The sequence below is a fragment of the Gouania willdenowi genome, chromosome 5 (assembly GCF_900634775.1).
Source record: "Gouania willdenowi chromosome 5, fGouWil2.1, whole genome shotgun sequence".
Taxonomy (NCBI): domain Eukaryota; kingdom Metazoa; phylum Chordata; class Actinopteri; order Blenniiformes; family Gobiesocidae; genus Gouania; species Gouania willdenowi.
Window position 1 is genome coordinate 14,333,827 of NC_041048.1, and position 72,089 is coordinate 14,405,915.

The window sequence follows — 72,089 nt, forward strand, 5'->3', positions numbered from 1 at the left end:
CACAGGCGACTCCCTCCTTTATGGAGCTGACAGGTACTTAAGCGGTACATTACTTCGAGGAGCTCAAGCCTCATGGCGCTGGAACCAAACTGTCCATTCATTGCTGGCCTTGTCTCTGTGTTCATTCAATAACAGCCTGGGAGAAATGGACCAATAGCGAGCCGTGTAGCTGGGCGGTAAGGACACTTTGTAGGGAAAAGTGGGCTTGGACTGGCTTTCTTTTAAAGTCAAGTAATGTCACGTTACTGCGTCTCTGTTCCCTCGTGTTGTGTCAGAAATCAAGAGTTTCCCCTGATGTTTCAACCAATCAGCGCACGCCCTTCACAGGTCAGCAACTCCTCCCATTGTAACACATCAAACCTCCATCTTCAGCACCTTCCCATTAGATCCCCAGCCTGGTGCAGCGAAGCGGTCAGAACGATGCTGGCTGGCATGGCCGGGGCCCCCGTGTCACCCCCAGCATCCTCAGTGTTCATTTCCCTTTCATCTTGAGTGTGAAATCGGTGCCGGTGCAGTGCTGACCTCAGCATTAAGAGGTCAACTATTGAAATCTGATGTGTGCCTCTCTGGCTGAGGGACTCCAACAGATGGGGGAGAAAAGAGGCACTTCACTTTAACAAGTTGTATGAGTTTTAGACCTGTGGCACTTAACCTAGAAGTGCTTGAAGAGTTTTTTGTGGGACAATCTTGCACATTTTTATTAAATCTAAACTTTGTTTTTTTTTTTTTAAATGTGTCGATTAACTTTCAAAAAAATCTTACAAAATTCCAAATTGAAGATGTGTTCACTGAGTTTTTTTTTTTTTTTTTATCATCATGGACTCAGCTGTGTTTGGAATTTGCGACTGTTTAAATCACTCAAAACACAGAAAGATGTGAAATGTAGACATTTTAGCCACTTTGGCCTTTTATATTTCTCTGCCCTTCACTGCAGTGTCTCAAATAGAGGTACATGATTTGAACTTAATTTAATTATACTAGTACAGTGCCCATCGGAAGTATGTATTCATAAAGTGGGAGCTTAAGAAAAGTTGTCAATTATGGCCAAATGAGTATGTGTTTGAAGGTTGGATGTACAAAGAGGTGTACATACTACTCTGTAGTGTTATAAAGGGGTACATTTATGGGTGCAAAGTAAAATAGTGTGTGTGACGTCCCTGGTTTCATTATATAGGACATGAGCATGATAAAATGTGTTTGTAGTTTCTTTTACTCATTTTTTTTGTTTGGTGTATTTTTCTGTAATGTATGTTTTTTGGAGTCATTATGTGTATTTTTTGTATCTTTTTTGGTGCAGTTTTGTGCATTTCTTTTGCCATTTTGTGTATTTTTTGTATAAATATTTAGTTTTGTGTATTTTGAGTCATTTTCATATTTTTGTTGTCGTTTGGCGTATTTTTCTGTAATATTTATATTGTGCGTGTGTGTGTGTGTCTCGCTACCTGTCCTCCTGGTTGCTGTGTGGGACTCTCTCCATCTCCTCCGTGGGTTCTCTCTCACACACACTCTTTCAGCCGCGCGCATCAGCCGAACGCGTGCACATACTCCGTCACAGGTCATTGAAATGGGCGTGTCTCACACCCAATACGTGAGACTTGAGAGAAAAAAAAGAAAAACAGACCCGGAAGTACCACAAAAAGTAAACATTTTGCAACACCAAATAATGGATGCACACCATGTGGCCATGTGGTCTTCTTCTACTGATTATTAGAGGTTGTAATTGAACAGATTGGGTGCGCTAGCGCCCCCCTCACACTGAGGTCAAAAGCTGAATAGCTTTCACTTTTGGGTAAACATGAATGTGCCATCCGGGCAAAATGAAATTAAAATAAACGTTTTGCAACACCAAATACACCGCGTTGGGGATAAATTCGCTCCACACACACACACACACACACACACACACACACACACACACACACACACACGTATTTCTGTATATAATATATGATGCGCAGCATACGAAACGTTACGATTAGGAACCACTGATGCCAAGAAAGCCTGTTCTCACCTGTGATTCATGTTGTCCCGATACAACTTTTTGACTTCCGATACGATAACAATATTGTGGCCATGAGTATTGTCCGATACCGATCCAAGATGATATCAGCAAGAATTGTACATACTTGTATTACTTATTTTGTAGTGTGAAAAGTTAGAAAAGGCTTGATTAAGTGATGTTATTTAGAAAACATAGTCAGCAACAGTAAATGTGAGAAAATTTTTATAAATCTACAGAATTTTTAACCTTAAACATAAGAATTTTCTACAATTAAATAAGATAAATGAAAAATGAACAAGAATACCCTTAGAAAAACCTTAATAAATCTAATAAAGCATATATATTACAGTATATCTGTTGGATACAGACAATATAAATCATATACGTGTTTTTTTGATATCTGATATCGATATCAGATCAGGACACCCTTGTAACAGAACCGAGTCACCTGGCTGATGAAGAGTTGAACCCTCATCATGTTCTATTTACAGAGAAGCTTTCTCACAGCGAGGGGCGCTCTGATCTTTGAGAAGAGGAACTCCAAAGTCTCCCAACTTTTCGGCTTTTGGCAGCTTTCTCTAAAGTACACACCAGAAGTCTGTGTGTCTCAAACATAAGGTTCTGCATTTAAAGTCAATTCGACACCTCATCTCAGTATGAATCCAAGCATGTGTGATATGAGGCGTCGGAGAGGTTTGAGGTCTTGTCTCGTATTCCCCATCGGCTACACTTTCATCCCTCTCTGTGCTGCAGTGCAGACCCCTTTTAGCAGCCCTGCCCAAACAAGGTGTTCATGCCTTCAGTGTCTGAAGAATCTGAAGAGTTCAGAAAACTTTTGGATCGCAAACACAAACATTTTCTTATTCAAAGAGTGTCTGTAATCACCAATAAATAGCTTTTCTGGCAAGGAGGCGCGGAGGAACGAGAGGGAGAGGGAGAGGAGCCTATCTCAGGAGCAGATAACCAGTAGATATGATTCCTCAGATAAGGAGCAGTAATTTGGCTTTTAGAGATAGCTGCGGGGGCCGCTGTGCTGAGCGCCGCTGATTTACTGTGTGTACGGGAGGTTGTTTTTTTTTGCTCCCCCCCTTCACATTTTTTTTATCTCTCCTGTTGAAGAGCTTTTCATCTCTGATGATTTTCTCTCTTTTTCATGTATTTCCCCCAGAAGGTGAGATCACAAACTCACAGAAGGCAGAGTGGCATGTTTTAAAGCTATGGACAAAATACAAATATTTGAAAATGTATTTCATGGTAATTATGTCAGGTTTCATGGCCTTGGCACAGCACTGAGGCACAGCCTGGATGCCTTAATTTGTATAGAAATTGTAATCATTTGTTCATTTCAAGGTGAAAATTGCATTTTTTAATTTAAATTGTATCCTGCGTGATAGGCTATTATCTAGAAAAATTGTCTTTGTGTATGGCGGTCTATGCCCTGCCGTCACGCCTGTTTGGAGCTCACTTCTCCTCAGAAAGGGCGTGTATGTGAATCTCCTGACTGAATGCACCCAGCTTGTTCTCCACTTAGAGCAGACACTGCACTCATTTCCATTTTTCGCTATTAATATTAATTAGTTGGAGAACACAGCTAAGATTTCCAATGGAAATAGCCTGGTTTAGCAGAGATTTTATCTCAGGATGATATTCTTAGATTCACAACTTTATTGTGAATATTTATATTTATATTATTATAAGTTTACAGATTAGACTTGTCGCCTTTGCCAGTCGTGACCAATAAAAATAGTTTTTTTGTAGATATTCAATAGAAAAAGTCGAAACAAATGGTGGTTTAAAGCACATAATAAAAGGGCAATGCTATTCTGGTGCACACAGAGTCCCCACTATACAGCTGCAGACACTGACACAACTATAGTCCACGGTGGTGGTAAAAAGCATTTGGACATACTAAGGGTTTGCGATGTATTCCATGAAGAGTTTTTGTTGGATAAATGGAGGAATGAGTTGGTATTCAAGAGCAGCTGATTTGAGGACAGATGCAGGAGCTTGGAGGCACTTAAAGCTGATATCTGGAGTTTCTGAGAAATCTATGTTCATGTATGATTTTTTTGAAATGCTGAACAATACCTAACTAGTAGCTGTGTAACGATACACAAAAATCACGGTTCGATACGTACCTCGGTTTTGAGGTCACGGTTCGGTTCATTTTGGGTACAGTATGGAACAAAATGCAAAACATAAATTTGCTTGTTGTTTATTCGAAACTTTAGTAAACCAACAATGTATTTAACATTATACAGAATATGAAAATAAAGTTAAAAAAAATACAATACTATTGTTAAGCGCTTCCTGGTAATAACATTCTCTAACAAAAAAGACATTAAATATTATAGAAATAAGCTCACAGCTTGTTAACAGCTTTTTTCTGCTGCTATAAAGACTCCGATGGCAGTTGTTACAGCTTTGGTCAGATCGGAATTGCTGGCAGAGGCTGATTGAATGCTGAAGTTAGCTACATTTGCACTAAGGACGTTTTCTTGTCGCGGGTGGTGCCGTTTCAAGTGAGTTAGCATGTTCGTCGTGTTCCCGGAAACATACCCGATCTCTGCTGAACAATGTCGGCACACTGCCCTCATTTTACCCACTGGTCTTTCTCCGTTGCAGTATTTCACCCGGAAGCCGAAGTGTTCCCAAGCAGGAGACTTTAGCGACAGGGGAGGGTCCTCCAGTTCTAGTTTTTTGCTAGCGTTAGCATGACGTACATGGGCTGCAGGCAGAAGTAAACACATGCAACTTCCGTTCCGTTCCGGAAACTCACCCGCGCACAACCCTGTACCCGAACCGAACGTCCTGTACCGAAATGGTTCAATACAAATACATGTATTGTTACACCCTTAGGTTACATACATTTTAACCTTCAAAGCTATATCTATAGTATTCTACAATTGAATAAATATAAAATAATATATATCGGAGATTTCAGATGCAGTCCGATAAAATCCGATATTTGTTTTCTGGCTGATATTGGACCAATATCTGATATCAATATTGGATCGGGACACCCCTAATATATACATCTGAAATTTACAGACTTACACAAACTTACTACTACTTTACTACTATTACTTAATAGGTTGGTTGATTAAGGGATCATGCAGATCAACCCTTCAGATTCTTCTCTTCACTTCCAACTGACCGACACACACAGCATGACCTGCCTGCTGATGTTTGACAAATGATGACATGTGACAATTCCAAAATGCTCTTGTTTTGGTTTTTTTGGATTCCAAAACATTTCTACCTTGTCCTTTTTTGCCTTCAAACTCTCCACGCTGTCCATTGCTCTTCTTCTTTGTTTTTTTTGATGGTGTGTCCATTGTTGCTATATATCATATATGTCTACTTCCGGGCTAGTGTAAATTGAAACTCTAGGTGTCGTAAATCTGTTTGACTGTCTGTACACCGTCCCTTTAAAACCTGAGAGTGGTGAGCGTGAAATTGCAAACACCTAAAATGTTCTGAAAATATGATTTTCCTCCTATGCGAAACACGCGGCTGGGATGGAGATATATGCAGAGGAAGCCGAGCGCCTGTGTCTGTGTCAGTGGGATCCTCGAGGTGACGAGCACAAAGCTGAGGCTCAGGTACACAGCGTATGCTGGCATAATTACAGGATTTGGGGGATTATTATACTGTAAGTGCTTTCATGGCGACAGCTGGGAGCTTTTTTACTCCCTGTGACACATAATCTCAAAGAATAAAACCAGGACCCCCGGAGCATCTCTTAATCATTTCTTAGCATACCTGCACACGGCTCTGAAGTATTTTTGAAGGTAAATTTGTAAAATTAGAATATCATTAGCATATCTGCTATGAATTACTCTATTGTCAATCACATCTTACTCCTAGTTTCTTCACATTTTGATACTTTTGGCCCAATTTTGTTCTTGTTGGCACCCTACTTTCCCCCTCCCCCTCCTCTTGGTGGTGTTTTTTTTTTTTTTGGCTTCCCTTATTTATCACAGACGCTCAGGTTTTGGAGCACGGCCCTAAATGAGATCTGAATCAGAGCTTCTATTCCACGGCTGTTTCTGAAAGTAAGTATGACCAGGACCAAGGGTTGGGACTCCTCTATCACCACCGCCTCCTGAGCGATAGACGCTCCTGGTCTCCACAGTATGGCTCAGGAGTTTCATTTCCATCCCTGTGATCTAAACAAACCCATTACCGTCAGCCATTTATGCACAGGGGCAGTGCGCAAGCCCCAGGCCTGAGGACACAGCCCGCAGCTAAGCCACCATGGCACAGAGCCACCTTCAATGGCCGTATGTCCACACTGAGGCGGGAGAGGAGGAACGAGAGCTGGGCCTCTGTACTTTATCTAAACCGCTGCAGAGAAGCGAGCGGAATCGGCTCTAGTGGGCTCTGTTTATCCTCTGCTCCTGTAGTCAATCAATTAGGGGATCAAAGGCAGGAGATGAGGGAAGTGTCACAAAGCTCTCCCACACATCAGCGCATGAGCTGCCACCTCGTCCAGTCTGGGTGACGGCAGACTGGAGGGAGACAAAAAATGCAGGGCCGGTAACTCAGGAGACAAGCTGGAGCAAAGAGGACAACCATAGCACATGCCAAGGTCTAATCTGGACAACCAGAATGCCAACTTTTAGAGGAATATATGAAGAATGACACACAGCAGGCAAAGAGCCACCTGACAATGAGGAAAAGAATCCTTAGAATGAACTCAGGGAAACTTGTGCAGCGGTCCATTTAACAGTTAGGCTATTTCATTCAAAGGCTCACCTTTTCATACTTTACACACCCATACTTTTCTATTTCAGTATTTTTGGATAAAAATATTTCTTAATGAATACCTAAAGGGATCAAAGTCATTATTTGTATCATTCTGTAAAATAAGAAGGCAATAGGCACTTCCTGACGACACCAGTGAAAAACAAATCACATCATTATACATCATCAAGATACACTTAGGAAGGCACAAGTCATTTTAAAAATGACTTTATTGTGTCATGCATACCAACAGCTTCTTTGGCGTACAAGATCCTCCAAAAATAGGCAAGAAATCAACCTTATAACAAACATTTTTATCTTTGTGATCCAGTTAAATAGCAAAATCATCATTATTTGTAATTTGTATTCACTGAAGCACACAAAAGTTATCCATGAAGATGTTTTTAACCATTGTCACAGCAGCAGAGGAGAATGTAGGTTAAATCCTAACTCTGGGCAGTCATCCTTCCTTTAGATACACAAAATTACCAGAAAGAGGTTATACTACTATAAATTAGGATGCCTATAATTGTGATGACGGATGCCTTTATTTGCTTGCAGATCATCAGTAACGCTCTCTGAGTGTCCCTTTGACCACATTGTGCATGAGTGTTTTATTGCTACTGCAGCTGCAGACATGCCCAACATGTTTGAAATGTGCTTACAATCAGCCAGCACTGAAGGAACATACCAAAGGCGTGTTTGACATGCCCCCAGCAGTGCCCGTGGTTGGAAACCTGAATGAGCATTACTGTCCTGACGTGCAGTGTTAAAGCTGAGCGGACGCTTCCACAGCACACCAGTTAGTTACCCCACGTTCACACCATTCCACAGAGATTTGCAGCCATCACTGAGGCAGTGCTGGTCAACACGGAAAGATGAGAAACTTCCTACAGCTGTTGCCCTGCAGACATGCATGTATGTCTCAGCTCCCATCATTCATAAGCAGTCAACAACTTGCACAGGCGTGTTGTTATACATGCTGTCACTTTTAATGTGTAAATGTGAGTATGTGTGTGTGTGTGTGTGTGTGTGTGTGTGAATGCTCACATTCATTCATTTGATGTTTATCTACCTTATTTTGGACATTTGTACATTTTTACATGATCTTTTCCTTAGTCCAATTGGGAATGTGTTGTGTGACTAACACTGTATGCAATTACTGAGAAATGTCGTGTGAAAAAAATATATAAATCTGAATTTAGAAGTGATATTATCCATCCAAAAAATGTACACAGACTTAGAAAAGAACCCAAAAGTTTGTTGTAACGACTTTAAAAAAAAAAGATTACACATTTTAAAGTGTCACACATCTGTTCGGCTATATACGAGCCAATAGTAGATACTTTAGATACCCAAATAAACTGCTATTGTATAAACTGGGTAAATATAAAAGCAGAAAATTTGATTTTGGTTTTTTTTTGGTGGTTTTTAAATCTGTTTTATGGGCATTCGGAGGTATCACTGTAGGTCTATAAACTTAGAAACACAATGGTCCTGTACTACCAACACAGTCTGCAAACAGGTGTGTTAATTTGACATAATACCTTTTTAAAGAAATATCACTAAAAAGTTAAAAAAAATAAGATAAAACAAAAAATAACGTAATACAAATTAAAAAATCAGGTCATTAGGGTAGCTTTGTCTAACCGTCTCGACATATGAAATCCCAATCTTGATTACCTCAAAAACTTCATTAATTACGTTAAAATAAGAAAAGCAAACAATGGAAAGGTTGGACTTAATATGTGTAACTGCCACTAAAAAGGCCAATGCGTTGCCAACAATTGTAAACATGTGAGTTTGTTGTTGGTTGAGTATATTTGTAATTTTGTAAAATAAATGTTTATTATGTAGAACTATTTTTGGCTGGATATAATTTTGTTAGCTTGGGAAAAAGGTTTGAGTGTGTGTGCACAAAACTGCGTCTGTGAAAGGAATCTACGGCTGGTCTGGGGGCGAACACGGTAAACCTGTGTTAAAGTGTTTATAAAAAACAAAACATGTATGTGTGATTGCAATTGATTCTTAATGATACCGTGTCATTTATTTTTAGTTTTCATGTGACCCAGAGATACGTAGGTAGAAAATAAATGTACATGGACATCAGTATGAAGCGTAGACCTATCTTTTAACCTTAAAATATATTCTATTCTTACAAACAAAAACATTTAAATCATAAAAATCCCTATGTCATTCACCATTATGTGCAGCTTGATCCAACTAAAGATTTCATGAAATTGAATGAAAACTAAGGCAAGAATTCTATGACACTTTTATTATTGGATCTTTTGGGTTAAATGTATATATACAGTACATATATATATTTTAAAATTCCACTAACTGTTCAAAAACCTAAAAGTTTATAAGACAAGTAAGCAAGAAAAAAAATGCTCATTTGGGACTTGAGTAGTTTACAAAGACGTTATTGATTTGTTAAACTTGAATAATTTGTTGTATTATTTCCTTAAACATTACTGGTTCTACTATCACACATGTTTCTACTGTCTTGTTCCTACAGCTCAAAGAAAAAGAAGACGTCAGACTTGATTTTGGATCTTTAATTGATAACAGTTACGGCAGTGTTACAGTAAACACACCAACAGGCTGAAGGTAGTAAATACCAATACAAGATTCCCACTACTCTAGTATTTCATACAGCAGAATAAATTATACCATGATAATATACACACATGCGAAACCGAAAGAGAAAAGCAAAGCACACGTGTAAGAAACTAAACCAGTTAAAGATCAGACAGAAGGGAGTTGTTTGGAAGGGGAGGAAAGGATTCGTATGCCTTAAATATCCAAATGCTTACTGACGTGTTAGAAATGAGGGTGATACACTAAAAGACATTTCTAAAATTTGTCCTTTTTTTTTTTTTTTAAATATACACAGCAGTGAGGCGTCCGAGTAGAGCAGCGGCGACGGCTGCGGATCAGTGCGGAGTCCGCTTCACAGAGACATTTTTCGTCCTCAAGTTCATTTGGTCCACAAATCCAAACAGATTCAGTTTTTTTTTTCTAGAGGAAAGAATCAAATATCTCTGTTATAGTATTTATTCTAAACATTGTTCTGGTGCTGGACCGCCGAGCGAGTCTGGTCTGGTGCATTTAGATCAACGATCCGATTGGTTGTAAGTTCATAACACGCCCTCAGGTTTGTCCACAGTGATGAAAAGTATCGAATACTTTCTCATACACAGTCTTTCTGCAGTCCAGGGAGCGTGTGTCACAGTGCCTTCACTGTTTGATCTTCTTTAATACAATCTATATTGGAACAATTTCAGGGAAAGTTATATTTCACTCTTTTATATAAAGTCACCCTCACATGAGCCCAGATATTAAAAGCAAAAAGCGAGCGTACAAATTAAATACAAACAAAAAACACTAACAGGTAAGTTTGAGAAGACTCAAATAAAAATTCCAAAGATCCCTTGCTCACCCTCCACTCCACGTAAGTCTGTTTTAGTATAAAACATAGTCTTTATAAAGAAACAGTACACCATACGCTCTGGCTACTGTACATTTTTCAGTCTTTAAAGGCGACGCAGGACCACGTCGTCATTGTACCACAGATGAGGAAAGCCACAATTCATCATCTCAAAGGAACTTTTGGTCCTAATCATCAAAAAAGTCACATTAGTGCTACACAAAGGTCTCATATTCACTAATATTTCATTATTTTTTTTAAACTTCTTCTTCTGTACATTTAGGTGAGTACATCAGAACCAGGACTCAGATCCATACAGAAGGAAGCAGCCAATCCCAGTTGTTAGCTGCACCCTTTCACGACTGAGTGGATTACGTGATTTTCCAGAATTTCTGTAAATAGCACAGCTGGTCTAATTTTTAATCACATAACAGAAAACAGAAGAATGTTTGCAGTATATTTGGACATTAAGCCCAAGGAATGTTTGAGAGGGAAATGCTTCTTTAGTCGGAAACCAAAGGAAGAAGAAAATGAACTATAAAAACTGAGATACTAAATAGTGAAGTGGTAATAAGAAGGGTCACTGTGAATTAGCCTTGACATTATGTTAGTGTGAATTAATCTGTCTTACGCTGTTTAAGTCACACAGGACTCTTTAGCAGATGGGGATAGGGAAAAGCAAAATGAAAGAAGGCAAGGTCCGTTAACTTCCACAAGAATGGCTCTACCTCCCCACGGACCTGTGCCTAGAACGGGATTGGTGTTATGGGAGAAAGCTACTTTAGTCCCTGTAGGGTTCAGACTTCCCACTGAGTGGCCACGTTCTTCAGAAAAGTCAAGATGAATAGGAAAGTGGGAATGTCGAATTGCTTGTGAAGTTCGGGAACAGGCATATGAACAGGAACTTGGAAAGTTATCAACGTCTTTATTGTGACTGGAAACACGCACGCACGCGCACGCACACACACCCAACACTCGCTCCCAGGTTATCCCAGCCATCCACTGTGTGTCACACACACCCCAACATCTAACAGAGAAAGAGATACAAATGGAATCAAAGAACAACAGAAATCACATTCACCATAATCATTGAACAGCAACAATCCTAAAAATATCAAAAAGAACAAGAAGAAACGTCGCTCAAATTATATTGGTTTTGTTAACTAGTATTAACAGCAAGGTCAAAGTACATATTGTTGATGGCTAGAAGTGAGCGTTGGACCACAGCCATGACAGAGGCTGATCTGAACCAAGGCAGCTGGTCATCCAGGGTCTCTGTCTGGTCCACTGAGCAAAAAAAAAAAGTTTTGGTGACAGGAAGTTCAAGACGGAGGCAAAGATGCCTGGACTTTCGAGAATCGAGGGTGCAGAGCTGCCTGGTGGTTGATGACGACGTAAAACCTTTAGCTCCATTTCTCTAAACTCGTCACACCTGCAAGCGCCACTTTCCTTGGTAAAAAGGGTTTTACATCTGAGTATGAGTAATGATGTCATGGTGCGTGCAGCGGCGAGGTGAGCTGGAGTCCACGGTTTGATGGAGCATGGAGTGAAGCCGGTAGCGGAAGGTGACAGTGAGGGCACGGCCGGTTAGTAGGCCTGTCCTGTCTCCACCTGCAGCAGCCCCAGCACCGCCGAGTGGTCTCCCAGTTTCATCCTCCTCTGGGTGGACAGGCTCACGTTCTTGGCCAGGTAGTCGACAGCAGCTACGCATGACAGAAATAAAATATTTTAGACAGGTGGTGGATTCCTGAGACATACACTCTATTCACTCGCATCTCATTCCTCTGATTAACGTTGAAATAAGTTGTGGCAGAGCAGAATGAGTCAAAGGAAAAACAATTCATACAGAGAGAGTGAAAGATAAAAACCCCTCCCTGGTCTCTTGTCTGAGGTTGGCAAGCCGCTGGCACCAAGCATGTGCGTCCTGGTACACTCTCTGTGCTGTCACTCACACGGGTCCCCGTGTGTGTTCTGTGTGCCAGTCTTCATTATACTTGGCATCTCTGATTTCATGCCCTCCACACTGCACTCGACCGATCATTTTCATCGTCAGACAGCAGCTCTCTCCTCTCTTCTCCGTTCATTATCCATCTACTGTGCTCAATCACCATCTTAATTAACCTCACATCAGCTCACATCCGCGCTGCCATCAGTTTCTGGCTCCTAACAAAACCCCGGTGTGCACATGCTGAAACATGCCAGGTCCCCCCGTAAATCTAATCAGCTATCCCTTCAAATTCATTTTTTACTATAAAGACCCGTATGGTTGCTGATTGTTCCCAATAAACACATACAAATGTCCATAAGCTGGTGCCGGCTGGCTTGTTGGGGAAGTGTGCTTCATTTTACCTCTTATGAATGGCTGTGACAGCATCAGTCAATTATGCTAATCTAATAAGGCAAACTCTTTCCTGCCTCCAGGGTGTGTATGTATGCATGTGTGTGTGTTTCGTCGTAGAGACGAAGGAGGCAGAGAGAGGTGGGCAAGAGGACACCGTGGCCCCTGAGGGTGTGTCGTTCTTTGAAGTGGACCTCTTCTCTTTCCCATCGGAGTGGAGCCGGGTGTGACTGAGACAACTCTGTACTGGGATGGTGCTGGTGGTGGTGGAAGTGGTTAGGGTGAGGTTAGAAGGGGGGTCTTTATCAAGAGCACGTGTCTGCCTTCACTAACCAGGGTGCAAAGGTCAGAGAGGGTCTCTACTCTGGAGCTGGACATCCCTTCAGAGACTCTTTTGATTTGGGTCTACTTTAAAAGACTTTGGTAATCAATGACACACTCTTGTCACCAAAATACAAAAGCTCACTTCTTTGAGCAGCGATAACACAAACGTTTAGAAGGTAACCTGGACTTTACTCACTCTGGCCATACTGGCTGTACTGGTAGCCGGCAGCGACTGGGTCCACGCTGTAGCTGGTTGCACTGTAAGTGGGAGGACAGTAGGACTGGGAGGAAGCCAGGCTGTCCACACTCTTGATGGTGTCAGAGCGCTGGCTGCAGCTAGCTGAGATGGGGTTGGTGCCCTCCAGGCTGCTGTGCAGGGGGGAAATGGAAAAATCGTGCTGGGGCTGGGAGGGCACTGCGCTGGGGTTACTCAGGATACTCATCACCTGGGGAGGAGGAGGGGAGGAAGAGCAAGTTGTTAGAAACTTGGAACATTGAGGATCAAAGCATGGACAGAGTTGAAGGAAAGTACTTTTTTCTGCAAGTATAGCACCATCCTAGCTCTTCACGGTGAAGATGCCAATAGAAATAGACCATTTCAACTTTGAAATAGGGAAAGGAAGAAACTTCCACATCATTTTTTAAAGAGCAAGGAGGGGGGGTTGCAGAGGGTGATGGGGTTAAAAAAGGAGAAAGGGAACAAGAGACACAGTTTCCATTAGCTGACACTGCCAGTAAGTGTTCAGCTGTGGGACAGAAGGGTCCCAGGGTGATAATAGACCCACCAGCCTTTGCCAGACAGCCCCTGTCGTGGAGCCTGAGACCTGAGCCCAAGCCTAGAGCACAACAAGCACCAAGGGAGTCCCTAATCTCTCGCCCCTAGCCTACCCATCTCATGAATAGTAATGGAGTTGGAACTGGTAAATGATCCCTTCAGATCCCCGCACAAAATAGGCTCCACAAACCCCAGTGAGGGAGCCAATGATACCTCAGGTTGGGGCTTGACTGAATATTACAGTGTGTACATCATTCATCGCGCATAAAAGCTCCCAATTCAATATTCTAGATTAATGTAACTGCTTGTGACATTCGTCAGAAGGTCTGAAAAAATGTTAAAATGGAGGAGATTACTTGGAGTGCCTGTCCAAGCTGAAGCACAAAGGCCAAAAGCACTGTGAAAAATTTCATTTTCTTATGCCGCCAGACACTTGAAGTAAAAAAAGGTGTGTAAATATGTGTGTGTGGGGTGTATGTGTGCAAAAAAGAAGAAGAATTGACCCACACATGCTTCCCTCCTATAGCAGCAAAACCCTTCCTCTGAACATCAGGTTCATGTTGAGTTTCGCTATGCTGCGCTGGCCTTTGGCCCCTTCGGCTGCTAAACCAATTAGCCCATCATGGAGGTGGTTACACAGGGGTGATACACGCTCACACATTTGTTTGCATGGATGCACAAAAAAAAAAAAGAGAGACCAATGTGCATGCACACACACATAAACACACACACACACATACACACACAACATAGAGGCAAAGCATGGGCAAGTGATGCTGTCCACAGACGCAGCCAGGAGTGTCCCACTGGGAGAAATTTAACCATATTCAGCAAATGAATCATATCTTTAGCTTGGGCCTCCCTGGAAATATAAAGCTTGATGCACAGCAGAAACAGAAAGACTGGTTAGTCATTTCCACATGCTAATTCTATCAGTATGGAAACCCCCCACCATCCCCTCCAACATCTGCAGACTAGGCATGTGACAAGTATCCATAGAGGGAGATTCATGGCCATCTTTATACTGGACTCATGTGATGTTGTTCCCCTTATGGAGCCGGACTGCTCATAGTGAGGAGGATATGTACTTACACTGGAGCTGGTAAAGTACCCTGAGAAAGACAGCTGCAGGGCATGAGTCCATTTTAGTCATTGGTTAATGACATTGATTGCATCGCCTCCTTATAAAATGGAATAGCCAACAATTGGCTCCATTATTTTTCATGCTCTTAAAGCTCTTCAAAAGGAAATGACTTCTTATCATTGACAGGATGCAGTTTTGCTATTTTAGTGAATTACGATAATGTAGCCATATTATATGAAAAGGCCAGGCGTGTGCGAGGATGGAGCCATCCTTGAGACATTCTAACCATGACGGTTTAATTGTTCCTGTTGCTGGAAAGAGGAAAGTTCTACAGCTTTCACATTGTTAAGTAAAAACCAATGCACATTCAGCACTGTCCTCTCAGTGTGATGAAGGCACAGGGGTCAATTTATCATCTATGAGAGAAAACCCTTGAGAGTTCTGAGATCACTCACACCTATAGAATCTATTATGATCTGCAGGTGACTTTTAATTGCACTTACTGTAATACTCCCATAAAAAAAACTAATTTCCAGCAGCTTCAAACTCAAGTATCAAATGATACTTTGTCACAAAAACTCATAAAAGCCTCTCACAACTGGATTCCCTCTTATATTTGTTGCTAGTAGTTGCTACGTGTAATTTTCAAAGCAAACTTTACAGATAGCAACTACAATTTAAAAAACGTCTGCATAAACTCGCTATCGAATCGAAATAGATCTTTGGGTGTTATGTTAATTTGTGCAAACGTACAACTTGATAGGGCAAGACGTTTGAGCAGGTGTCCGCTTTGAGTAGATCGTTGGAGTTGTGAGATACTCTTTTAATGTTACAGTTTTTAAAAAAAAAAGAAAAGAAAAGACACATCACTACATTTAGTGTGACGCAGTCTCACGGCGAATAATTTTCTCCCTCCCTCCCTCACTTCCTCTCCCTCCATCTCCCTCTCCTCTCTTGCATACAGCGTCCTCAGCAGCTCGAGTTCGTTTGTTGTTTGACGTTGTGCGAGTGCTGGTTTGCGAGATAATGTGAGCCAGGACCTAGTTTAAAGGACAATGCTCCAGGGCGTTCCCTGCATCTCTCACTACCCCCCCACAATATCACACATGCTCCTTTTCCTGCTCTCCCTGTCTTTCTGGAGATAGATTACTTTATAAATAATAATACAAAAAAAGTAATTAATTCTCTGAACTTCTGAGCCCTCCAGCCTGTGGCAAAGGGAGTGGAGTAGTATAAATTGATACAATGTGCATCCTTTAAGATAAATAAATACCAAACATAAGACAAAAAGGGGCCATTTCATACCTCTCTAATGTCTCCAACAGTTAAATTAGTTTTTTATTTGTCTGCCTGAATGTTTGACGAGTTGGTCATTGTTCGAAAACAAACCACAACAGAGTAAGAAAAAGAAAATCAACAAAAGACGATAATAGACGAGAAATACAGTTCTAGTATTTGAATCAATGGTGGAAACAAAGTAAGCTATCTCAGTCATTCCTGCAGCTTTAAGTCTTCAACACAATATATGTACACACAAATAAAAAAGAGGAATATCGTTGCACTGAAAGTATGATAACCTATAGACGGACTGTGAAGGAGGGGGCAGAGTAGAGTGAGTAAGAGGAAAGTGGAAGCTCTAGGAAGTACAAAGACTCCTGTAGGACTGTGCTGGCCTGAGGGCGAGCCTGCCTGGAGAGCTGATAGGAGCCCTTCTGTTCCTTTCCCAGCGCCAGCGCCAACACACCCCGCTCCACAAATACCCTTAATCTGCGCTATACTGGATTAGTTCCTCTGTCACCGATACCTCCCCGTTCTGCCTAAATCAAAATGCCCCCGAGATGTACCTTTAAGTTAGGCAGAGGTCAGCGGGGCAGACAGGGAAAAATGAGCACTCCAAGTGTCTGTAAGTTATCTGAGTGCTGCAGAATAGCACTGTGCACCTTAACAGATCTGCACAGCTGATACTCGCTGCAGCATGTGATGATTAAAGATCCTTAGTGATGACACTGAATTTCAGATCAATATTTGAAGGCCAGTCCTGCGGGTGTGATTATGGGAAGAGAATAGTGTTTTATTTGTTGACCCTTGAAACCTGCAAATCCAGTGTCTGGAAAGTGTTTGACTTTGAAAACTGCCATAAAGATAGTATGTGAACTATAGCTACATTTGTTATGAGGTGTCCATAAAGGACCAGTATCACTGATATGCAATGCACCTTATCATGGCCCCTCATTGAAACTAAAATGCATTACAATTTACTAATATTTATAAAGAACATTATTTTAACTGGCCAACCGAGATTTCAAGAAAAGATCAAATACTCCCATCATATCCACTCGTACAATACTCGACTTGCTTCAAACTCCAACTTAGTGACCAATCGTCCTAATACCAACTATTTACAAATGTCTGTCTTTTTTTTTTAGAGCTTTTAACTTATGGAACACATTGCCTAGGGACCTAAAAGACATGTCAACTTTACGCATATTTAAAAAAAATCATATTTTCACTAATCTTAATGTATATATTATGTATTTTTAAAATGTATTTGTTGGTTTAATTTTAAATGTGTCTTGATGTACCTTTTTACATAACGTTCATGTATATTTTTAACTGTCATTAATTGTTCTGTTGTTATATGTACTGAACCATCTAATGGGAATCCAATGAACAAATGAACAAAATAAATATATTTGATAGACTGTTATTTTTCTTAAAACCTTTAAAATGCCATATAATTGCATCAACTAAAACAAAACATATTAAAAACCTAGAAAAACATTAAATGAGTAAAGTAAATATCAAATGAAAATATCAGAGACTTTTCCCTAAAAGTCAGATGACTCCTGCTCACATAGAGTCCCTCCCTTCCCCCCATCGCTCACATGAGAGGGCCGGCCCAGCGGGCAGTAAGGCCCCTCATCTGAGCAGACAAAATGACTATTTAAAAATAACAGTGATTGCATAAATTGAATTAAAGCGTTTTGGACACGGTGGAGGTGGCGCGAGGGGTGGCGTGGGGCCACAGCAGACAGCCGGGGATAGTGACAGGCAGCAGATGATGGGCTCTGGCCTGCGTGCCACTGCGTTAATTGGCCGCGGCACATTAATAAAAACTGAAAAGTGTCTTCCAGTAGCACCACGGGATGGAGAGAGAAAGGGGGGCAGAATGAGAGGTAGAATGGGAGGAAAGGCAGTGGTGGGGGGTTGGTGCTGGAGGGAGAGGAATGGGCCTTTGAAGAATGTAATGCATATGGGGGGCTGGGGTGGGGGGCTAATTGTGTTCAATTAAGTGGCTGATTGGCACTGACAGAATCTGGGCATTGACAAGTCAGGCACAGACGAGGACGATTAGCGGGCACTGGAACAAGCTGTCACTTTTCACAACGTGTTAGCAGGTCCTCTGGCTTTCCTCTCTGGGCTGCACGAAGTCGCTGTTGCACGGGGAAAAAAAAAGGTCTTCTCCGTGTCTCTTTAAACAGCTTTTTGCTCACTTTTTTTGGTGATACTTGCCTCGACGAAAGCGCAGCTGCTGAAGCTAAAAGTTGACCGCGCCACCACCCTCCTAAACGCTCCTCTGTGCGAGCTATAAAACTGGCCCCCGCACTAAGTAGAGGTTAATATGCCATCTATTGGACTGCAACTGGAGAACGTGTGGGGAGCAATCCTCTATTCTCTGCTAGTGATATGCTTGAGTAACTATGGGATGGATTCAGCCACTGGGAACAAGAGAGGCCCCCTTTTAAAATCACACACACACACACACACACACACACGCACGCACACACACACACACACACTTTCCGCCCCTTGCACCATCGACTCTTCTAAATTAAACGGCAGATTTTCTGATTCCATGAGTTGTGTCAGTGTGTGTGTGTGTGTGTGTGTGTGTGTGTGCAAGAGAAAGACAGAGAGGGAGAGAGAATCGCTCCAAGAGAAGCAAGGCGGATCGAGGGTATAAGGAAGAAAAAAAAAATGGGGCGAGAAAAAGAAGAGGGAGAAGAGGAGACGCAGGAAGACAGAAAAGGTGGAAGAGGAGGAGGAGGAAGAGAAGGAGGGACGAGGGTTGTTTGCTAAAAACAGCAGGAGCCGTGTCTGCTGAAAAATGTCAGGTCAAATTGTTCTTGACAGTGTTAATATCTGCACCTCATAGCCATAATTACATGTAAATAAATAGTGAAATAGCTCTCAGCTGGATACTGAGAGCCGCCAGCTGAGGGACCAGCAGCTTCCTCATCTTACAGTCAGAATGTGGAGAAAAAAACAAACCTGCAATAAAACTCTTCAGTTCAGGCAAAGGGGCCCATAATTCTACCCTGCGTGGGTTGTGTGAGTTGAGTTTTCTACAAACACTGCAAAGGTTGGGTAAACATGGCCGAGGGGGTCATGAGGACCTGTCCTCTAGGGGGTGAAAGGAAGCGGAGAGGGACATGAAGAGTGAAAGAAACAGGAGGAAAGAGGGACACGGAGAGAGAGTCAGAGAGTATTAATCACGAGCTGTGCACCTGTCAGAGTGGCATCTGGAACTAACGGAAACCACATGCAGCCACACAACATCCTCAACCTCCAGCGAACAGGGGCAGGTTCACAGAAAACCTGCCCTACTCTTCCCTGTGCCGTCCCATAACCCCCTGCTCCCTGACCCCTAACCCTGAAGAGGGGACCCCCCCTCACTGGGAGTCCCAGACACATCACCTGTCTCTCCAGACTGTATTTTTATTATCATTATTATAATTTTTTGATATTATTATAACTATAATGTGTGTGAATAAGGCAGAACACCAGCATAGAGAGCCATGTGATGCAGCGAATTCCCGTGTGTAATAGGTACTTTAGATAGTATCGATATCTGTGCCTATACTTATAATAAAAGCACCAGCACTATCCACCTCATAGGCATTTCCAGCTGCGTGGGACACACAGCATGTGAATCACTCTCAGTCATTTTCCTCCTTAAATCCCCCATCTTCTAGGATTTACTGAAATTCATATTGGCTGCCTCTGCAAGATAAATGTAAATCACATCCCCTTATATTTACTATTTATCAGGATGCAGCAGCTCACTTTCAGCAGGGAAAATATCTCTCACCCGCACACAAACACTCCTGCATTTAAATAGCATTTTTATTGTCCGCCGTAGCCTTTCATCTGGGCGTAGGGAGAGAAGAGCTGCCTCTCCAGGGGAAAAAAGCTGGAGCAAGCAAGGAAGGAAGGAAGGAAGGTGGGGAGAGAGCAAAGCACCGTATTGGCAAGGAATCATTGGATGACAAAAAGCCAAATTGAGGGAAGGAAGGTTGGTAGGTGAAAAATAGATTATGAATACACGGAGTTAGAACCCAAAATATTCTTGGATGGCAATTAAGAATTAAAAAAAAAAAATGACTGCAACAGGGAGCTTTCTGCAACAAATGGCTGAGACTGTAAAAGCTGCAGACAGTATTGTAGCGTTGTAGTAATGATGCACCATTATCACATCTATTTTTTTTTTTTTTAACTTCATAAGCATTAATTTATGGAGAAGATTGATGAAATTGCATATTTTTGCTGTAGAGGCTACAGTTAGTACCATTAAATGTGTCTTTAAGCAGCACACAAACTGACTGAATGGTGGATTTTAGGTTTAACACGGAGGGAATCTTTCCTCAGAGTTCAAGCATTTTCAAAAAAACACCAAGCACTAATAATCTGTGCAGAAACAGTATAGCCACTGGATATGATTTACAGTTTGTGGATTTTTTTGGCAGCCGCAGACTGCTCGTCTCTTTTTTCCAAAAGCCTCTTACATCTTTTTTTATACTTGCCAAATTGAAAGAGTATTTGTTTTAATGGGAGTTCTAATTAACCAGTATGTACTGTATTCCCCTACTTGCTCTGCGAGAGGCTGAGCTTTGAATGCAGGCTATGTGCTCATCCCCTTTGATTTGTTGTCAGTGGAGGCTGCCAGCTGACACAGTGCCCAGTGAGAAGCTTAATGCCCAAGTTTTAATAATGTGGGGGACTACATGAATTTCCCCCTCTCATTGGTATTCAGGTGCATGATGCCTTGTTAGAAGTCAGGGAGGGGGGCAGAATGAAGCCAGAGCTCCAGATTGTACACTTTCCCTTCTCCATTTCTTTTTTTTTTTTTTTTTTTTTGGCAACGGCAGAGCTTGCTTCTTAAAAATAATTCATCCCATTTTTAAAAGAAGCGTCTGCGCTAGCTAATGGAAGAAGCTGCAGCACAGTTTGGAGTCTCCCCTGGCTTATCTCTCTCAGACAGTTGTGGGGAGTCGCTGGTGTGCATGGTGTCAGCGTGCGTGGTGCGGTGCAGTGCAGCGCGGGCAGGCAGGCCTGGGGACACAGATCAAAGGGAGGCAGGGGTGAGAGCCGCTCTGCCTCTCTCTGATCCAGCGTATGTGTGCGGCGTGTGCACATCTGTATATCTGTGTATATGCACACGCATGAGGAGACCCGGCCCACTCACACAGCCCAAAGGCCCTCTTCAGATCCAAACACACAAGAACACACGCTCACACATTCCACAACACACAACACTTCCATAAAACTGAAGAAACTAAAAAAAGTTTCACAAAATGAGTGAACTTCCTTCATTTGTTTATCCAGCTACTGGCTTCCCTACTGCCATCACACCTTATCTAAACTCTAACAGCTTAGCAGCAGAAACAGCTCATCCTACACCATTCTCACCTCTCGTTTTCTTACTTGATGGGGATTCAGCTCAAACGGTCCATGCTTTCAAAAAAGTTAATCAAACATATCTGAACCTTTCCTTAAAATCACCACAGATGTCTTTTTCTTGGATCAAACCACCAGATGTTAACTGTCTTTCAAATCCCAATGAAATTAAAGCTGCTACACCTGATCATTTTCAATCAGATAAATACATAGGCCTTGTTAGAGCCTGATATGTAACAATGACCAAAATGTAACGATACCTGAATTGTTAGATTAAAAAAATTTAATAAAACCTGAAATGTAATAACTGCTCAATAATGTCACTAAAGTGCTGAGCCCAAAATGTAATAAAACTATCTAATAAACGCAAAATGTAGTAAGTGGTCAATAATGTAACAAGATGCTCACATGTTACATTCATTATTTCATTATGGGGCAGGCAAAAATAAATATTATTATTATTTTTTATTACATATCGGGCTCAACACTTTTGTTACAATATTGACCAGTTATTATTTTTCAGGTTTTATTTCTGATTTTATAACAATTTGGGTCATTGTTACACATCGGGCTCAAGCAGGCATTATTGGTCAATAAACTGAAGATTATTTGCTCGAAAAAAAAAAGAAAGAAAGTTTGTTTTTAGCGCCACTGTTTGCCAATGTTTTTAAGCAATGCATTGTGGGATGTTGAGTCACATTGACGCGTGCATAGACACGTCTTTCGTTCATTCTGATATCACCAAGAACAAACTAGAACTAAAATAGTGTTAACTCCTTGTGTGGCAAAAAAAAAACCCCCACAGTAAATCAGGGTAAGAATGAAGTAAAAACACTTCTATGCATCTGTTTACGGGACTCCACGTTCCACAATGCAATGCATGAAAATGTCAACATGTTTGCGGTGAAGATAAAAGAAAACTTAATGATGACACAAGGATTTTATCTCATCAAAAATTATGTGAAGCCTTTTTGACTCAATTTAATATAATGTTTAAAAAACAGTATGGCGAGCTGCAATAATGCAAAAATCTTCAGGTATATTTGAATAAAACTAAAATAAACACCCTCTGCTCTCCATAACCTGCTCTGCTATTAAATGAAACATGACCAATAACAAAATATACTGTTGGTTTCATACCTTTTCGCCCATCCATGCACAGTTTCATTCCTATGACCCCTTAATACACTGCCTCTCTCAGGCGGCATAACCATGTGTCCATGTTTCCTGTGATGACAGCGACCAGTTTGAGTGCGGATGGGCTTTTCCACTGCCTGTAATGGGAAAATGTGTGCTGTCGGGATAGGTTATGGGATTGGAATGGACGCGAGCTCCTGTCGGCACTGCTGAACACTGCAGGATTCCATTACAGACTTGGCACTTGGTCTCCGTAGCCCATTTACTGGGAATCAGAGAATTTTTGTCAATCTTTACAGCAACCGCAAGGCCATCAATGCCCGACACTTGAGGAAATTGCTTGCACATACCAATGCACAAGCATATCTCCAGCAAACACATGCTGTCTGTAACTTACAATATCAAATTCTAATTTCCATCTTGATAGAGTCTCTTTGTGCTGCTTCTTTCCATAAGAGGGACGAGAAAAACTAGAAGTAGAAAACACTGAACAAACCATTACGCCCCACATGCCTACATGTGTCCATAAATTCAAAACCTGATCATTTTTCTTTCTTTCTTTATTTATGGTAGAGATTTGTGTTTCACGACAAGATGAGGGAATGCGTGACTTGGACAAGTTGAAACTGAGTGTGTTATTGTGCACATTTTCCACATTGTGAGTTTTTTGGTGCATGCTTGTGAAGTGGGAGGGAGGGAGGGAGGGATATAGGGTTGGCTCAGCACAGCAGGACTCTGCACCAGAGAGTGAACTCTGGTTCTGCTGTCAGTGGGAACATTCATCTCCACACTGAGAGAACGATAAAAATGCCACACAGCATTCTGCATGCATTCAATACATTTCACTTTAGTGTAGCATCCTGCACCAAACAAGACCCCTGGACAAAAAGTGTAAATAACATCTAAAATGCTGAAAGCAAAGGTGAAAAATAACAACAAAGCCCATTTTTGATTGCTCTTAAACAGGCCTTGGATCATGCACTTGACAGATTAATTTAATAGTGGAAATCCATGAAGCTGTTGTCCAAATTCTCCTGTCCTAATCCTTACTGTGATGGGAAACATCCCAACATATCATTAAATGCCTGTTAAAAAATGGAGAAAAAGCAATGCCCCATGCCAGTATTAGAGAGAGCCATTATTGAAAAAAAAAGAAAAGAAAAAAGAAACGTGACTGCACGATCCTGGTGTTTTTTTCCTCAGGTTTGCATTGAGAGCATTAGCAGTTAAAACCCCTATGCCACGATTAACAATCAAACACGCTGTGAGCCTCCATGTTATCCTCCGTCGCTCCAGCAGGAGAGAAAATCTCTTTTTTGTCACAAAATCCTTAATTCTTTCTTCTCTGAAGAAAGAGAGGTAATAATACTAAGAATGTTTCCAATCTGCTTTGAGAAAATATTTGAAGAATAAAAAAATGAAAAAAAAAAAAGAAAAAAAAACTCCAAATAAAACACGTGTGAACGCCGGGGTAATTGTGGACAAATGCAGCATTGAAATTCATTTTCAACTCGTTACACACCATTTCAATCTTATTTTCTGCCTGTTAACCACATCTTGTTGGTGAGGGTGGGCAAGACTGGCCAGTATTGATGTGTAATTGTGTATAATTCACACCGCACACTCAATTTGCATCAATGCAAATCATTTTTTTGTTCCGTGCAGCTTAAAGCTCAACCCTTACCATGGAGGCACATTTGAAAGCTCATTAATGAGGAGGTTCAAAGAGTTAAACATCTAATATTCAGCAGTTTGTTTTTTTTTGGGAGGACATACAAACCTACATGTAAAGCACTGACAGAAAAATACATTTAAGATGAAGAAAATATAATATATACTTGTTTTAATTCAAACCTTGAACCTCACTGGTTTAAAAATGAACTCTAACAATACTGGCAGAAGTGGAGTGCAGTAAATCTTGGCTCTCTCACAGAGCTACACAGAAATGAACAAAAATCACACATAGCACTGGAGTCTTCCGACTGCAGACAATTACAAGAAGGAGATTATGTGTCTACATTTATAAGCTTTAGCTAATTATTTCATCTGCATGTGTTCTGACTGTGCTGTGCAGGATTTAGATGTCCCAGGAAAGTCAAAAAAGCTGTTTGGAGCAGCTTGAAGACTTGCGGTGCTATCAAGATTAATTTTAATTTGTTGATGTTAATCCAATTGTTTTACAAATGTAGCAATTTAGAATAGCTCAAATAAATCCTAGGCTTTGGATGGTGAACATAAAAGCCTGCAGAGGAATTTTTTTTTTTTTTTTTTTTTTTTTGCTGAACACGCTGTTTCTGAATCTTAATTTCAGTCAAATACAATTACATATTCTTAGCACTCAGAGGAGGAGGAGGAGGAGGACGTGGGAGACTGAGGGACGTGAGTGTTACCTCTACTGAAAGGTCATGTGTGCTGAGGTGACAGAATGAAGCAGAAGTGGCCCCACTGACCTGTGGGGAGAGCCCGTTGCCGACGGGGTTCATGTGGTTACTGGATGCTGAAGGGCTCATGAAAGTATCGGAGTAGCTGGAGAAAGTGTGGCGATTGGAGGACAGGCCGTAGGCAGAGCTGCTGTCGGCACTCAGACCGCCCTGGTGCATGGACGATGGAGGCAGGGGCTGAGGTCTGTGCAACGTGCTGCTTCCCTCTGACACAGGGACGTGAACCATTAGAGCATAAAACAAGCAGTGTTCATTCTAGTGACTAAAAATAGCTTTTCTTCAATATATTTTTCGAAATGACAATAACACGACTGATTACTTAAAAAAATATTCATGCTTAATAAAAATGAAACGATAATGTTCACACTGGAAGAAATCCAATCAAGAATAATTAAAATTTTGATTTAAACCATCCAATATCAGGTTCATAAATGAATAATTAAAAAACATCCATAAACTCTTATTTTTTATATTTTAGTCGACTCCAACTAGAATACATTTAGTATGAACTTAATGAATAAATGACTAAATAATGACTAAAACTAAGTTTCACTTTAGGTAAAACACTATAACTAAAACAGCCAAAATTAGCTGTTAAAATAATACCGGAAACAAGAATACATTAAGAAACCAGAAATACACTGTCAGGTGCAACCTACAGAAATAACTGACTTTTTGTCTTTGCTATCAGAAGTTAGAAAGTGGATAGCATGGTTCGTACTTGCTGCATGTAGTTTATTATTACATATATTATGTACTGTATATGTAAAGTAAAATTTCAAATAGAATGTAAACTCAATGTAAAGCATGAACTAATTGATTTATGGACTTCAGGCCTCAGTCTTACCCTGCGATAGCGTGGTGGTGGGGTAACTGGACTCTGGGAGCTGGTAGGTGGGTAAAGTTGGCATCCCTGTGGGTGGGAAACCTCCAGGAAGCAGGTGGTTAAAAGCTGCAAGCTGATTGGCTCCAGCCTGTTTACGCCATCGGGCTCGTCTGTTGCTGAACCACACCTGTGGAAGAAATTCACTTCTTATTAAACAAACATAATCACCTTTTTTTTTTTTTTAAACAAAGGTCAAGATTTGATTGTTTTTGTCAATTTCTATGTTGATGTTCTGCTATTTTGTGTGGATTGTGTAGTCGTACTGCTGCTGCTTCAGTGATTAAAGTGCTGATTGTTGCCGTGGTTGTAGTTCAGAGTTAAGAGTCCCTGTAGGAGCACAGTGGCATGTCCCTGTTGTTCTTAAGTGGCGGTGGCTGCATGTGTTCTGTGTAAACATGCTACTCAAAGCCTCTTCTAAAGGAAACAAGTCATTCACATATCAAAAGTGGCCCACGAGCCTGCTGAAGTGTCTTTCAGAAATAATATTTTAGCTGGCATTAAAAGTACTTTTGAGATTTAAAAAAAAGAAAGTTTCAAGGTTTGGGTAAAAACACCAAGTCCTGAGGTTACAAATAATGCAGAATGTGCACCAAATGAGCAGCCCCAAAGAGCAGACACACTATGTCAATTCTCTGAATAAAAGAGGGAAGAAAAAAAAAAGGGAGTCTTTTGGACGACAAAGATTTACACATTTTAAAAAGGCTTCTGCTTCAACAAAACATGAATATAATCAGGCCTTTTGAAAGCGCCAGCAACCTGTTCCATTTACCCGAGACAAGGCCTGGGCTTCACTGTGTGCTAAGGGTTGAAGGACATTGATCTATGCCTCGCACAGGCAATTCATCAGAGTTTAATACACTGTCAGCGCAGTTCATCTACTGTTGTGTTTCAAACGGCCAGGGCTATTGTGCGAGCACATGAAAGAGGGCGACAAAAGCCCCTCCATACGCCACAGAGAACAGTGGACACAAAGAGGGGGCGTCCCTTTTAAACAGGTCTTAAAGAGGGACACTTTCAAGGGGACTTACACAGCAACACACTCACTGCTTTTCGGAGGCTGCCTCTTTTTGTACACAGAAGCATACATATAAATTCGTATAGCCCTACAAGGGATTTCACCCAAATGGAAATCTTAATTTGTTCTTTTTTTTTTAAACACATTTGCTCGCTCTGCAAAGACCCCGTGATCTTATTTTCCCCTTTTCTTGCCTTTAGCTTGGTTTGTTCACTAGTGCATGGGTAGAAGAAAATAAGATGCAACAGGCGATGACCGTGTCACCGCTTTAGAAAAAGGGGCAAACCTCGATTAAAAGGCGTAAACCCAACAGCAAACTTTTGTCTCAAGCTCAATTGCTTCTAAACACCCTTGTTTGAATCCCTAAATCAACTATTCCCAAAACAAAATGTGCTGTGTGACTCCAGTGAAATCTCAGCTATTGGGATGAAGTGGAGCGTGGTCCAAGGTCTGGCCTTAAGCTCACACTGGGCCAGACAAACAGCTGCCTGGCTGGAAGGAGGGGTATGGTGGTGATGCTTTTTTGGGGGGAGGGCACACCCCTTCCTTCCACACACTCCTGTTCACCCCACCCCGTGGTGCCACTTCACCTTCGACCTCATCCACTCACCCCACCCCTCTTTTATCTTCACTTTAACTTCCTTCCCTTTTGTCATCCAAGCTTAGGAAGACGGTGCTCCATCATGGCAGAGAAAGAACACTCAACCCTCAGTCACTTGTTTGCTTCTTCAGTTCCCCAGATATGTACCGGTACATTTTCTGTTCAATTTTGTCCATATTGTGACCAAAAAGTACCTTAAACTCAACCGTGTTTGGATGAATGAGATAGAGTCACGCTTTAGGGTTGCTGGTCAGATGCGGACACCAGGTTTATTTGGTCAAAGGGTTTTGGGGAACAGACCGGTCTGGGATTCGGAAGTAAATAGGCTTTCAGTGTGTTTGTGCGCCTCAGTGAATCTGCTGTTGTTCATTGCTCTCAGGGTTATGTATTTTGCTGATAGCGGTGGTCATAACATAGCAGAGCCTCCACAATGCAATGTATGAAAATGTCAGCCATCAGTGTGTTTTTGGTGGAGATCGAGCAGCAATCGAGCCATCTTTTTGCCGAGCGAATGATCTTCGATCTATTGAACAATGATTCTTACACTATGATTTCATCTAATACAAATGATAGAGGGAAACAGCCTTAATCATTAATTAGTTTATATACAACAGTATTTCAACCTCAGTCAGTAAATGCTAAGATAACATTTTTTTATCTCTGATAATTATTCATTTTATATGACGTGTTACACTGGTGCCATATCCAGGATGTACCCCGCCTAATGCCCAATGAGAAATGGAGATATGCACCAGCAGACCCCGCGACCCTGAAAAAAAGAATTAGATGCTTTGTATGCGATAAAGTTTTGATTGCTCTCCTCAAACAGGTAATGGTCAGACTGAGGTTGCAGCTCGGCCCACATACAGTACACTGCACTGCACTCGCTCTGATACATGGGAAAGGAGAGAAGCCTATGTCACAGACTGAGTGGATTTCCCCAACAATTGTCAGGCTCTCAGCAAAGACTGGGATAACAATGCACTCAAGAGTGGCCAAAACGCTATCACGAATGTGCATACATTAGGAGCCTGGTCTTAAGCATGGCCACATCCGCACTCGTGCACTGTCGAGATCACAGCCTGAAGCTGAGGATTTGAGGCTGCGCTCTGGAACCTGATCACAAAGTCACCTTGGACCACAGACTCTCATCTGCTCTCCTCAATCCGGTTTAATTCTCTGCAGTACAGAGAGCTGCAGCGCTCCTCCATGTCCTCCTATCGGACCTACAAGTGGGCTGAACTCCTGAGAGTCTTTTGTAGAGTTTTCATGGACCAAGACATTTCCTTACGCTGCATCCTCTACACTTGGAATTGTCTGTGCTGCGTTTCTAGATCATTCAGAAGTTTAGGGAAGAGTTTTACAAATGAACAACAAGCTCTTTTTTTCTATTCTATATTTTATTAACTGGGGAAGTACTCATTGGAAGAGAATGAATGTAGTGATGAAGTATAACCAGAGGTGGGGCTGAAGAGCTCAAAGCAGAAAGCGTATAAAAATAAAAAAGCTACCCAACATTCTGCATGGTGACTGGATTTTAATCTGTGGTTCATGTTCAGTTGCACGTATTGCTTCATAGCATTTAGTTTCTCATTCAGTCCCATCCGCTAAAATCGATTCATGGCGATCAAATTGCGTTTTGTGTTTTTTTCTCACTCTAAAATTTGCAATAAAACGCAACCGCACTGACGTCGTAAAGGCGTGACACTGCAGTAAGAGTAAGAAAGAAAAAATAGAATCACACATATTTCAGATTGTCTTGTTTACACCATCCTTGGTGAATTATTTTGTCAAAGACAAGTACTGAGTGTGTGACGCCTTTCAGGAGCCAATTTGCAACATTCGGTAGATGAATACTGAGAGCCGAGATAATGACAAAACAAAATGTGCCTGCTGACTTCATATCCACAAAAACAGAGGGGTGATGCAACAGCTTCAACATACAAATCCTATTCTGTCTCACACCACGCAATACCCCCTCCTCCCTGCCTTCTGCACCCCCCCCCCCACTCTCTCTCTCTTCTTCTTCTTCTTCTTTCCCTCTCTCATTTCCTCCCTGCTTGCCTTCCAGACTCGCACTATGCTAATTAAAGTAGCTAGGAGTGTGAATTTGTGAGGAGAGTGGGATTAGTTTGATAAGTATCAGGACTACAGAAGAAGTGTACCAAAGTCATTTAAATTCTAATAATAAAAAAACTGTTAGAACATTCACATTGAGGCATTGCAACAATTTCTCCGCAACAATCTACACAAATCCTATTTATTCTTTTATGAAATGAAATAAACCAACACTGGCAGGGAATACAGTTGCCTGATGGGTTCAGTTGCTGCTTTCTGCCTCGCTGCTAGAACTCCACTGATTGCAAAACAAAAGCACTCAGAGAGTGCAAACATCTGTCAACCACCAAATATCCTCATTGCCAGACATTGGCAGTTATCTGGATCAGTGATCCTGATGATAGTACTGTGATCATTCACACTTTAAAGGCTTGTAAGAAATGTATACACCCATTAATAACAAGATAGTAGATAAAAATTTATGGGCATCCAATTTTTTTTTAGAAAAATCGCGATGAAATGTATAATTAAGGTTCGATCTGGATGAAACTTATTGCGGTAGTTGAGGAACAAACTCGACATAACTGATTCAAATTTCATAAAGATTGGTCAGTTACGAACTGGGATATATATTAAATTCAATTTTTGAAAGTTTTACACAATCAGTATATTAATCCAGACCCACGCCAACATTTAATTGAATCTTCCATTGTGTAAAATCTATCTTCGGTTCAAATTCTGTCAAACTCCTTTAAGTACTTGTGACATAATTCTGCTGACAGACAAACAAACAAACTAAAAAATAAAAGCTGGTGAAAATAATAAAACAAAACTCTGCATTATTGCAGGTGCTCCCAAACTTTTATTGTTGCGCCCTTTTTAAAATAGAATTGTACAAATTGTGACCATTCTTCTTAAAAACTCAAAAAAAAATAACACATACCACATTTTAGAACAGTAATAATAATAAAGTTCTTTGAGTGCAAAGCAAGGCGTCCCCTCTCCGTTCTGGAGCCACTGCATTATTACATTTAAGTGTATTTTAAAGTTTACATTCGCTACCAAGCATAGCCACAGTGGCTAGTCCCAGTCCTTCTCTATCTGCTCACTCATTACATCAACAGGCTAGCATAAGCCGCAGATGAAGAGAGAAACTTTTCACCAAATTGATTTGCACGCTTTGTAAAAAGCCCTGCTTATGTGTTATTAGATTCCACTAACTGTAATAGCTACGTGCAGAATGTTTATTGGTAATGAAAGAGGACCTATGTGACAGATTTGGTAAAACGAGCTGGCAGCGGTGTACTGTGATGATGAGGAATCAAGTCTCTCTGAAAAACTCCTTTGTAAATAAAGTTGAATGCAATTTACATGATCAGATTTGAGGCAGCCTGCACATCTCCTCTGAAAGTGGCTGTGGTGCCTGCTCCTGTTAAGACTGTGGGTTTATCAGATAGATAGTGGCAGAGTACACGCTGCCAGCAGAGGATATATCTGAAGGTAGTCTTGGCAGTATCCCCTCCCACCGAGACAGTCTGGAACTAATTGTGAATAGATATGGATCATATCCCACAATTTGTCAGTAGGAGTGATAAAACTATTGCAGGGTTTCCGTTGGTAAAAGGGAAGCTGCGTTAAAGCCCTGCTGAAAGGGACAGTGGCTGATAAAGATAAATGGTGAAAGGGTCTTCAAACGGTAGGCGAGGGCACACACAGGGGAGTTGGCTCTGTTTATGAGTTTAGGTTAGAGAAGTCAGTGCAAAGCCGCACACTCGTCATGTTCAGAGAATCGACCAGTTTACAACAGAGCTTTGGGTGTTCTCTGCAGACCTTGCCCCACCAACCAAAAAAAATAAAAAACCCACTTTCCACATTATCACCATATTTAATAGGAAATGTGTAACAGTGAAGCATGACAGCTTACACAAATCTGAGTGAAAATGGGGGGTCTGTGAGAAGAGTCCAACACCACCTGCCTGGAGTTTTGTTCTCACCCCAAAAAACACCCTCTGCAGCCTCTGAACAGCATCTGGAAGAAGCGTCACAGCAGCTGTGCTGGAGGAGCTTTGCACTCAGGCCAAAGGGTCTCCTATCTCCAGCCCTGTGACGGGTCATTTGGGCACCTCTGTGCGAGCCCAGCTGGTGGACATAACATGCACATGTGTATGCAGGTCAAATCCATTTTTTTAAACAACACCACATAATACATCACTTGAACTATTTTTAGATTTAGTTTTTGAATGGAACATAATAATTCACTCAAAAACAACTGCTGCGAGTCTTTTGACATTGTTTATTTGATCATCAAAGTCCTTGGCATTGCAACCCGTGCAAGAAATTAGGTTTAAGTTGACCTTTTAAAATATTCAAAGCCTCAAAGAATTAAATTAGGGCTAAAATGGCATTAACAAATTAAAGCCATGACTCCAATTACTCAGATTTTCACGTGACATAATTTAGGTCCATCATCAAATGGCAGAGACAGCAGTCGCTCAACCTCCTTTTTTTCTCTTGGTCTTAAGTAGAGACATTAGAAACATTATTGGCATGCAAAATGTACAGGTGTCAGTGTTTTTATAAGGTGTCATTAACATCAAATTTAACTTCAGTTCTGCAACACATGCATGCCATTTGATTTCTAAAGTGTAGCATGTTGAAGGAATTTACAAGGATTAATATCATCATCATTAATGAACTATGTCATGAAAACTTTTCCAAAAAACCTTGAAAAGTCAAATTTATTGGAGGGTCACCGGTTCGAATCCAACCTGGGCCATCACTGTGGGATGTTGAGCAAGTCCCTTAACCCTAAGTGCACGCGCTGTACGTCTGCTAAATGAAATTCTAATCTTGTAATCTTATCCATTTCCTTTTTATTTAGTTTGAAACCATCCAAACAGTAAATTAATAAAACACAAATTGTGTGTCTCGTAACAGCCATGAGATGAATTTCTCCTCCCTGAGTAATGCATTAAACACTGACATGTAGGACTTCCCTGCATGTTGGGGGTTTCTGAGATGGACACATGTGTGGAATCAGTTAGCCAAGCTGCATGTTTGTGGTGTGATGAACTGTTAGCATGCGGTGAGCAGTTTTGAGGAGACTCAGAGTGAGCGTGAACGACAGCAGTAAGAGGAGAGAATCCCCCCCACCCCCTCCTCCTTTTTACTAGCGGCTGATTGATTAATGTTGTCGGGGCACAGGGTCCCTGGAGAGGATGGAGAACACTGTGTGATATGTGGAGGGTTTTACAAGCGGCGGCGAGCTTGAAAGTGATGGGATGAGATCCTGGCCAAAGGCCGAAATGAGAAATCCATCAGGAATGCATTCCCTTACTCTTCTCTCCTCTTTTTCCCCCCTCTTCCACAGCTGCTGCTATAACTTCACTGTATATATCTTTCTTCTACCTTACATGCAAACTGTGGGGCACCCTGACGCTTTGACAGCTTTCCAACTATGAGGTGTGAAGGAATGGGGTATCTCTGTCAAACGACAGCAACATGAGGGGGTAATGGCAGACGGCAGAGTCCTTTACATCCCGGGTTTAAACAAATAATCATGATTAAAGGAGTACTCCATTGACTCATGTAGATCAAAGATACATTGATGGACAATGTGCCAAGATGACTAAAATATTTGTTATCCTTCTGAAATCTGCACAAAGTATGCTGGAGTTTTTATACCAGAATTGTCTGCAGCAGCTCGTGCAATAATAGCAAGGACCTAACGTATCAAGATATGAAACATAACTTTGCTCTGATACGGCATCGTATACCTTTTGTGATATATTTCCACATTCTTACCAATTTTATTGAAAAATTAAAGCTGTGTTACGATAAGTCATTGTTAAAACAAGTCAAAACAATGGTATCACACAGTATTTGCGTGAAAAACCATGCATTTAACTTAGTCTGCTTTAATACAATGAAACATTAAGTGCTAAAACTGATTATTATTAACTCGGTGTATCATGTTTGTTCTACACTTAGATGAAGAACATTGACCACATTTTCAAAATAAAATGCAGTGTCACACGTGCAGTGCAGGTGAAAACAGAAATAAAGTGGGTCAAGTTTCTGTCCTTGAATTTAATGTCCAAAGAAGTGTCTCCATGAACAGCTTTTCGAACGCTGCACCTAAGAGTTGTGAAAATAAACCACTTGTGCATGTTTGTTCTATAAATATCATGTCTCTGGACACACTAAGGTAAAAAGTCTGAGGAATGTTGGTGGCTTGCTTGTTATGGGGCGTCTTCATCGTCTCCCTCTCTCACGACTACAGGAAAGCCACGTAGTGACATGGTTACACAGTGACACTTTGCTGCGTGGAGGTCGTACTGTATTTACAATCAGTCCCAAACCAGAGATATTCCAGAAAGAAATGGATGCCATGACACTGATAATCAATTTCATATTGGGGGGCAGCGTATTGTGATACATATCAATATTTTTTCCCACCCTTTGCGTTAGCATGGCGCACCAACATCACACTGCTGTAAGCATGAGGAATTTTAATGCATGGTTAGCGTGGCCAAACATCAATTTCACATGTATTCAAATAATTTGTTTAAACAAATTAAATTACAACAGATCCTACATAATTTTGCCATGTTAGTCATGCACATTAGTAATTTAAGTGTATCTACTTATGGGGAAAAAAAAACTACATTTTTCCCCATAAGCAGATATTTTCTAAATAGCTGAAGCCCTTAAAAACAGAAAGATGCTTATGCTTCCTCAAAGACAAAGACTGTCCCAGGAATCAACATGTCAGTTTCGAGTGTTTTTTTTTGGTGCTCTGGGTCTTACTCCTACCTGCACTCTGGCCTCTGTGAGTTTCGTCCTCTGAGCGAGTTCCTCTCTGGTGTAGATGTCAGGGTAATGTGTCCGCTCAAAGGCCTTCTCCAGCTCCTCCAGCTGCTCGGCGGTGAAAGTCGTGCGGCTGCGCCTCTGCTTCCTCTTCAGGGGCAAGTCGGGCTCCGAATCTATATCTGAACCTTCGTCTGTGCGGTTACCTGAGGTCAAAGCAGAGGGATATATAGATCTGTGGGTTCATGTAACAGAAAAAAGGGTTCAGAAATGTTATCTTAAGAAATAAATAAATAAATAAATAAATAAATAAAAAGGATGAGAGGGCTTTTGGAGAAAATAGCTAAATATGCGAGCAGAAGTGGATCATCTGGGTCCAACAGCATTATCTACATTTAAAAAGAGCCTCTTTTATTGCTCAAGAGAGGAGGGTTGGCATCGAAGGGGGTTCAAATGACAGCTACTCTTCTCTCAATATACAACTGGGAGGATGTTATCTTAATCTGTGGATATTTATTTAATATAGAAGAGACCCTGATATACAATCCTGCCTCTGAGAGAGGCCCCAGAGGCAGTTAAGGCAGAGAGCTGAGGGGGAGTGGGGTGCTGGTGGGTAGAGGGGTTAATCTGCACAGGCCACCTTGCTGCTACTCACCCTGCTTTTCTCTGTCATTGGCCCAGGGCACACAGCTCATACACAGCGCCGCCAAAGTGTATAAAATAGAACACAATATCACACCAAAACCATTCAGTCCCAAGTGTTTCCATCTGCTGTCATTAAATGAATTAGAACATATTTTACATTACTTTTTAGGCATTCAACTAAGCTGAATTTTTTTTGCTCGAGGAACATAGATACAGCACAAAGCTCTACAATCCAGGCCGACAGGGAAAAATTTTGACAGCAAATACGCATTACCATTGCACATTACCATTATAACTGAATTTAGAAAATTGCATCATTTTCACCTCCTCTGCATGTCTATTCAAACTGCATGGCCCTTTTCAGTTCATGTCATGAAATTCATATTTTCATAATTTCCTCATTGAGACATTGACAAGGCGGGTTGATGTGCCAGTGTTGCTCCAGGCCTAGTTGGATTGCATCACGCACAGTCCAGAAAGTGTGGGAGAGGGAAAATAAAGAGAGATATAGAAAAAGAGTGTGCGTGAAGAGATTTCTGCTTCTGACAGAAGCCCTTTGCAATTCCGCTCCAATGGAAACTATACAGCTCACCTGAGTGTCTGTTCCATTATTTCTCCAGCTCCCGCTTCTGTTTATAGCTCACTCCACTAAAAATCTTTACACATAAGTAGACAAAATAATTCTCAAACCTAGCCTCTAAATAACAACTATGAGAACAAAAGAGCATCAGAGCTAGCGCAGACTCAAGGCCAGCTCTAGAGTTTAATTAAACAAGGAATTATGGGATTATATGGGGACTATCATTACAGACCACTCTAAGAGTCTTCGATGAACATTTTTTGTCCCCCCTGAGCTCATGCTCAATGATTCTCTGCGGATTACATGTGGCCGTAGGACATGAGGCCGCATTCATTAAATCAATTCTTCAGTCTTATCCTTTTTAATAAAGATTGATTCTTGAAGCACGGGGCTCGCTCGGCTGCAGAACACCCTTGAACATACAAAGTTGAATATGTACATACACCACATATCCCTTTGTTGGTTTTCATGAGGATGCGTAGATCCATTTGCCCAGTAAGTCGCCATGACGACACTTGAGACCAGCCCAGCAGCCTGCAGATCACTTTCCAAAGTCACCTCTGTGTCCTACAGAGAGACATTGGGGCCAGAACTGCACACATACTCGAGGGGCTTGGAATAAGACACCAAATCTTCCCTTTCCTCAGATTATTTTCCTGTCCTCTCCTTTTGTTCGAGCGTCCTTTTTTCCAGTAAACCTCTGTGGCAATCTGTGTCACATTTAACATGCTAGCAGGCTAATGAGTGAAAAACCTTAACACACAATGGCCTGTAGCGCCGCTCATCATTAAGCCATGCAGCAACAACACATCTGCTCTTGTATGAATCACAACCACAAGGTCAACAGCTTTGAAGAAGAGAAAATGAAGCACGACATCTGGGCCCAACTACTCCAGAACTTTGATGAAAGAATAATACTTTTTGTGCTTCTCACTTTATAAGCAATCTATTTCCAAAAAGTCAGAATTTATGTCAATGGACTTTAGACGATGAGAGAGAAAAGATCTTGATTTCATCATCATCTATAATCCACCCTTTCATTGAACAGTCAGACAAAGACTGACTGAATAAAAAATCCCTGAAGGTGTGTTAAAGTCTGCTCCTCTGGGACCCGCTGAACACAAAACGGTACACTCTGATTACACCTTTGCATAATACAGCTGCTTTAATTGCATTCAGAGGTTTAGAGCATATTGATAAAGCACACATGCCTTGTCTGATTACTTATCATCCTATTAGACTCTAATAATGGGCCATCCAGTGGGCACGATTAGTGCTGAGTGCTCCGCTCCGAGGCTTTACCTTCATATTGATTTATAATGGATTGAGAGTAGGAATTATTGGGTTTACATTCCACTTTGTGAAGGCTAAAGATTTATAAAAAAGTGAAGTAGTAAATGATAGCCTCTAGCTAAAACTGCTCATACTTAAAGAACATTAATGTGTAGGAAAAACAGTTTATTAACTCATACAAAATTCACAGAACAAGTTGGATTTTAAGCTATTTTACCAGATGCTACCAAACTTATGCACCAGGCAGTGATGCAACAATTACACATAAGATGTCAATCAAGCTGTTTTTTTTTTTTTTTTGTGTTTTTTTTTTCCACCCACGTACACGTCACAGAAGACAATGTTTCCCTCAAATCACAACAAGTACGTCTTAGTTTCCGGTGAGGCTTTGCAACAACCAATTGCTGTTGTCAAAAATATTCTTTATATAACATAAGAATTTTATCCCTCACAAATCCAAGATTTTAAAAGTTGTGGGACATCAAACGTTGTCCAAGCGTTTTCTTTTGATGATAGCTTCAGATGGTGTTAGTGAACATTGCACAAGTGCTAATGGTAGTCGAGTAAAGGTAAATAAGTAGTAAATGTGCCTCACAGATGTTGAAAACCACGTTTCACCCTTTCTACCCTGCACTCTTGTTAATGATACTTTTCATTTGGTCCGACCTTATGGGTAAAACTCTGCACTGGAGCAGTGTGCTGCTAATAGTCCTGATGATGTCGGTGACTCTCACCCCTGATGCTCCTCTGTTGACCTTCTGACAGAACAGAGGCAGATGGGATCCTCATCACTAGTTTTCCTGTCCTCATGCCGACCTCCTCCCCACCTACTCCTCCAGGATCTTACATCTTCTCTAAGTCATCCACCTTTACCCCTGAGATGCTGAGGTAATGCTGATTAAACAGGTATCCTTCCTTTGGTCAATTAACTGTGTAATATGAAAGGTTACACGTTTATGATACAAATAGGGGTGGACTGGCCATCTGGCATACCGGGCATCGTCCCGGTGGGCCGTCGACCTGAAGTGGGCCGGTCTGGTCAGCTACGTTGTTTTTTTTTTTTGATGGACGAGTGAAGGCAGACATGAAAACAGGAGGGCAAAAACTAAAATGGGCCAAAAGCAGTCAAGAGTGGCCAAAAAAATGGGCAAAAACCAGGTGGTATATAATGGCAAAAGGTAGCTTAAATGCGCAAAATGTGACAAATAATAGAGAAAAAAGCGCAAAAATGTTGGACAAAAAAGGGAAATGAAGGGAAAGTATGAAACAAGGGGTATTTATTGGGAAAAATTTAGCTTATTTGGATGAAAAGTGGCCAAAATCTTTTAAGAAAGGACAAAAATTGGATAAACGTGTCAAAGAGAACTTGCAAAAATTAACAAAAAATAGGAACAAAATTATATTTATTGGCAAAAGGTAACTAATGTCTGAAAAAAGTGTCAGAACTTTTTGAAAAGGGGCAAAAATGGGACAAAAGAAGTTGCAAAATGGAAAAAGGTAATAAGAGGTTAAAAAGCTCCCTGTCTTAAGGTTTTCTGGAAGAAGAAGAATTAAAATTAACATTTGAATTCAAAACCACATGTTGAGCATCACTGACTTAATAATGGCTTCTACATGATATAGTTGGCTGGTCTGGACAGAAAATGGCAGGGCTGAATTTTTGTCCCAGTCCAAAAATGCTGTTATAATGTTAAGTGTTGTTTAGCTCTGGTTCATGATAAATAAATTGTGTATGTAAGAATGAAAACAGCTCCTCTATTTGTACTTAGGACTATAATTTAAGTAAAAATAACTGTAAAAACATCAAGGAACCCTAGTAAATACAAATAAACCACACCCCAAGAGAAGTTGTATGATAAATATGACAGAAAACAAACTTAGATCCTAATTTAAAAAATTCCCTCATTATGAAGTCACCTGTGATCAGTATTAGCCTGAAGCTCACTCTCTCAAATCATAACCCATGGCCTCAAAATCAGCCGTACCTTTGCAAACGATCCTAGACAGAGGGACAAAAACAGACAGGGCTTTGGCAGTGCAGCATTAGCTCATAATGGCTCATTTTGAAAAGCATATTAGTTCCAGCATAATTACAATCAGGCCTCACGCTCTGTGTTTTGCAGGCATTCACAGGACCAGCCTCTGAGCACCGAGTCACACCAGTTGACTGTGACTGACAGCAGATTTACTTAAAACTGCTGTTTTGTCCTCCCTTTTTTTTTCTCCCACAGGACAAAAATAACACCGCTTCCTTTCTCCCTATTTATGTTGACTTGTTTATTTTGTGCCTACCTTTTGTCGTACTTGATAGTGCAATTATTCTTTTTGTCAGTCAGAGGGGGTGAATATCAAAAGACCTAATTATGCAAACAGGCAAGTGATAAGAGGCATCTGCCTGAGATGGGATCTGCTATCTCTGACATGCATCTGTCTCTGCGCTGCCTCTGCTGCTCCAGGCCTGCATATAAACAGCCCTGCCTGTCCTCAGGACTGCATGCAATTCAACCACTAACACTGGGGTGGAGGGATGTTTGGGGGCGGAGGGGAGGGGAGGGGAGAATCCTGCCGCAACATCAAATAACTTACAACTTCTCAATTAGCATTTTTCTGAGAATGGCGCAGCGTCTCTGCTTAATGCCCTGTTCACCCTGAAGGGTTTTGCCAAGTTAAAGGAGGCAAGTGATTCAAGGCTTTTACTAAAGGATGTATCTGAGATAGGAACCATATGTAAATACAAGATAGATGACAGCGATAACCATAATGCTCTAAACACACATTTCTTATGAATATATTTTTCCTGTAGTCATTTCATTGCAAGGGAAAAACAACATGAGAACTCCAAAAATCAGAGGTGTAAAGAGTACTAATGTATCCTACTGAAGTAGAAGTACTGTTACTTGATTGAAATTGTACTGAGGTACAAGTACAAGTACGTCATACATAAAATACTCAAGTACAAGTAAAAAGTGTTTCAATTAAATAGTACTCCAAGTAAAATGTTACTAGCTATTTTCACCCCCCACGTTTATTTTTGGTAATAAATCTTGCCACGGTTCCCTTGCATACAGTAAACATCTCATGTTTAAACTTAAATAGGAAGAGATGAAATCTTGCACAGGCATCTGTACAAAATAAAAGGTTTGTCAAAATGTACATTCCCTTTTAAATGAAATAACACCAACGAATTCAATTCAAAATAAAAAAATTATTCTCTACTCTAAAACTGAGAAAATAACCTCCATTCAAAGCTGTTTTGGCACCATTCATTTTTTGTAGTTTCACAATGTCCGTTGATCATTTTAAAACAAAAAATAATAATAATTTAATCAGCAACAGTTGTGTGTAGAAATGTACCAAATTATGTTACTTCTTTTAAAACGCACTTAAGTACGAATAGAATTACTGATTTAGAAATATACTCAAAAAGCACAAGTACCCATAAAAGTATCTCAAGTACAGTAACATGAGTACTACTTTCATCTCTGCCAAAATTCAGTACACAAGAAATGTATTTCTGAACTTGATGTTATTTTTCTAAATGGAAGGACTGCATGTATGGTTTAGGTGACATACTGTATCTTCATGGATTTCTCGTGGTTGGCAGTGACCTTCTCTAGGTCGACATCCTGACATTTAGCTGAAATTGAATCCAGAGGAGATGTGTAACTTTTTCATGAGGACATTAAAAGTCAGTCTCCCTAAAATAAAATCTTCCCTCCTTACCTTTATGGAGATGTCAGTGGTTTCGTTTTTTGACTCATGCCTATCAAGTCAGTTATTGGTTTGTAGCAGGTGGTGGAAGAACGGGGGCACCTGTGCCAAAATCTATCTCAACGGGTGATTTATTATGGCTTCAGCTGAAAACCTAGGTGATAATACTATAGGGAAAAAAAGACTCAAATAAAGCAGTTTTCCTTATCCAAACATCTCACTGATGACAGATTCTTCCATGGTGACATTCTCCAGGAAAATTGCAATACTTTCCCCTTGTCTCTCTGATAGAATCACACTCTTTGGGGAAAAAAGAAGTAGGGGGTTTGGAAAAGAGGAGAAAAGGCAAGAAAGGAAGAAAGATGGGAGGCTCTATAATCTTTGGCTCTCACAACAAACAATTAGCCCCCTTCTCTCTATTTGAGGTGGAAGGGGGTGGATGTAAAGCTGGGGAGACTGAGAAAGTAGAAGCAGCAAGAGCGATGCTCTTTTATGGCTCTTGTCATATGGTTGAAGGCGCAGCGCGTCCATGAGAGCGCACGCTCACCTTCAACAACAGGGCGTCCACTGGGCCTCCCGGCCTTTTCAGCCCAGAGAGACGAGCTCCTCAGGGGGCCATTAGAGCATGAATAGAGGCCTGACAGGCCTGTGCAGCTCCGCAGGGCATCCATAAACGCTGACATATTGACTCCCCATGCCACTGCAAGACCTAAGTGTAAAAGCGTGAAGTGCTTGAAGAGTGCAATTCTTTTGGATTGAAAATATGCTACTGACTAAAACTGTAGAGCAACCCATTAAATTGTTTCCACGAGAAGTGAAAATCATCTTTCCTTACAATTTGTTTTGCCTTTTTAATGTAACAAATGACATTAATGTGTTTAAAGTATTCATTTTGGTTAAAGGGATCCTTCACTGTTTTTACAAATCTGGCCTAAAACCTGTGAAATGTTCTTATTAGAAGATCTGTGCCAAACAAAACGCATAATTTTGCACCATATTTGTTTTATTAACTTTTAAAACTGGGACTACTTTACCCTGTGCGCTGCCATGTTGAAATGACGTCATTGATGACGTGAATCGCCCCTTTCAGCCCATTGAGTTCTATATGAGGTGAAGCATTCAGGATCATTTAGCAGCTTTTTCAGTTCAGTAAAAAAGTTGATGTAAACCTCTTTTGTTTACCAAAATTTGATAAACATTTGTGACCGCAGGGGGCGACAGTTCCAACTCTGCTGTTTCGTAGGCATAAAGAAGAGAAGAAGAGCCCCAGGTGTTTGTAAAAACAGGCAACCAGGATCGGACTGCTGCTCTATTTTATAAGGAAAAATTTGAATTTTGAGTCGATTTTCGATTTTTTTTTCTTTTTCAATGCACTTAAAAATGACTGCAGACATCAGATATATTGTCAAAAGTACAACTTTATTGCTGTGATTGTTCTCAAGAGTTAAAATGCATAGAACAATCCCAAAATAAACAGTAAATGAGGCTCTGTCATTCAATAATTTCAAGCTTTAACCCAGGTTTAAGCAAAAGTGCAACAGCAACTTCACAGTAGCTTCAATTTTCTGATTTAAAAAATCAGATAACTACATATTTTATAACATATAACATTACAATTAAAAAAATTATAAACTCATTCCTTAGCATCTCAGCATAGTGTGAATAAAAAATTAAAACACGCCTGTGGCACACATATAGCCTACTCAAAGGGTAAACACATGTAAACAAAGAGGCTCACATCGCGCTACGGTAACCCACGAGGACGGAACGCAAAAAACTCCAAAAAAAATGTGGTGGAATAAAATTTTAAAAAATAATATAAATTTTCTTTTTTGCAAATTCGAGTTATTTTGCAAATTCGAGTTGCAAAAAATTAATACATTTTCTATTTTTTAAACTTGAATTTGCAAAATAAAAATCATTTTTATCTAAATATTTGATATATTGATTAAATCTATTTTTTGCCCAGCCCTAGCTCACGGGGGAAGTGTTTTTTTCTTTTTTGTAGAGTTCCCCCTGCTGACTGGCTGCAGTATAGGTCATAAACCCCGCCTCCTCAATGTTAATTGATGGGGTGTTGGTCAAACTGTAGTTGAGGTTGAAATATTTTTTTTCCAAACTTAAACTCTGCTGTGATCATGAGTTAATATCACTATACAATGTGCTCAGATGCTCATTTTCTGTGAAGTTTGTTTTTAAATAAGTTATTTTTGAGGTTGCAAAACGGGATTTGACGTCATATATGACAATGATTGACAGCCTCGGATCTTGCGTAGCTCTCTTTGTGAATAGCATAAGCAGTTGTGAAGGAAAGCCGAGAAGCCATTAAACTTTTCCGTACAGTATTTTTTTTGTCTTTTTTGAGCTACGAGTACTAGTGCTAACCTCTATGATCTGATCATCTGAACAAGACGTTGGTTCCAGCAGGAAAGATACTTAAGTTTGTGGCATAGTTGAGTTGCCTAACTCATCAGGGCAATATGCTAAATGGGTGGGGCATGCTACCAGGGCTCCTCCCACCAGACCCTACTGTGCAGACTCTGGCTCCAAATGACGTCAAATTTGCAAGATGGAAGTGCCCCTAAGCGCCGTATTTTGGCTTCAAGGAACAGCGACAGGGCACGCCCACTGGTATTTACATGCACCTGGAGCTCTTCTTCATGCTGTCTATGAAACAGCAGAGTTGGAACTGTCTCCCCCTGTGGTCACAGATTTTTTTCGGCTCACGGATTTTGTTTATTAAATTTTGGTAAACAAAAGAGGTTTACGTCAACTTTTTTTTTTTTTTTTTTTTACTTTTACTGATTTTTAGAGCAACCCAAAGCAGCGTAAGTTCTCATTTTGACTGAAAAAGCTGCTAAATGATCCTGAATGTTTCACCTCCTATAGAACTTAATGGACTTTAGAGGCGATTCGCGTCATCAATGACATCATTTCAACATGGCGGCGCACAGACTTGAAAACAGTACAGTAGTTAATGTTAATAAAATGAATATGGTGCAAACTGATGCGTTTTTTTTTTGGGGCATAGATCTTCTAATAAGGACATTTCATAGGTTTTAGACCACATTTGTAAGAATAGTGGAGGATCCTTTTAAGTATTTTCAGGTTTTCTGCTGTGAAAATTTGTTTTTTAAATAAACAGTCCAGGATAATGCAGGATTTAACGTAAACGCAGACATCCTGAAAAACAGAGCAAACACAATGTAGCCACCTCTCACTTCCACCACTGAGACTGCAGCAGGTCTTCTCTTCTGTTCAACAGCATGTCACTGTCTGAGCTCTAGTTTTCTGCTAATTGAGGTCACAGTAAAAGTAATGAAATTAACAGAGCACTAGAAAGTAAAAAGGAACCCGTGGGGGTCTTTGCAAAAAAGGCATAGAGCCAGAGCCCTGTTCCCCCAGCAAAAAAAAAAAAAGAAAAAATCTCTAAAAACCGACGCAGGAAATCAAACAGTTGCGTCTCAGGGCAAGGAGCTGAGCTCTCCTGGAGGAACAAATCATCTGCTCAACAAAGCCAAAGAGAGCTTACTGCGCACAGTATAGGAATGCACAGCGGACATTTTTCTGTGCCTTAGGGGAGTCTTCTACATTTCTGGACAATGATGGGCAGCAAATATTGTGCAGAAAGTTTGTAGACACAAGAAGAGGCCGAAAAGTTGACAATGAAAAGGAAAAGGAAGACTTGTTGTACAAAGTTTAGAACACAGCAAAATGTCTTTGCAATAATTTTGGATTCTTTATTTTCTAATCAGAGACACTGTATATAGTTAATCATCTTTAGACAAATAGTTGAGTTGAACAACTAATCTTTTAGCAATGTGTAAAATCATAAAATACATTTTTTTTAACATTATCATAGAGTCAGGATTCTAGGTAAACAAAACTGCCAATGAAGAATTAATTTATGTAAAACAATTCAAAGAAAATGTTCTTATAATGGGCTATTTGTATCAGGCATTACATATTCCAAAGGAGAATGACAGACACGGCAAAAATAAGCTCATTAGTTTAGAATATTTTGAAGTTGTTTTTGTAGGCTAAAGGACAGGAGCTCCTCCTTAGTCTGTTTGAACAACTGTTTCTTTCTTTCTTCTTCTTTAACGTGGTAAGACAAAAACACGATTTCCAATTTGCAACACTCAGGGAACATTTTTATTGTCGTTGTGGACGTGGGTTTAGAAAAACATGCTCGATGAAAACAAATGAATATTTCAGTGGTGAAGCCGAACAAGAGCATAAAATGAGAAATGTTCTGGCCCTAAGTAGCATGGACTAATGGTGATTTTTAAACTAGCAGACCATGGTCAATGTTTCCCATTCATCACTGAGGGAAAGCATGGGCACGCTGTGCTAAACATAATTACTGTTGCACATTATGTGGGCTATTCCTGTATTGTAATAGAATTAGCCATAAATGCTCTTTGTCTTTTCCAATGCGGCTTCATGGTAACCAGCCGATGGTAATAATGCAACACAGTGTGTCGATCTGTGCCAGCTGTCAGAGTTGACAACCTTAGCTGGCACGGCGAATTGAAGGAAACAACATTTCTTTCAACAAATGATTTGCCTTTGACCTGCTCATCCACTGTGTGATTTAGCATGGACCTAATAAAGCCTGAGATGTCCTGCGTGACATACTGTACCCTCGTTCTTTTGTAGCGCTTCATTGTTTTGCACAGTAACAACGGCCTAATCTTCAAACAATAATCTAATTCTGCCAAAGGTCCTGAATTTAATACTAGGCTCAAAGCTCATTTTATTTTTTTTCTTGCATCAGACAAGCAGAACGTTCAATCGTTGCATTTATTTATTTTTTAACTAACGTAAATTCTGCATCTGTACATTTCAAGTTATTTGAAACTTCCAGGTAAAAGTACTGATTCAAGGGTTTACAACAACTACAAACTGTGTTTAGCTTTAATATAAAACCATGATTATTAATGAACTTTAAATGCAATAAAATATGCAATGATATGTAATTATACGACTCGTCTGTAAGAGAGGGATAATATTTATTTGGTCTGGTGAAAACCTGTTGGGCTAAAGTTTATAAATTGAAACAGTGAACTAAATCCTCCTTTGAACTTAAAATATTAAAAACACATCACTGACTAATCACCTGCTTACAGGGAAAAACTAAAAGATTCAATGATTATTAAATTGTTATTAGTTTATATTGTGAAAGTCCTTTTAGTTCAGGGGCCACATGAAGCCAAGTTCACTCTCAAGTGGGCCAAACCAGAAAAATACTGTACTATTGTTTCAGTGTTAACACTTCCATGTGGAAATGTAAACTTTTAATGCAAAATAATAATCATTTGAAAAAAAAAATGACTGGAAAAATAAGAGATGGGAAGTAAAAGCCAGTATGGTATAGATGTTTGTGCATCACTGTTTTACTTTTAAGCAGATTCCTTTTGATGTGTAAGTAGTAATTTACATTTAATAATGTCAACGTAGGCACAATTGTGGTAATATTCTTGTTACAGCCTTTAGAAAAAAAAGGCTTGGAAAAATCTGGATTGTTCCGTTAGATATCAAACTGAATGTTGTCCTTGGGGTTAATTGAGTTTGACACTTCAAAATAAGGTTTTTTTCTGTAAGCTAAATATTCCTACAGGCCTAAACTGGACAGTCATGGTTGGCTGAATTTAGCCAGCGGGCCTTGAGTTTGACACCCGTGTCTTACACCAGCAATTCTCAACTGGTGGGTCGGGACCCAAAAGTGGGTCGCGGACCTGTACTGGGTGGGTCGCGGACAGCTGGTCAAAAATAAGTACCTCTTAAATTAGACTTGTCTTTTATTTTGAAAGAAACTTTTCTTTTGACAGACTTGCTGTGAAATGCATGTTACACAGGAAATAATATAGATTTATGTTTTAAAAAGATTATATGCGTGTGTTTTGGTTGGTTGAATTAAAAAAAAAAAAAAAAAAAGTGGGTCGGGCCGCGATTTCAAGACCGTGGCAAAATGTGGGTCCCAGGGTGAGACCAGTTGAGAACCCCTGTCTTACACCATGAACTGAGCGCTCACAATAACTTTTAGTGAATATTTACATTTTTACTTTCTTTCTATGACAATAAATTGATGATAACTACTGATTAAGGTTAGTTTTAAACAATGTTTTAGTATATAGAAAACATCTCTGAGAAATTACATGACATTTCTGTCCAGTAGGTTATTACAATCAACACCTTTCAGACTAATCTCCCCTGCTGAGAGCACTTGTCTCTCCTCCTGACATGGCAAAGAATCAGCGGTGAGAGATAAATAAATAGCCTTTAAAAAAAACTTAAAGCCTCGTGTCAGGACAAACTCGACAGAAGCGACAGTTCACATTAACCCTTTCCATTTCCACAGTGAGCTATTGGCTATGAGACACTCTGGTCTAATGAAGTAGAGGTGCTGAAGTCCCACAAGGGCCCTGAGTGCCGTTTCCCTCCAGACAGCCCAGTCATTGTCCACTTTCCAAGCTAATACTCAACAATCAGGTTTCATTACAACACCAAATCTGTGAATGAAATGTCCACTGCAAGACGCGCACACACACAAAACTGTGGGGCCATAGAGATACTCCATGGGACCCCCTCAAACCTAATTGGATTGCCAATACGACTCACAGACATTAAGAAGTTGTGGAAAAACAATGGAGCAGAAAATAAATACTCCAAAGCCGCTCTGATGGCACGACTTGGTAAAACGAACACAATATTGATCTTCTTGTGTCTCTTTTCTGTTTGTTTAGAAAAGCCTCATCCCTGCTAATAGCTGTCTGAGAATGTAATCTCTCCCGTGTCCTCCCCCTCCTCTCCTCCCATCCACATTGGCCATTATGTGGCTCTTTTCAGCGAGACTCAAATAGTTTAGGTTCAGTGTCTCACTGGGGTATGGGGGGCATGGGACTGGGGACCAATTGTTTGCTAATGTTGACACCTGCCAGCGCAGGCTTGGTCTATTTGGGGGCCCACCAAGCTGTAAACTGGATGCTCCCCCTCTTTAGCGAGATTAAGTGTGGGTTTCTGGGGTCACAAATCACTGGACTCCCTCTGATGTTGTGAGGCACAGAGCCAGAGAGTGAGAGAGGGAGGGACAGAGGCGGAGGGAAGAAGAATAAAGAGTGACAGTTCATTGTTTACTGAATAGGAGGATAGTTCTGATTATGTGTAGCTGAAATATATATATTTATATAGTTATAGTTGCAAACTAAACCAAAATGCAAAACTAAACATTTGGCCTTGATCGGGAAAGTGCTTCTACTTCTCCTCCCTTTCCCTTTGCAGATGTACATTGATGCAACAACAACACACAAAAAAAAAAAGAAAAGAAAAAGTAAAAGCCAGCAGAAGCACCCGGTCTCTCTCTTTAACCACTGCTGTCCAGCCTGATCGTGTCACTTTGAAGGCCCCTATTCAAAAGTATTCATGCATCTGCCTTTGAGGCACAATAGCAGCTAGTTTATAAACTGTCTGCCCAGGCACCCAAAGGCTTTAGTTCTTATTGTTTTCATTCCCTTAATAAACTTTTTGGAGGAGTTCATCAACTTGCCTGAATAGCCTATGCAGCAAGTCTCAAGACAGATAATAACAGAAGGGCCTTCCCCCACCCCCCCTCCCCACCCCCACCCCGCTCCCTCTTCCCTTTCTAGCGCCTGTTCTTCCAACAATGGCCAGAGTAGGCTGTCAGACATCACAGGGCTTTTTTTGTATCAACACAAGAAAAAGTATTTGGAAAAAAGACAGAAAACAGAAAAGAAACGGCATGAAACAGACAATTGCATTTTCACACATGCATAGAGGCAAAATGGTAAGAAAACGTTTTTGGAAATTAGTTTAGAAGGTTGTAGAAGCCATATTTGCACTATTTAAACTTGTGTATTGTTTGTATTTGCATAGTTTTGTATGTGAACATGAAGTATTATAGTTTCTTCATTCACCGACACCTGCTAAATCATGTAGAAACGAAGGAATGCATTATAATGCAATACTGGGTGTAAGCCATTCATTCACTAATAAATATTTAAACACTTTTAGTGAACTATTTTGATTTGAAAATCTTTAACGGATGTCTCTTCTAATTAATTTCATACCTAATTAAAACAAGGCTAGAGTCCATGCTTTCATGGCCTGTGTAGCCCCATAATTCAAGTAGGTCCTAACAGCGGAAAAACGCTGCATAGAAATAAAAGCCCGCAGCGCTTCTAATTCAACATCACCACCATTCCAACCCCCCAACTCTTTCTCCTCCACCATCTGACCCAAAAAAAGGCCTTATTGGCTGCCACGGTCCAACCACCTACTGTTTCCCACCAATGCTGTCGCTTCTTTTTAACACCCTAATTAGATGTGACAAGTCCAACGAGCTGGTTTCAGAGGAGGAAAAGCTGGTCAGGTTATGATTTCCGAGTCAGACTCACAGGGGGAATCTGTGGACAGCTGATTCCTGTCAGCCTCATTCATCTTCTTCCAGCCAATTAAACATTAATGCCTACAAAACGCTGGCAATTTAGGGGATGGATTAAGTGCCGGAAGGGAAAATGTAAATATTTAGGCGATGTCAGTATAGGTATAATAATAATTATTATTTGTAAATAGCTGTGTGTGTGTGTGCGAGAATGTTTTATGATCTTTGTATTGTGTATTGACTGTATTTCACTGTAGTGTAGAAAGGGTCCAACCAGGGACAGGAGTTGTAAACATAGCACTAGCTAATATACTCTATGTCATACGTGTCAAACTCGTGGCTCGGGGGCCAAATCGGGCCCTTTGGTGCATCCAAAGTAAAACTGACAGAGAAAACATGAATCATTGCGTAAATGAAACTCAACAATATTTGCAGGGGCTGATGTTTTCCCATTCTCATTTTTAATGTTATACAGTTGAAAAAAAAAAAAAAAAAACCTCAAAATTCTTTCAAAATTATATTTCCCTTAATTGCGATAAACACAAATTGGTCACAAAACAACATCTAGGAAATTTAAAGTGAAGATGCTGTTGGGATTTATATCTATCAGTTATTGCTTGTGTGGATACTGTCAAATTTTTTTTTTACATATTTTGTATCTTATGTACACGTAGAAGGGAAAACTGGGGCACAAAAATGTTGAAATTACTTGTTTTCACCCCATAAAATCTGTTGCCCACTTGAGATCAAACTGCTTCGTATTTGGCCCCTGATCTAAAATGAGTTTGACACCCCTGCTCTATGTGCATCACATCAGCTGCAAACTTGTTTTGTATCTAAATTGCATTGCTCCTGTTGAATAAATAAATAAATAACAACTATGATAATAATAATAATAATAATAATAATAATAATAATAATAATAATAATAACACACTTTTTTAATGAATTGTCTTATTAAAATACAATTCAGAACATTTAAGTTCATACACTTTTTTGAACGAATGTAGGGATTTAAAAATAAACGTAACTATATAAACAGATAGATAAACAAAATGATGTGTGTATACATATATTAAAAACACGTTTGAATTTCCCACACCTGTTGGCGTGAATGAGTTGTGCACTTGTGTGGACGTGTTTAATAAAAGGGGAAAAACAGACATTCACAGGCTTCAGTTTGGAGAGAAAAGGAAAAGTGCGCGTTTTTTTTTTTTTTTTTTTTTTTATAATTTGTTTTGGGCCTGAGCCCTGCAGGCAGAGCCCCGTAGTGAAAATTGGCGGAATAAAACACAGACAGAAATGAGAGACGGGTTGAAGCACCCTACTGTTGTGACAGGATACCTGGAGGGCAACGTTTCCTCTTTAATTTGACTCGTATGGTTTGGGACCCCCAACTAGACATTCAATCCTTAGAGTATGCGTAAGCCAACTGAATTTAATTCTCGATGGTGAAATTATATGCCATGATTAAATATCACATCATTAAAAAATTAAATAAAACAACTTCAGTGCATTGGCAAAGACTCATCTTTACGCGCCGGTTTTTCTTCTGCATCGGTGTCGTCATCACTTTAATAGTAGCATTTTTTTTTTATTTTTTTTTTTTTAAATGAGCCTGTCGGTATTTGTGCCGTAAATCGAGAGCCAAACAAAGGGGCACCTATGGGCTTCAAGCTTATGTTCTGATATTTTAGAGCAGGAAATGTTAACCTTGAAATGCTGCTATCTGTGTCAAACAATGTGTGATCATAACTCCATAAATGAGGGAAGAAATTGAATCCTTTTAAGTTATTAAGCAGGAAAGGATTATAAACTTTTTTTTTTTTTTTTTTTTTTTTTTTTTAATAAATGAGCTCCCCATGTCTTCGTCTGTACACTTTGAAATGTTCCCACAAGAAGCTGGAGAGGAAAGATTGGCCCTTTTTAAGAGCCCCACAAGAGATGGAAAAGCCATTTCTGTGCCCATAGGAAGTCGTCCCACATGGTAAGCGCCACTTTAATTAATAGACAGCCTTGAGAGGTATCACTGTCAGCCTGGATAATGGCCACAGAGTCACTGTTTGTGCTTCCATGAATATTTCTCATGTGATCAAAGTCAAATGCCAGCACAGAAGGGATTTAAGCCTACACCAGTTTTGCCCATAATGCTGTTGACACTTAAAGCTGATGACACTGAAACGTTGGTAGGCCTACGAGCTTACACTGACTGCATTAACGTAAACACTGATACAACTCTCATTACTCACAGGGGTTTTGTGTTAGGAAATTGCACGGTTTACTCACCGATACGCAGCGGGAACCAATAGGCGGCGACAATTTGTTCCACTTCTTTGTGGACTTCGTCTTTTAAGTCTCGCGATAGGTCAGTTAATGAAAATTGAATACATAATTTAAAAAAAGCATCGCCTACAAAATAAAACAACTGACTTTTGTATATGTAGCTTACTCTCTCGATGTTTTAAAATATCGACACCTAATAATGCGGCTGTGAAAATTGTTTTTTTTTGTTTTTTTTTAAACGAGTTTGATTGTTTTTTTCTTTTTTTTTTTTTTATTGTCGTTTACTTTGTTATTTTAGCTTTGCTGTGTTGCTAATCTTATTTTATATCATTTTAATCTTTATTTTATTTGGAGTTCTTGAAATCATGAAAAATAGCTTAAGATAATGTATGTCCAACAATTAGACTCGGCAATAAATAAATAAATAAATATTTAATAAATAATACAATTATTACAACTTTGCTAAATATCATATAGGCTGTTTCTGATTGGTCAATGTTATGTATTTATTAGCCTTCATTTAGTCATTGAGATTAATAATCTCTGTCACAAGTGTGTTTATACAAGTGTTTACAATACATTTGCACTTTGACGGAAGTATAAATATTTTTTTATCATTTGGAAAATATTAGCCTATCGATAGACCACACAAAAAATTGCCACAAAAATAGGATATAAATAAAATGCTCAAATAATAATAATAATAATAATAATAATAATAATAATAATAATAATAATAATAATAATAATAATAATAATACAGTTTTATTTGCCTTTATACAAAATGTGGGCCTACATTGTAAATTCCAGTGAAATGTGCCTTGAGTGGCTGTGGAGACAGGGGAGGTTAATCCGAGTTTAATGCAGTGAAGCACAGCGCAGGGTCTGGGCTATGATGGGTATGTTATCTCTGCCCAACATTTGGGTCTCCCTCAATTTCCACCCAGCCAAATAGCTGCAAGAAAGTGCAGATGGAGTCACTCTCAATGCCTTAGGAAAAAAAAAACCCGTTATTAATAGCTAAATAACTTCCCCATACTTTCACTGAATCTCTGTTCCAGATGGATTTGTTTGAAGTGGTCTCACACTTCATTCCCCTTTCCTTCTCATTCGGCTTTACACTCAAAATATAGCTACAATATATTACCATATATTTAGAAACTGGGTGTGTATAAGGCCTATGTGAGGTGTTGTTTTTTTTTTTTTTTTTTTGTGTCATGGAAGGAGCTCGAATGGAGCAGCTTTTTATATCAAATCTACATCTAGTTTTCTTGGATATATTAATGTGGAAACAAACGTAAGATATATGTCACTACTTAAGCAGACAAATTGCGCACTAGTCACACGCAAAGCCTCCCCTGACCTGCATTATAGGCTGTCTGACTCCCTCTGGCTCCCTGATCACCTCTCTGCTCTGTCCGTCTCCCATTCTCGGTTCTTTGAAATAATCCCACCTGGCACCTGTTTAATTACACCGAGGACTTGAAGTAATCCTGCGATTTGCTGAAGTGACCATCGCCTGTCGCCACCTCACCTGACGGTCAGCATGGATACATGAGTGTGGCGGACATGATGAAGGACATTTCCTCTCCCTCTGAAAAACACAACGATGCGCATCTGCAGCATGTAATGCTCACGTTGGGTGGGGAAGTTTTTTTTTTTTCTTTTATAGAAGTTTTCGGGCAGCATTTTAGGGACAAACTTCGATCTAGAAACGTAAATCTGCTGCATTGACAGTTCGCTGATATTAAACATGTGATGCGCGGGCTAAATCCGGTCCATTCTAATGTCCAGATTGGTCCATGTGGTGATTTTGGCCTAAAATTGCAAAATTTATTGGGAAGAAAAATACTTCACACACATTCAATTATCAAATAATCCACAAATAATAAGACTATTGCTTACTGTTTTTGTTGTGACTAATAGTTAATTATGATTATAGAATCTGTAAAAATTCCAACACATTCTCCCATAACAGGAAACAATTTACAAAAGCTATACTTTCTCCCATTTTTTGTTTCATTTATCACTTTCAGACTTTTAGTTCGTTCATTTATATATTATTTCTTTAAATTGTGTTTCATTCAAAAATTTTACAGTGTTTTTTTTTTTCCTCTTTTTTTCGAATTCCATAATGTGGAAATGTTGTTTATTAACTTAAATGTGTAGTATTAATTCCCACCCACAACAAATGTATTGATAACCTGGATCATATGTGCACCACCAGTGTCAGAATATAAAAAGCAAATGATGCAGCTTCAGGTTGAAAGAAAACACGCTGAGTTGACTAGAGTCTGGATAAATCATATGTAACCTATGAGAAAATCAAATACAGAGACCTAATAAACAAATAGATATAGATAAATAAAGACTTCAAATCTGGATAAGTAAACGAAATAAAATCTCATGAATTTTTGCGCCGAGGGCGAGCCACACTGAGCTCCTCTCTGAGATGAAAGTGAAAAGAAATAAAAGGCTCTGTTTAATCTGCTTTAAAGCCCCTCTCCGCATAAGGGCTGTGCTTCAAACTCACAGAGTGAGGGGATGATTGGGGATAAATACATTTCTTACCATGCCTGCGAGCTTTTACACCCGGCACGAACACAGACACCTATTCAGCATCCGTCGTCTCCAGCGCTTACTCTAATAATATTAACGTTATTAAACGCCATCCGGATGCTGATATAAAAACTCCATCACACTCTGGGTGCGTCTTATTATTTACAGGAAAAAAAAATAATAATAATAATAAAAAAAAAAAATAGAACTTTTAGGATCGTATTTGGTGCCAAACGCTAAAAAAAAAAAAATTAATAAAAAATTAATATATATTTTCTATAATATGATAATGCAAAAGTATAATTTAGGACATGCGTGCCTGCCACCGTGCGTAAAAGCGCAGACGGCACTGAAAACGTTCCTGGTTGTAAAGACTGAGTTTATATGGCTATTGAAGACATTTTTTACAATAAAAACGGTGCCGTTTTTTCTCGTAACATTAATACGTGGTGTGACAGAGAAAAGACCGTTTTCACGCTATCCACTGATTCTTCTCCAACGGGCCATTATATAAAATTACAAAACTATCAAGCAGCGGGGCGTACTGAATAATTCATCTCCTTTTATGTCTCTTCTTGGCCTTTGTTCAAACTTTTCTCCCTCCTTTTTGGCTCAGTTTTTTGAATGAGAATGGACGGGGGACTTTATACTATCCCCTGCTTTCCAAGGCTCATGCTTTTGTATAGCCACAGACTCTTTTCCTTTAGAAAAACGTCCATGGATGGCAGGTTGCTCTGCTCGTCAAGTTCATCTTCAAGTTTGGAACAAAAAAAAAAAAAAAAAAAAAAAAAGACGCTTCGAGCATTTATTTAAAAGAGGGTGAATACTTAGTGATATAAAATGCGGAATATAGACCGTTTTAAAACGTAATCCAGATTGTTTAAACCATCATTTTTTTAATGCCCAAAATTCAACTCAAAACCACAAATATTTTAATCACAGCAAAAATGGGAATAATAAAAACGAATTCTTCTGTTTAAAAAATGCAATTGTGAGCAAAATTATACTTCAAGCACCACTGTTAATAAACCCAATAACAAATGCACATTGATTTCCACTTTAAACGACACGTGGGGAAATGTCAGTGAACTAACATTGACTGTGGAGACGGGTCAACTGTCAGCTGTCGTTTAGAGCTGGTTAAATGTTTGAGTGAATGCGAAGGAACTCGCCACACAAATTAATTTTCTGCAGCTAAATACCTTCTGCCAATTGGCTCATAAATAATTTAACGAATGAACAACTGCTGGCTCGGACTTAAAGACATGCAGGGAAAGATTATCAATTGCGTTTATAGCTGCAGCTCGGGTGTAATAGGACAATTTCCCATGAGGACGTGTAACAAGCTTCCTGCTTACAAAGCTGCAATTTACGTGTAATAATAATAATAATAATAATAATAATAATAATAATAATAATAATAATAATAATAATAATAATACGTTCTGCAGTTAACTTACATTTATCACCGAGGATGCCATCGATGCTATGCTTTGTTTTCTTTTCTCCATCTTCATCCTTCTTATCACAGTCATCCTCGTCATCTTTTTTGCCAAATCGGGCCCTCAAAACGCGGCTGATGGAGCTCACTAATGGCAACAAAGAGGTAAATGGATGATTAGCCCTTAAAACCCATCACAATAGTAATATTAATAATAATTAAAAAAAAATAACCATATAGTAAATCCCATCACACATTTAGGAGATACAACAGAAAAGGAAAAAAAAAACACAGCAAAAATAAAATGAACATGAAGATGTTCTTAAAGTATTTGACATTCTATACACAGTAAATATAATGACATGAATTCACTTGTGGTGCCACATTTCAACAGGCTGCTGTGAGATGTGTGGAAAAAGAGGGGCTTAAACTCATTCATTCATTCATTCATTCATTGAGAAGTGAGCTGCAGTGTTCGCTGGATGTAAGAGGAAATAAAAAGTGCAGCTTACCAGATGGGGCCTCACCTGAAGGAACAGTGCTTCTATCGCACACCCCGTCCTTCAGCAGCTTATCCCGGATCTCCCAGCTGAACATACCGGGGTTTTCTCGCTTGTATTCCTCGATCCGTTTCTCAACGTCAGGAGTTGCCACCTGCTTTAGGTTTGGAATGGTTTAAGGGGGGAAAAGTTGGGGGGAAAGAGAAAATGGAAGCAATGTCAGTTTCGTCTAGTGTGTGTGGTTTTTTTTTTTTTTTTTACAGGTGTGACACACACACACACACACACACACACACACACACGCACACACACACACACACACACACACACACACACACACACACACACACACACACACACACACACACACACACACACACAAAATAAAGGTTTATGAGTTTGTGGCCTTTTTTTTTAAATCAGAAGGTCGTTTCGTAAAAACACAAAACCTTTTTTATTTCATTAATTTATCAAGCTCTAATTCTTTAATTAAAAAAAAACAAAACAAAAACAAATATGTGGTTTTTGTATATAATTTGTATATATGTGACAGTTTTTTTGTGGTGTAATGTTTGCTTATAAATTAGGGAGAGAAAAAAAGTTAAAATGTCATAATGGGAATGATCAAATAACTTTAACTACATTTCAGAATCAGATATACTTTATTTATCCCAGGGGGAAATTGCTTACCATTTATCATTTTTACTATTTCTCTAAAAACTTTTTTTTAATGATAAAAAAAGTAGGCTATATAATAAATAAATTTATTTATCTATAATTTAATAATCTTATATATCTATTCACACGTATATCATTTAAAAATAGCTTACAAATTTTAAAAACTGCTGAAAATATTATTATTATTTCAAACACTGACTTTACAGGTGTAATAATAATAATAATAATAATAATAATAATAATAATAATAATAATAATAATGTGCAGGGAGGGGGTGTACTATGGTTGGACCCCCATGCACTCACTCTGGGTTTGCTGCCTCCTATGGCCCCTGGGCGGATGGAACCGGTCTCCTGGTACCGGCACAGGATCTTGGACACGCAGCCGTGTGACACCCGCAGCTGTCGCGAGATAACGCAGGGTCGGATGCCGTGGTGGGCCATCTCCACGATCTTGTGTCGGATGTGATTTGGCAGCGGCCTCCCGTTGATGAACACCCCGCCGAGCTGGTTCACTCTGCCTTGGCCCAGAGGAGTGGACACTGCACCGCAATAAACAACAAGTCTCTCAAAAAACAACAAACTAAAACACATTATTATTTGTCTAATTCAATCTATAATGGAGTATGAATTGTCCTGCCTTGTAATGGGAGGTAGTTATCACATTATCATATTATACATTTTCAAGAGAGCGTTGTGCGTAATTCATCCTGCCTCGGTGTGGTGCGCAGGAGGCATTCGGGACCACTTCAGGATCCAATTTCCCATTCAAGAGACACTAAAGAGGCTGACACTTCTCACCTTGATTATTCCTAGTCATGCTGTACAAATATTGATGTGATCCTTTGAGCCATCTCTTTGCCGTGTGTGTTATTGCCATTTCCAGCATCAGGACACTTGAACAAATCCAGGAGCTTGAGTAACTTGGAGGCTACGTGGTTTTTGGCTGTTTGGATCTAGGCCACTTGAGCACGAACTGGGTGTAATGGGAAAATCTTCTCATAAACGCATGCAAATATAAAATAATCTTCTTTTTTTCCGGCCCATATGTCCAAACGAGACGTGTGCATAAAAGAAAAGATATCAGCTACAGAAAGAAAAAAAAATAAAAAAATAAAAAATAAAAATAATATATATATATATATATATATATATATATATATATATATATATATATATATATATATATATATATATATATATATATATATATATATTGTTTTTTTTTTTCAAAATTACCAGGAAAAAAAAAGGGTTATCAATCATGTTTGAGTTTACTTTGAATAAACTCATCATAATCTATATATATTGTCAAATGGTTAGTTTTATTTTTCTGTTAAAAATACATTGGAAATTGCAAATACAGAAACAAATTATAATTGAAATACAGTAAGATTTTTAGTAAAATGTGGTGGGATAAAAGTCTATAATCAAAAAAATCTTTACATTAAAAATCAATTTGTTTACAGTAGGTTTCAATGCCACTTTTGAAGAAAAAAATAATTATACACAACACAATGAACTCATGGCACTTTTAATAATAAATTGAACTTGACTTATATTAAATTGACTTATATCTAAAAGTTATATGACAAGATAAAACTGCACTTGTACAGCTTTTTTATTACCTAAGTTATACTTAATAATTATTATTAATTAGCCATACTTTTAACCGCACATTAGTGAAACAATGATGTTAATGAAATCTAAAATTCTGCAGAGACAAAGCATTTTTGTTTGGCTGATGTTTAATAATCCATATAGCCTCTGTTCTCTGTGGGGGTCCTTACCTTCCAGGGGGAACCCGGTTCGGGGATAGTTCTGACCCGGCGCGGGGCGCATCATTCGAGGCACCGTCCCAGGTAAAGTAGCCATCCTGCAGCTACTTAGAAAAAACGCGGAAACTGATTCTTCAATGATTGACAAAGTCCAAACCAAATGGAAAAGAAATCGGTGTGTGATCAGAGATGCTCAGAAAGACGCGCTGCTCGCTGTCAAATCCCAGTCCCGTGCAACAGGACCAGTTCTTCTTCCACTGGGGAGAATAAAGTGATGCTCTCCTGCGCCCAAACAAAGAAATGGAGCAGCTGCATATGAAATAAAGAGCTTTTAAATGACAGCTAAGTCTGCACCTAATGTATATTGGCTTGGGGGAAATGTGGTGTAGTTTGGTGTTCAGTATAATGTCTGCTGGCTGGCTGGAAGTAGTTTAAGTGGCCAACTTTGGTGCTTGTCGTAGGAGGAGGCAGCCGAGCGCTCCCATAGGCTCCCTGGCCTTTTCATTTAAGGATGAAAAAGAGTGGGTTTAGCCAGAGGCAGGCCGACCAATCACAGCCACACAACACACTTTTTCAACTGCTGCCTCCATCAACAAACCACATGCATGGGAAAAATTCAAACAAAAACAAAAAACATAAAATACAACCTTTCCTGAAAAATATGGTGCCATGATTTTCAGCTAAAACAGTTATTTTTCTTTCTTTCTTTCTTTCTTTCTTTCTTTCTTTTGCTTAAAACTAAGTAAAATGCAAAATAACAACAACCAAAAAATTTTTAGTATAAAAACAAACAAAACATTACAAAACACAACCTTTTCTGAAAAATCTTTCTTTCTTTTTTTCTTTCATGTCTATTGTGCTTGAAATAAGTACAACACAAAAAACAACACTGTTTGTTAAACAAACAAACAAACAAACAAACAAACAAACGAAACATTGCAAAACACAACCTTTCCTAAAAAATATGATGCCACGATTTTCAGCCCAAAACAGTTCTTTCTTTCTTTCTTTCTTTCTTTCTTTCTTTCTTTCTTGTGCTTAAATGGTATGCTTGAAACAAAGTAAAATGCAAAAAAAAAAAAAAAAACCCTTCAAAAAAAAAAAAGAAAAAAAAAGCAAGACTAGGATTTTACCTAAGAACCAATCTCCCCCCCCCCAAAAAAAATTAAAATAGCCTATAATTTTATACAATAGACAAAATATACAAAACTCATATAGTTTTTACATACAGTAATACATAGATAAACCATTAAAAATTTAAATAAACTAAAAAAATAAATAAAAATGAACCCTTTAGTACTTTTTTTCTTCCTATTTTTCATTTATTTATTTTGTATGTATGATGCCTAATGAATGTGTTTCTTTGCTGGTGCGTCCCTCTATTGATGACAACAGGTTGACCACAGTAATTGCCCAAAGACAATTGTTAAAGTATAATAGGCGGCTATTAATGTCCAATGGAAGCGCTCAGGAAAGCAGAGCATGCATGTGTCAACTCTGTGGGCCCACCGTGCATGTAAAATCGTGTGACAATTGCCGTGGAAAACACTCCTGGTGGAAGGCAATTTCACAAATAATTTTAGCAACAATTAGGGAGTGTGGAGGGGTGAAATGGCGATTTCACATGCAGATGCGCCGGTGGGAAGGATGTGGTACCCTGCCGAATGGCTCTGACCTCCGTCTCCCGCTTTGGTTTGCTTCACATGGGACATAGAGGCACAAAGAGAGAGCCTCACCCTCCTGGGAAGGCGCAAAGAGCACTGGATTAAGTCAAGCATCAATCATGTGAAATCCAAACAACAGCACATTTTCTCTCATGGAAAAACATGCTCCGTCACAAATACTTCACCTCCGCGTTTCTCTGTGAAGCCACAGTCGCGTTAGACACGCCAATGAAGCTAATAAGACTGCGTTAATACACAAAAAAATCACTGCGCTCTGCTCTGCTCTGCACCACCCTGTCTCTGTCAGCCTGAACATTACCAGCCCGAGGTTTGTGCACATTTCTTTTTTTTTTTTTTTTTTTTTTTTTTTTTTTTTTTACAGACAAAACAAACGTTGGAAGAATGCTGATAAATTAAAATTCTAAATTTAAGTAGCCTATATGCTGCTTAATATAATTTTAGCACAACTTTGTTGCCCTTTAACAATGTTCATAAAAATATTACAACAAAACCAAAGTATAGAGTATCTATTTTTTCCTCTTTAAGTGTTAAAAAAATAAATCTAGACATGATTAGAAAAATGATGTCAGGCATAATTCAGCTAGCTGTATAAGTAAAGCAGATATGAATGCATACTATAGGATCGGAAAAAAAACAAAAAAAAAACTATGAATTAATTATTATGGTTTCCAAACAGCAGCAGCCTCTTTGTCTTTGTTGTCACTGAGTGTCTCAGAAAGGAATCAAACCCAAGACCTTTGAAATAAGAGGCAACATTAAATTTAGCCTTTAGAACAGTAAATATACAATAATATCTTAGATACGTTTTTGCACATAATCAATGCTCAAGAGAAAGGGTTCAAAACTCACATTGATCTACAAAAAAAAAAAAAAAACAACAAAAAAATCGGAAAAGTCAAAAGTCCAAAAATGTATAGGTCGACATTTTCATTCATACATTTGTATTGTAACTTCTGAACCACAATACATAAAGTAAACTAACAGGAGAAGTCATCGGGCTTTGAATTAATAAAGTACACCACACTTAAGAAATGAAATTGTGCTTTGAGAATTACTCTTGAAAAAATGCAACTTTTAGTAATTATTTAAGGTTTACGTAAACTGGATAACAAATGTAACCCCATTTTACTATACTTTTGGATGTTGTCTCGATTAATGTTTTACTTTGCTGGTTCAATAAAACACAACTCAGTTTTGATGAAATAATTGTTAAAGGTTTACATAAGCTAGAAAAAATGAATTGAATTTGATTTGTTCTGCATAAATTGCAGAATATTACTCTTGATATTGATGGCCTTTCACCCTGAAATTGTCACCTACAAAACCACCATACCAATAAGGTGGAGCTACCTCATCCATTTAAGGTTGATTATCCCATGACAGTTGGTGTTTACTCTAAAAAGCATTTGAAATGTAACTTTACTGTGACTTTTTAAGTCCTGATGAATGCCTCCATCACAGACGCTTGGCGCCTGACTCAAGCTTGTCCTCGTCACACCCTAAACTCTTTTTAGCCCAGTTGTTTCTGCAGGGTTCATCCCAGCGTCTGGCTCATATAGCCCGAGTAACTCTGTCACTTAAGTTTCCTTTCAGCTGCTGGAGACAGAAAAACACTTCCTCTCTCTGTGTCGATACAGTCTCCAATCTTATCTTGATCAGGGCAGCGCTTCAAACACTTTTCTACATAGCCTCTCTTTATTTGTATTATGGTAATTACCAAAGTTTCTTCTTTGCTTGTAGGTGAACACATTCCTCCCCCAGCCTCCTCTTGTCTTTATGTATTTTCTCTGTACACAGTGTTTAGCTGTTCCCATTAAGTAGCACAAAAGATTAAAAAAAAAACACACACACATTTGATGAGAGGCATTGCTATTGAGGCTTTTTTTTTCTTAAACTTACAAATATTAGCTGTAGATCACCAGCATTTGATTAGAGCTGATCATCTGTTATGTACAATGAGTGTATATGAGTATTTAAAGATACATTTATAGCTAACTGAATACATGACGATTGGGTTTTTCCAAGACCCAAGAGTTTTATAGGCTTTAAAACACATGTATACAGCCACTGTTAAAATTTGATGAGAGACGGACAATAATTTCCATTTCTGCAAAAAATGCACAAACTGTCCATCTTCTGATCTCTGTTGGCCTCCAGAAGACCAACGGACCAACACAATGTGTTTATTTCCTGAGTACCTTTTCCATTGCATCAGTACTTTAATGCTAAGGTGATTTTTGTTCTTGTCCTGACAATCACAGATGTTTCTAAAAATAAATCTTACATCTGCACAAGCACTCGGTCCACCATAGTCGTAATCTTTTGCTCCTGTGAAAACTAGTCACACATGTGTTGAACCAAATCCCCCTGAATATAAAACATTTGTCATTGTGATGAACTGCAAGTTCCTCAGAGTACGGAGCTGCAAAAAAAAAAAAAAAGTTAACCTCTCATCCTGTGCCCATTCATGGGTGTACTACTGCTGCTGCCGGGCTCAGGATGTTTCGTGATGCTGTTTGAATAGGGACATGGTCTGCATTTCCACCAATGCCATGTTAGCTTGTTGACATCTGCTTGGAATTATCCAAATGTGTTATCGCTTCCTTATGGGAATTATTTTATCTCGATAGGAATGGAGCGTATAAAATGTGCACTGAGTAGCAGACATGGTAAAAAGCTTACTATAGTGTTGTAGCATTAATTAAAGAAAGCTGATTTCAGATACTCATCTCATTATGTGTGGCACTGGGAGGAGCTCCAAACATACACGCAGAGGTCTGACAAGGTGGTGTTTGGTTAATAAAGAGAGCAAGGAGCCAGGAATTTCTTGGACTCATTTGGAACAACTTAGCCCACATCTGAACCTTGTCAGAAATCTCACCGTTCATGCCAGAGTGCAACAGGATAAGAGACACAGAGGGAAATATAATAAAGGCTGGCAGAATAGGGCCCTTCATAGATTGTCTAAAGAAACATGTTCAACACGAATGCCTTTTTTGTTTTTAAATGCTTATAATGAGCTCCACTAAGAAGCGCCTTCATTTAAATGCACAGCTTTATTAAGTGATTTAGATTTCAACTAAATAATAAACAGAGAAATAGAAGAAAAACCCCTTTGAACAAACTTGGTGCAATGCAATTTTTACCGTACCTTATATTGTTTTTATGATGATTGTGTCTGTGTGGCTTGAATCGTTGAAGTGCACTTAAATGTTGTTGGGAGGGGCATGTGCAATATCATTGTACTTTGTGCAATGACAATAAAATTATTCTATTGATCTATTCTATTCTATTGATTTTGAGGCAATTCAAGAAAATTATGATTCTGATAACCTTCCTCTGAGACAATCATTGCCTGTCCCTTTGTCTTCCCGAGCAGTCCTCACACTTTGTGTGGTATATAGTGGAAAAACAACATATGTTATGTTGACATCTCAGTCTGGTTCCTGAGTTATGAGTCAAAGAGAAATCTATAACTCAACCTGTGATCAAACAGAGCCAAAGGCCATTAGAAAGGGCAGCTCTCTCTGGACTGTGTGGAGAACCTGAAGAATGTACAAGGACACGTGGAAAACAAAGGTGGTAAAAACCCAGAGTGGAGTCAGATGGTGCAGTTTAAAAAAACGAGTGTTGCCTTCTTGTTACAGCACCATCATTCAGGCCGTCAGTGTTGGCATCATTCAACAAACCGGCAATTTCAGCTGAATGGGTGCAGGTGTGTGCAATAGTTGATCTGTTGCACTGTAGGTGACATCTTGTCACCTTCATTTGGCACAAGCATCAACTGGACTCTCATTGGATGAGGATTTGATGAAGAAGTACAGCTAGACCTCTGGGAATGGGTGGAGAAATAAAAATGACAGAGAACCCACAGTTTGAAACCAGGACGTAACTTGGATCTAATAGGCAGAAAATACAAGGCACATGATAAGACGCCGATGATGAGTGTTGTCTCCACCGTGTCTAGAGGGGAGCACACAGAGCTCCTTTTATCATCCTCCAACAATGTCAGAAAACCTGTTGTGTCAATAACCTTCTGTATTAGCCCATACAGTCCAGTGTCAAACTCATGGCCCGGGGGCTAAATCTGGCCCTTAGGAGCATTCAATTCGACCCACAGGAGAAAGTAAAAATAGAAGAGAAAACATGGATCTCTGCGTAAATGAGACTCAACAATATTTACAGGTGCTTACAGTTTTCCCGGTGCTTACATTGCATTATTGTAGTCATTGTTAATCTTAAATAACTCAAAATTCTTACAATATCCTTAAATTTATCTCAAATTATGACAAAATATTTCCTTTAATTGCATAGAAGTTGGTCACAAAACCTAAGAAAATTAAAGTGAAGACACTGTTGGGACTGATATCTATTTCTTATTGCTTTGATTTGGTCAGTTTATTACATATTTTGTCATTTATGCATACATAGAAGTGCAAACTCGGGCACAATAATGTTGAAATTACTCTTTTTCTCACATCAAATGTGTGGCCCACTTGAGATCAAACCTGTGCTCTGTTTAACACACCAGCTTGGCTCTCCTCTCCTTCACATTAAAAACACCACTTTTGTCTCACAATTCTTTACGTAAGAATGTGGGGAGAGTTTAAGGGCGATCTCTGCTAGTCGGAGTTATACATAAACAAGGTATCATGTCAAAGCCAACCTCTCATCTCATGTCTTTGATGATTTGCCTCAGACCGGCACCAATGCATTGAGTTAAAGCTACATTTTAAGTACAACTTGTCATGGCCGCCTACGATGTCCTTAAGATAAAGTTGCTCCTGGTTTCGTGTCAGTATCCTCTGAGAACATTTTTCCAAAGTAAAAAAAAACAAACAAACGTGCATTGCTATTAGGTGACTAAACAGGTTGCACTAGCGCCTTAATTTAAGCAGATTTCCCCGAAGCATCCATCAACACATCTGAGACTAAATCAGGATTTTTGGATGACTTTATTTATTTTAGGTATTGCTTGTTATTTCTTTTCAAAGTTACTCCAAGACTTGAACAGATGATACGGATTTGACTTAAAGAAGATTCAAATTTGATAAGAATTATAATGACTGAATGAAAACAAACCTTTAATCAGAGGTGTAAAGAGTACTGATATATTCTACTCAAGTAGAAGTACTGTTACTTGATTGAAATTGTACTCAAGTACAAGTACAAGCAAGTCATACATAAAATACTCAAGTACAGTACAAGTAAAAAGTAGCTCAATTCAATAATACTCAAAATAAGAGTTACTAGTTACTTTCACCCCCCACGTTTTTTTTGTTTTGTTTTATTTCGTTTTTCTGGGTAATAAATCTTGCCACGGTTCCCTTGCATACAGTAAATATCTCATGTATAAACTTAAAAAGAAAGAGACTAAATCTTGCACAATTGGAACTTAATTATCTTCCACAAAGGCATCTGTATAAAATAATCCATTCTTTTTTAAATAAAATAACACCAATGAATTCAATTCAAAATTTAAAAAAAAATCTCAGGCTCTTAGTATAGCTTCATTTATGAACTCTAAAACCATGCCTAATGTGCCATGACGATAATACCATAGGTAGAAACACCAATCTGAACCCAAGAAAGTGGCTGAGCATTGATCAGAAATGGCACAACTAAGAACATGTGGTTTATGTTCAATGTGAGACCATGAAATGGAAATATAAAATAATAATATAAAATAATCACAAATAATATATGACTCAGTAATGTTTGGGTGTAGAAATGTAACAAATGACTTTACTTCTATTAAAATGTACTTGAGTACAAGTAAAATTACTGATTTAGAAATATAGTCAAAAAAGTACACGCACCCATAAAAGCAACTCAATTACAGTAGTGTGCGTACTTGTAATCTGTTCCTTTCACCTCTGGTTAAATTAGGCTAGATACTTACTTAAAGGCATGGTAGGTAATTTTCAAAAACCTAGCATGATTTTGAAAGTAGCATCCTCAGAGTGCTCCGCTTTTACCCGCCCCCTCCCCTCTAAAGCCACGCCCCTCACTCACATGCACGAGCGCCGGGGCTCTAGAAGTGAACCGACAAACCTTTTCTTGCCCGTGTTTGCAGGGCAAGCCGTCACCAGTAAACATGGAATGGGTCATTTCTTTGCCATTCTATGGACAACTTGCAGTCAACTCTAACTCCGTCTTAACTCTGTCATCTGTGACACGCTTTGAGTATGGGCTAGTGCACGCAAGGGGTAGAGAACGAGCAGGGAGACAGGGAGACATGATAAAGTACCCATAAAAGCTCAATTACAGTAACTTGAGTACTTGTAATCCGTTACTTTCACCTCTGCCTTTAATGTATAAACAAAAGGGATAAAACATGAATTACTGCTGGTAAATTGTTCCCTTTAATGGTGAACAATGGCTCTGCCAACCAGAGGATTTCTTAGAAATGTATAGGAGTAAATCCTAGTGTTGTTAAGCCTTCTTTTTTATGTTGTACCAACAGGACAGTGAAAGGACACACAGACCTTTAGTGGGTTTGGTTGTAAAGGCATACTGTGGGTTGCTGGCATTATTTCATTACAGTGGCCAGTGTTACAATCCATTTTGCACGACCAGAAATGCTTTCTGTGTGTGTACTTGTGTGTGTGTGTGTGTGTGTGTATGTCAGTGTGTGTGGCATGTGATAGCACAAAAATGCATGGGCATCACGCTCTGATGTGCATGTCAAATCTACTTGTCCTCTCACACAAGCCATCAGTGTGGCTTTGCCGTCTCAGCTCTGCCATCCCAGGTCGGCACAGAGCAGCAACACAGGAAGCAGGTCGTGACCTTGCAGACAAGAAATCACAGCGATTGCAAACTGAATCCGACCGGATATTACCTTTAACCGACTGTGGTCGCTCTCTGTGTGTTGCGTCGTTGGTAATTGTTTTGTAAATAACACTGTAGATCACATTGCGTCCTCATAATAAGTTCAATCAAGCAGAAGAATGTAAGAATTAACCTTCTCAAATCCAGAAAAAAGGCAAAAGGCAATTACCCGTGCGGTTTTGTTCTGAGCTGAGCATTTTAAAATGAGAGAATAAACACATTTAAAAGAAATGAGTACTTTCATGGATTTAGGTGAGTAATTTGCTTTGTTGCAAATATCCATTTTAATCATACAGAGAAAAATGGATTTATAAAACCAAGTGAAAACCTTCTTTATCTTTCTTCAAGTTTACACGTGGAGAGAGAAAAAAAAAAAAGCTGTGTACCCCTCGGAGAAAAAGACTCATTTTCTGCTTGAATTGGTTTTTAAACCTAATCTGATCTGCATATAAATTAGAAAGATTGACAAAGATAATGTCTTAAATATTATCGCATAAATAAACTATATTTACATTTAAATACATTGTAGGTACAGACAAATATAATTGTGATAACCAGCCTTCCACAGGGTGACAGCTGAGTGAGATGAATGGATGTGGATAAGAGCAATAAAATGTTTTTACATGTCCTCATGCCTCTCCAACTACCTACTTTTTTTTATTATTAACACTTGTTGTTTTGTTTCTTTTGTTGGGAGAAGCCTGATGATAAACAGTGTTTATAAAGTGGCAAGCGCATCAGTCACAGTCCAAATCTAATTTGGAAAACACTTGTCCAGTTGTAAGTCCTTTCCAAAGATGAGTTTTCAGGTCTGTATAAGAAACTAAAATATAGGACAGATATTTATCCATTGCACATACTGCTGAGGGCCACAGAGGCCACAGATCAAAGATACATAATATGTGTAGATATTATCTATTTTACCCTCTTTGTGTAGCTTTGCAGAAGGAATAGAGATATCTAAAACCTGCTGGGTTGAGGCTTGTGTTTGGGCGTGTGCAATGTGCAGAGTACAGTACCCCCCTGCCTGGTGCCCTATGAGTGCTGGGCACCAGGAGACTTCCGCCACCCTAAACAGGAATATGCAAGTCATGAATGAATGAATGAATTTGCAGATCTTAAAATGACTTTATTGACTAAATTCTTAAAGAAAGTGTCTATTGCCGTACAGACAACCCCCAGTGCTATTGGTATGGTTACTGAAGTACACTGCGATATAGGTTTAAGTTATAACCCCATATCGCAACCATTTTTAGGGTTAGGGTTGGAGTTAGAGTTAGGTTTAGGGTAACGATTAGTTTTAGTCACGTGACCTAAACTGGCCAAATAGGAGCGCTGTGTATGGATAGAATGTCTGTATATTGATACGCCAACCATACGGATAGCCACGGCCATTCTGAAAACAGGCCACCAGCGGGAGTTCAATCCTCCATCTCTGCACTGAGAGGCAGCAAAACGCACCAGTGTGCCACACAGCGACCCTTCTGAGAGCATTGTATGAACTCTAATGAAGACTATGACAGGCTTTAACGTAATCTTTGAACCACAGGAAATTTTAAGAGCTGAAAAAATACCATTGGACAAAAATAATTAGGCTATCCACTGCCCCCTGCTGACATGGTAAATGTCCAAAAATACTCAGGCGAAACATTCGTGGAACGGACTACAAGGAGGTCCACGCAGGTTCAAAGCAGACTTCCAGAAGACCAGTACGTGCAAAGCTTAAATTTTACAACCATGCAGACTTCGCTCCACGTATTGTAAAACAATGCTCGGCATGAATTTTTCACATTGACCCGCGTTAAATGTGACACCAAACTGCATTTTTAATTCTTATTGGCCATACATACATTTGAAAGGTCAGAAGCCAGAGCAGTTCCTCTTCCTCATCGTCAGTGTATACGCCATGACAGAGAAATGTAAAGAACGTCCAAGGATTGTGGGAAATGCAGGATTTCACAGGAAATGTGGTCAACTATGGAAGTTCGGCACACAGTACACCAGAGTGAGTTTGGGCCTTTATACATCACACCTGATGAGTTTTCAGTTGATGAAAATCTATTTAATCCACAGATTATAAAAACTATAGCAATACATCTATTCAGGAGCCACTAAATCAGTGTTTTTCAACCTTGGGGTTGTGACCCCATGTGGGATTGCCTGGACTTTAAATGGAGTCGCCTAAAATCTTTTGAATAATTAAAAGAGATTTTTGAATTTTCTTAATTATTATTTATTTATTTTTATATATATTAAAACAATGCACAATCTTAAACAACTGTATGTGTATACTTTTACTTTGTGAAATATAAATCTAGTTCAATTAAAAGGCAGTAAAAAAAAAAAAAAACAAATTCTGGAAAAAAAATGTATGGGGTCACCAAAAATTCTTGATATTAAAATGGGAACATGATCCAAAACAGGTCAGCAACCACTGCATCAAATAGTGTTTCTTTCCACCTATTTACAAAATGAGATTCTTTAAAATGTGTTATTACTCGTTCATTCCATCATTATGCTCTATAGTTTTCTAAGCAAAATGTTGCAGTCAGACAAAGGGGGTACTTGGATTCACAAATAAGAAAAAAGGGGTATTGAGCCAAAAAAAAGTTTGATAACCACTGTCTTATAGTGTATACTGACCTCTCTCTGTAAACTAAGACAGACATATGAGTCCTGGGCTTACTAATTGTGGGCCTAGGGATTTCCCTTAACAAAAATAATCCTACGACACTTAAAGCCGATAACCGGAGTTTCTGAGAAATCTAAGTTTATATATGATTCTTTTGAAATGCGCAAAAATACCAAACTAGTCTTTTACTATGGTCTACTGCTGGTGGTCATTCATATACATTAATGTATATAAGTCCCTCCTTTGTCCTATAGACCCCTATACAAATGGAAACGATCGCTGACTGCACCCAGCCAATAGGCTTCAACTTCCTGTTTTTGAGACTGTCAATCAAAGTGAATGCAGAACTGTGCACGGAAACAAGGCTGTGCGTCACAACAGCAAACAGGTAAATATGATTTTGGCTCTTACCTGACTCATAGACCTATATTAAGGCCAAGCAATGCGACCTTGTTATGTTCCACGATGCACGTGCAGAGAAGTAGAGGCGTGGCTTCTAGTAGATTGGGAGAGGAAGTGAGGCTATTGAGGGCGGGACATCGAGACGTTTCTCAAATGGCAGCTTTAAGCATCCAAATTATTGTTTTTATTTGGTGCAAATACAGCAGCATCACACCTTGTTGTATTTCAGTAAAACAAAGTTATTAAAGGTGCGAGTCTACGGCTGGTTTGACCAAAGAAGCAAAGACATAACAACAACCTTTCTGATTGATACCAACCACCATATGTTTGAAAAAAACAAAAAATACACACACTCAAAACTCTTTCTGCTAATCTTTGGCTGCAAGAGTCAACACATCTAAGAAAAGACCCACAAAATACATAGTCTCTTTGTTAATAAGATAAAAGTAATGCCTCCATTTTGCATGCTGTCCCAATTAGTCTCACATCTGAAAGATCCCTGCAGATCACTTGACCCTCCATCTGTGGCCAAACCCTGCCTTTGCATGAGGTGCTCACTACAACCATAACGTCTATCTCTAGTCAAGCTGGACACAGACACCTAAAAAAAGAAAAGCAGAGGGCTTCACAAAGAACTGACAGTCTGGGAGTCACACGGAGCCTTTGATTGAAAAGGTCCATTATTCTGAACAACCCTGAGGAAATATGCTACTTCTGTTTAAATGTCTGAAAGTTTGGAGCAGTTTCCAAAAAACAGCAGCAAGGAAGATTTTCCTGATGAATATCTCTCGTTTAGACATTAGTAGTGTTTCAAACCCGTGGAACCCACCAATCTCCACACTGGGGGTTTCACTAATTCTGCAAATATACTAAGTAAACTCGGAGAATTTAACATATTGTGAAAATGCAAGAGCCCAAAGCCACAAAATGTAACGTTTTATTGGTGCCCACTAGTTTGTCTGATATATATCTTGAAGAAACATTTCTCCACCAACATATTCTAACAGTTGTGTAAGTGATCTTTTAAAAACGAGACAACATTTTTATATAACAACACAATAAGTAGCTTAAAATTTATTCGGGGAAATAAAAAGTTTTGAGAGAAAAGAAGATTTCCTGTATTAAACAGTAGTAAGTGAATTATGAACAACTCTGTAATACATTGTATATATATACATATATATATATACATATATATACGTTTCTATAGTATGGAGGTTTAGTGGTTAGCACGATGTCACAGCAACAGCTCTGTATTTGGTTTGGCCTGACAAAATAAATGTAGAAAAAATAATACAGAACATAATAACAACAACAACAAAAATATTATTTAAAAAGTAGTATTAAATGAATGTTATCAATAAAATATCTACAAATAGTGTACCAGATACAAGCGGAAAAGTTGAGCAAAACATTATTTAATCAGGAAAGACTCTTGACATTTCTTGTTTTTCTTGCGACTGGAAAACAAAGAAGAAAAAATTCTTGCAAAAATACAAATAGTAAAAAACTGCAAGACTTTGCATTCATGAATGTCTTTGTTATGTTATTAATATATGACAGCAATGTTGTCGCAGCTACATTAACAATGACTTTTCACATTAAAAAGGAAGGAAAATGCAAACCCTGTAGAAAATCGATGCACATTCTGTGAGAGCATGCAAAACCCTGTCCATCACTTAAACAAGTCTGTAAACTGGGAAGCACTTTGCCACTAAACAACTCAACACTTGTTTAAACTTTCTGATGTGTTCACGAGTTTGGAGAAGGAGGGATACCACGTAATGTGTTGATGCTGTTTTGTAACATCATCACCCGCTATGAACTGATTCAAAAAAGTAACCAAACATGTGATTATCATCTCTCTCTGCTGGACTAAAAAAAAAAACATAGATTTTGCCCTTAGATAACACCAAGAGGATAAGATACAGAAAGTACAGTCTTTAAACACTTTCGCTACAAGCAACAATAAGTGATTGTTTGATGAACTAAATAATTCAGGAAAGTGATTTGAACTGCGTCAATCAAACACAAATAGGTGGCAAGAAAATTTTGTTGAGACACTCTTTCCATAGAAGCTCAGACTTACTGATGGCATTGTCCACATAATCAAATTAGTAGATAAAAACAACTTTTATTTTGCAAATTTGAGTTTTTAATTTTTTTTTTTTAATTTTTTGATTTCAAATCTTTTTTTTCCACCACAATTTTTTCAGACTTTTTCACGTTCCGTCCTTGTGAGTTACCGTAGCGCACTGTGAGCCAGCCCCCTCTTTGTTTATATTTGTTTACCCTTTGAGTAGGCTATATGTGTGCCACAGGCATGTTTAATGTT

General features: G+C 39.3%; 1 protein-coding gene across 7 annotated transcripts; it reads right to left on the minus strand.

Annotated features, from left to right (window-relative positions):
* Nucleotides 1–9,297: 9,297 nt before the first annotated feature.
* pax7a (paired box 7a) lies at nt 9,298–58,639 on the minus strand. 7 transcript variants are annotated; one of them, XM_028446609.1, is made up of 9 exons: nt 58,214–58,639; nt 56,730–56,965; nt 55,774–55,900; nt 55,266–55,394; nt 34,337–34,536; nt 25,809–25,974; nt 24,971–25,167; nt 13,043–13,292; nt 9,298–11,887 (listed from the first exon to the last, which is right to left on the minus strand). In XM_028446609.1, the coding sequence occupies exons 1-9, from the start codon at nt 58,296–58,298 to the stop codon at nt 11,772–11,774; spliced, it is 1,506 nt and encodes a 501-aa protein (XP_028302410.1). In that variant the 5' UTR covers nt 58,299–58,639; the 3' UTR covers nt 9,298–11,771. The 7 variants fall into 7 exon arrangements, with proteins under 7 accessions (XP_028302410.1, XP_028302408.1, XP_028302409.1 ...); XM_028446607.1 differs by having other exon boundaries at nt 55,759–55,900; XM_028446608.1 differs by having other exon boundaries at nt 55,774–55,903.
* Nucleotides 58,640–72,089: the final 13,450 nt, after the last annotated feature.

Excerpts from the sequence above, each read along its gene's own strand:
- pax7a (XM_028446606.1), bottom strand. The coding sequence starts at position 58,298 with ATGGCTACTTTACCTGGGACGGTGCCTCGAATGATGCGCCCCGCGCCG. Across the intron at positions 13,293-24,970 it reads GCAACGGGCTCTCCCCACAG|GTGATGAGTATCCTGAGTAA; the intron begins GTCAGTGGGGCC and ends CCTCCTCCCCAG. Across the intron at positions 11,888-13,042 it reads GTACAGCCAGTATGGCCAGA|CTGCTGTCGACTACCTGGCC; the intron begins GTGAGTAAAGTC and ends TGTCATGCGTAG.